Source organism: Vicugna pacos, chromosome 5 (assembly GCF_048564905.1).
Source record: "Vicugna pacos chromosome 5, VicPac4, whole genome shotgun sequence".
In the NCBI taxonomy this organism is placed as follows: Eukaryota; Metazoa; Chordata; class Mammalia; order Artiodactyla; family Camelidae; genus Vicugna; species Vicugna pacos.
The window spans coordinates 7514258-7585519 of record NC_132991.1 but is presented as its reverse complement, the minus strand read 5'-3'; the positions used below and the strand labels follow the sequence as shown (position 1 = coordinate 7585519).

Below are 71262 nucleotides of genomic sequence, written 5' to 3'. Positions count from 1 at the left end.
AATTTTAAAAAATGGAGGTACTGGGGATTGAACCCAGGACCTCACACATGCTAAGTGCCTTTAGGGGCATTTGGTTTAAGCATCTGTGGTTGAATAGCCAAGGTCTGTAAGGGAATTTTGCACTGAATGTCTGATTCCCTAGAAGAGAGGTTCCCAACTCCACTGTGTATCAGCATTACCTGGAGGGCTGGTTTTAACATGAGTTGCTGGTCCCCTACTCCAGACTTTCTGACTCAGTAGATGTGAGATGAGGCCTGAGAGCCTGTGTTTCTAGCAAGTTCCTGGGGGTTGCTGCTGCTGGTACAGGGACCACACTTGGAGAAGCATTGCCTTGGAGGCCTGGGGATGTGTGGGTTCCTTAGTGCTTTGAATGAAAATGCTGTTCAGTAAATTAAAACATCTAACTTTTGAGCACCCACCCAGGTGCTACCCCAGTTCTCAGCCAGCACTTCATAGGTAAGAGGAGAGATGGGGCGATGAAGGCAGAAAACAGTCCGGTTCACAAGGGAGACCCTCTGGGTTGCCCGTGGCTGCCCCCGGATCCCCGCATGGAGGGCTGCACACGATGGCGAGCCCTGCAGGGGCCAGGGCAGGACCTCCGTCCCAGTTGCGCCTTTGTGCTTCTGCCATCTGGCTCTGGGGGACGAGGCTGCTTTTCACACAGTGACTCTTCCCCCAGCACCATAGTTTCTCACTCCAAAATACGCTGCATAAATAAGAAGTGGGATTCTGGCACTGCACTTTGGGCAGATGCACACTCAGTGACTGACCGGACATAACAGTCTCGCGTCGGAGAAGACCATGTGGGACAGTTAAATTTGAGCCATTTGTTCACTGTGGATGAACCCAAGCTCTTTGGTGAGCACGTGTACCCTGAACGAGGAGGGGAGAGTTTCTGCATCTCTTTAGGATGCAGAAGCCTTGCGCCATGTCCCCAGACTTTGAAGCCCCCTCCCCTCCTTTTTACCTACAGGTCCCACGTCTTCTACAGACATACTTTCCATGTCAGCAACTCCTTCTAGTATTAGTATTTAAAAAAAAGAAAGTTATTGTTAAGCTGGCATGATTTTGCTACAAAAAGCCTGCCTGAAATCCAACCACCAACTCTCTACCACCCTCTGGAGAGCGACCCCCTTCCCCCCCCCAACTAAGAAGCTTCACTTCTTCCTTTGTGTGCAATCTTTCAAATGGTTGTGTATTACTTACACTTATTTCCCCGATTCAATTCAGATGTTGTTCTATCTGTAAAAGTTGAAAACACTTCCCATTTAAAATCGATGAAAATATTTTTTGTATGACTTTTTTTGGTAGGCGTTGTTTTTATTTTTAATTAATTTTTTTTCCAATTGTAGTTTTAAAAAATTGAAGTAGACTTGACTTACAGTGTTGTGTTAGTTTCTGGAGTACAGCACAGTGATTCAGTTACATGTATATATCTCTATTCTTTTTCAGATTCTTTTCCACGATTGTTTACTCTGAGATGCTGAATTCAGGTCTCTGTGCTGTACAGTAGTGGTCCTTGCTGTTCCCTATGGATTTTCCCTTAGCATTAGGGACTTGGGGATGAAGGAGGAGGGTACCAAGGGGAGAGGTGTGATGACTGCACAGAAGATGAGGGAGGCGTAGGCCAGGAACTTGGCCGGCGTCACCACTTACTGTGAATTGTTCCAGCTAACATGTCGCCCTTCAGCCAGAGGAAAGGATGAAACAGGAGGAGAAGAAATAGGAGAAGTAACTTTGTCTTTAACCTTGCTCATTAGGAGGCCAGCCGAAGCGAGGATGGAGGTCCTGGAGGGGGAGGAGGACGCTGCCCCGGGCACAGAGCCGGGCGCTGAGAGATGAGCGCTGGCGCCTGCCGGGCACGCAGCCCCGGCTTAGCCAGCTGCCAGCCTCGCCAGCAAGCGGCCTTGGAAAAGCTGCCGTCCCATCCATCTTCATTCAATTAGCGCTCATTGCACATAGGTCCTCAGGGGTGTTTGGTTCGCGGTGGAACAATACAGATGACAAACTCGCTTAACTTTGAACCAGAGCAGCAACCAGAAATCGATGGCTCCTGGGACAGCCGTCACCGGGAGTGAGCTGGACCCCCCTCTCTGGCTCGGGCTGGACTCCGGTCCTTTCCCACGGGCAGCTCTGTCTTCCATCCTGGCAGATGCCTAATGTCTCCCAGTAACCTTCATAAACAGCCCAGCAGGTGCCACTGATGGCTTTGACCCCGAGAGAGAGCAAGTGCTGGTTGGATGGAAGGGCTTTGAAAACAATAACCATAAAACAAATATTTCCGGGCTGTGCTTTGCACGCCAGTTTGATGGTGGCCCAGGGCTCTTCTTGGCTGTGGCGTGGGCTGGCAGGGATGTGCGTGGTGCAGGCAGAACAGGCTGCTGGAGCAGTTCTGATAGACCAACAACAAGGTCCCACCGTGTAGCACAGGGAACTATATGCAGTACCTTGTAATAGTGAAAAAGAATAAGAGAAGGAATATACGTGTAATGAATCACCATGCTGTACGCTAGAAATTAACACAACATTGTAAACCAACTACACTTTAATTTGAAAAAAGCAGCAGTCCTGAGTGTCCTCTGCTCCGCCGACGGCTGCTCCCTGCCCCGTCCCCTCCCCAAGTGCCTAGAAGATGGTAAAATGATTGCACAGAGCTTTGGCTGGAACGTTGTACTTGTGTGCTGCATGCAAGTTGGAAGCTGCCTAAATGTCGTGTTATTTTCTTATGACACTTGGAGTTTTCAAAGTTCCTTTTTGTAGCAGAGGGAGCATGGCATTTGAAGCTAATGAACTCACTCCCTTTATCTCGTCCTGCTCTAAGTTACATTGGTATGCTTCTAAAATGTAGACTCTTAATTGCTATTTTTAAAAGGCCATCTTGCTGGGAAGGGTCTGGTTAAGTAATGGCTTTCTTCTTAATTAATAGTAAGCAAGGAAGCTCCTTGACTCTTCCACTTAGGCGGGGAGAAGCCTGACCTCTTTGGGGACCCACACCGACACTCAAGGGTTTAGGAGCAGAAGAAAAGCTCAGGCTTTGTCGTCAGACTGACATGGCTAGGAATCCAGCCTCCACCCCTCTGGTGCAGTAATGAACAAGACCCTCAACTTCAAGTCATAATTTTATCGTCTTTAAAGTGGGAACCGTAACTAAGATCCACCCTACAGGTGACTGCAGGGAAGGGAGATAATGTCGTAAAGCACCTGGTCTGGGGCACAGCATCTCCAAGGGCCAGGCAGGTGGTGGCCATTACCAACTGGTTCTGGCTCCAGCGGGGCCAGACCCTGGGGAGGATGATACGGGTCCTAGAATAAGGAATGGTGCACCAGGGAACCAGCGCGGACATATCTGGGGACTGGGCTGGGAATAACACACGCTGACTTGGTGCTGGGAGGCAATTCTCCACGATGTCTCTTAGACTCTCTCTCTGTTCAGGCATGTGTGAGCCGCAGACAGCCTTGAGAGCTAGAGGTGATGAAGCTCAGAGATGCCCCCCTGTGTGGAGACGGTCCAGGATGGTGAATTCCCACCACTCTGGAGAGATGTGCGTACATTCTAAGTGAAAAAGAGCTCTCTCTCTCTCTCTCTCTCTCTCTCTGAGCATGGGCAGCTATCAGCAGCCCCATCTAAATCTAGGACCAGAGCTTCCTCCTGTGGGGGTTCTTCCCCTGTGATGCTCTCCGCGGCAGGTGCAGGTACTATGTGGCCCTCACTGTGTCACCCGTGGGGCTTGGGGTTTAGGTGACTGCTGCTTTTGCCATGACAAGCAGTTGGTCTTTGTCTCTGCTCTGGAGGTCTTGTGTCTCCTGTTAGGATACGGACGTAAACTGGGGGTGGTGGCCTTGTTGGCTGGCAAGGAGGGTGAAATCTCAGGCCCTTCATGTTTCTGATTTAAAATTTTGATATTTGGTGCTGAGTCTTTGAAAAACAGACAATTCTCCCTACCCAGAAGGGTTATATGTGTATAAGTATAGCATCTATCTGTCTGTCTGTCTGTCTATCTATCTATCTATCTATCTATCCATTCATCTATTATCTACCTATTTATCTATCCATCATCTATCTATCCATCCATTATCTATCCATCCATTATCTATCTATCTATCTATCTATCTTTCTATTATCTATTATCTATTTTCTATCTGTTATCTATCCACCCATCCATCTATTATCTATCTATCCACCCATCGATTATCTACTATCTGTCTGTCTATCTATCTACCTATCTTTCTATTATCTATCTATCTATCTATCCATCTATCTATCTAGGCAGATGGGCAGACTGATAACAGATAGAGAGATAAACAGATAGCCCCCATCCTAACATGCTGTCTGGTCCATACCTGGCTCTCAAACCGTGATGACAGTTTGAGAGCCAGTTACCGTTGCATCCACTGAGCCTGCTGTGTGGCACTTGTAGGTGCAGGAGGGGATGGAATGATGCTGATCTCTCAGGAAGATGTGGAGCAACACTGTGGGGAGGGGGACCTGGCCCCACAGTCCCCACCAGGGAGCCATGCTGAACAGGCACGTGGAGCAAGGAGGAAAGTGCCAGGGAGCCTCGCTCAGGTTCCATGATTGACAACGTGTGGTCCAGAAAGGAGCAAGCAGGGCGGTGGAGGTAGCTAGGGATGGCTTCCTGGAGGAGGTGACAGCAGTTCTCTGCTTGGTGGATGAGGACAGAGCGGGGGCACTTGAGGCTGGGGAGCCACTGGGTCAAGGCTCAGAGGAAGGAATGAACATAAACATACTTGCCTTTCCTTCAAACCTGAGTTTTAGCCTGCTTTTTTTTTTTTTTTTTGCCACAAATAGTCACCAAATGCTGCGTATTGACTTCTTGAATGCTGCTTACGTCCACCCTCCTCTTCCAGAGGCCGGGCTGCCTGCCCTCCTGCCGGCCAGGGTATCTTCACCAGGACCACTGTGGTTGTCCCAGAACCAGCCTTCAGCTTGCGCCCCTCCCCTCCCACCTGGAGAGGGAAATGCATCTTCCTTTGCTTAAACCACTGGGGGGTTTCATTGGCTTCAGGATTCCTCAACTTGGCTCACCAGCTCCTCGGTGGGCTGGCTGGTGCCAGGCATGTAACCCCATCTCTTCCCAACCCACTCTTGAATCTGCTGCTCCTGCTTCTCTAAAGGGACCACGGCTCTTTGAACAGACCATGCTGTTTCTTGCTCCTCCGACTTCATCCCTCGGCTCGGATGGTGCTCTCCTCCTGTCTGAAGGTCCAGTGCCCTCTCCCTGCACACAGGACTCCCGCCCTTCCCGTGTGTGCAGACCCTGGCTCTCCTGTGCGTCTTCCTCACTTATGGAAGCTCTCTAAAGGCGGGGTCCTGTTGCACTTGACTTTGCTCCCTGGGTTGAGGGCTGCACCTAACCCATCACAGGTGCAGGTGGTTAATGGCCATGAGATCAGCTTGGCTGGAGTTGGAAGAGGTTTTGGGGAGCAGCAGAGTGGATGTGGTAGAGGGCAGCAGGGGAGCCATTGGAGGTTTCGAGAGCCAGAGAGAGGGGTCTAAACTGGATCTGAAGGAGAGGGACCAAGAGATGTTGTGTTTCCACCTTGAAAGGTGGCAAAATGGCAGTATTCTTCTCTGCAGTTTGAATTAGTGGCTTTGAAAGACAATCTCCTTGTTCCAACACAAGTACTGGGGATAAAAAAAGAATATTTTTTCCCGCATCTGCTAACCTCTGGCTTTGCACGTTGGTATCTCCTCTTATCAACCCTGGTGCTGTGTGCAGGTGTGGCTGTTTGCTGAGGCCATGACTGTGACCCTGTGGGCAGGTAGGACCTCCTCCTAAGGGTGGTCACTTTGGGGTTCTCCCAGGTGGCTCCTTGGAGAAGAAGCCAGCCCTGAACTATGGGCAGGAAACCCTCCCCTCTAAAAGCATCTCCTACTCTGATCCAGGTTTGGAGGAGAGTGTCCTGGCCTGGGGGCCTTCCTGGTGAAGCCAACATGGTGCCCACTGCATGGATATAAGGCATGACCAGGGAAAAAGGGCTCCTGGGGGAGGGAGCTAGGAGCAAAGATGAGGTTGTCATGTTGGGTGATCTGGACTGTTTTCTAAGTTAGCTCAATCCCCACCTCCTTACTCTTGGCACCTGAATGAGTCTTACCTGAATGCGCTGGCTCCTGAAGGAAAGGCTGCACATCAGGATTGGTCCTGATGAGTCAAGGCACCCTTCCCATGTCCCCGAGTCCAGGAGAAGGCGGCATGAGGGGACAGAGCTGTGCTGTGCCTCTCCCCTGGGGTGTCCTCTCCCCCGGGCAGTCGCTGGAGTACTCACTGGTCCCCCTTCCCCAGGAGAGCTGCTACTCCAAGGAGAAACACATCTCAGCTGCTTTTTCTGGTCTTCAGCCATCCCTGGTTAACAGGAATTGCTTTATTTCTCTCTCTGTTATGAATGTCTCCACATAAGCCTGATTCTTTGGCCAGATCATAAACTCTTTGAGGATGGGGAGTACATCTTTCAGTCTCTTCATAGTCCATCAAAGTTTGCTAGACATTAGGAACGGGTGCTGGGTGACCTGGGCAGCCCGCTTCGCCCAGAATGCCTCACTTCCCGCCTCCAGCCCTGTAAGACCGCACTGTGAAACATTTCACCTGTCTTGATTTCACTCAAGTGGAACATTCTGTTGACAGAATGGGATTGCCTGGGGCAGTTTCCTCAAGGCAACATTCAGGATGACTTCAGGTTTTCCATTTTATCAGGCTCCCACCTGCACCCCGCCCGCCCTCTGAAATTGCTTTCCTGTGGCTTTTGCTAATGGCCCATACCTCGCTGCCGCAGCGAGAACCTTAATGGAAGAAAACAGAAGTGAGTGGAAGTTGCCTCTCAGTAAACCCAAGATTGGGCGTGGGAGGAATGTTGTCCCTCAGTTTGATGTGAGTGTCAAAATGTCATGCAAGTTTCTTACCATTTAATTGAAACACATTCACTGCGTCCCTAACATGAGACCCAATCTTTTTAAGGCCTCTGTGAAACAAAAAAATTATAACCCAATTGTCTATTAGTTTATTCAGTGAATGTAAGAGTCTGTCTCCTCCCGGAACCCAAGAGCGAATGAAGGTGAGGTTTGTTTCGTCTTCGTCCACCTTCCCACCACCTATCCAAGATTTCTTATTGTCTCCATGCAGTAGGTGCTCAATAACTGTTGTTGACCTGCAGGTGCACGAGGGGTCTTCTCCACCTGGGGTTTCTTATGTTCTGTGGCATGAGGTCCATAGCAACAGCTGCATCTCCTTAGCAACCATGGAGGTGATGGAGACGGATAATACAATCAGTGCACAACCCTGGCCTCTGGAAAGGACTGTGACTGTTTGGAGCCACAGTGACAGATGAAAGGAGACTTATGGGAGGCAGAAATAGCAAGAAGCCTTAGGTCAGGGCTCAATCCCCAAACAGCCCACTGCCCATTGTCTTTGGAAATCAAGAACTCTGAATGTCAGGGGCTCTACCCTCCTCCCAAAGGTTCACACCAGCCGTTGAACTCAACATAGCTTCTAAAATACTGGGAGCTATTATTTGATTCACTCCAGCCTTTTTGTTGTCATTTTGTATTGACATTTCATGGGAGCTGTGTTGTTTGATCTCCAAACTGTCTTTGGCTCCCTCTTGGTCTGAGTCAGGATTTAAATAGGAGGGGGGTGTACAAAACAGATGGCGGCCTGCTGCTGTGATCTGTAGAGGTGGCATGCCTCTGACAACTTCCTTTCTCCCCGGAGTTCCACTTTTGGGGCGTGCAGAGCCCAGAATGCTCTTATTGATCTTGAAACGGAAAGAGTTAGTTCCCAGTCACTGCAATTGACAAAAGGTTTTTGCAGCTCATTACCCGCCAGATTACGTGGCACAATTCATTAAAATTCTGTTTCATTGACTGCGTTTGCAAATAGGCTTGGGGAAGTTTATCACATTTTGCCTCTCGCAGAACTTTCCTTCGGTGAGTGCCTTTTCTTCTTTTTCTTGATAGAAAAAGTCTGAAATATTTTGCCACAAGATATGTTATCATTTAAATGCAAACAGAAATGAAATACTGACTGGGATCGCAGGCTCCCAGATTCCCCCTTTTCTATTTGTTGCTGATTACGTGGGCTACTTTGATAAATGCATTTGCTTCAACCTCTTGTTATATTAATCTTGTGTAATTGTCATACTATTTAGCGGGCCTCTCTAAATTGCTCTTATCTGAATACAAGCAGAAAGAGAAAGATGGAAGGTAATTAAAAAATATCTTTTCCTTTGTTAATACTGAAGCATTAAAAAAGTTACTCTTTGTAAAGTTCCCATCTTCAGATGAACCCAGAGCACCGGTCAGAGGGCAGGAAACTGGGAGGGCTGGGGGTTGAACGCTTCCCCCCTCAGGTGTGCTGTGAGGCCACCTGCTTATCCTAGAGGAGGGTTTTCCTGCAAAGGACCACATGGTAAGTATTTGTCGGTTACGATGACTTAGCTCTGCCGATGTACACGGACACAGCCACTGAGAGCAGGTAGTTGAGCATGGCTGCGTTTCAATAAAGCTTTATCTACAGACACTGACAGGAGAATCTCACACGATTCTCAGGTGTCATGAGATACTCCTCCCCACCCTCTCCCAATCACTAAAAAAATGTAAAACTATTCACAGCTCCTGGGCTGTGTAAACACAGAGGGCATGTGGGATTCAGCCCTCCACCGGCAGGCTGTAGTTTGTGGACCCCTGCCCTAGAGCGGTGGTTTTCAGCGGTGGTCCCCTGATGGACCTGGGAGCTTGGGAGATGGGCTGATGGCCAGTCTCGATCTGAGTTGGGGAGGGTGTAATGCCACAGGCTGTAGCTGAAGTAAGAATTTCTCTAGGCACCTTCTTGTGTTCTAATACTTATAAGAAAGTCATCCTTTGCCTTGGTTCTCCCAGCCACGCCAAGGTGGATGGTGGTGTGAGATCTCTTGCCACGGACATTGTTGTGGTTGGAGTGGCACTTGGGTATCCCATGTGTCTGCTATTTGCCCATTTTCATCGGAGGCAGAGCAGGCAGACCTGACATCTCAGCCTCTCCTGAGCAATAACAGGTAAGGTTGACGTGCCTTGTATGCAGTTACCTGGGGTGTTCCCGGCACCCTGACAGAATGTCAAATGGCAACCATTCCATCCTTCGGCTCAACCTCCACATCTCCGCCTCTGTCAATACCCGGCAAGCCTCAGGGTCAGTCCGTCGCTTGGACGGTCTAATCACACTTCTCCGCAGCTGAGCCCGGCCGTACCAACTCTCATGAATGATGTGATCCTGACTTGACATGTCACAGCAGCAGTAATGATGCCCTCCTGCACTGGGATCTGCTAATATTCCTGGAGCTTCACGATCATTAGCTCAGAGCCTTAAAGTGGGACTCTGGGAATGGAGGCCGTCTGCTAATAGCCTCATCCCGGAAACGAAGCCTCCAACGCGCAGAGTTTAAGTTGTTTTGCTGAGCTCTCACAGTTGGAACGTGACTGAGCCAAACTGCACACACAGATTCACCAGAATTAAAATGTCTGTTTTTTTCTTCTAGGCCACTCTGGGTTTAGAAACTATAAATTTATTACATTGTCCAAGAAACAGGCATCAGGTAAATATAAAATGCTTGAGGTTCGAGTCTGCGTTATGGAATCTCTAGGTCCCCAGGAATGTCCAGAGAGGGTTTCATTAGTCACAAGAGCCAGACCAGGAGTGTCCTCCCCACCTGGGCTGGTAATGAGCCCCCTCCAGGGCTCTGGAAGTTATGCAGAGCTGCGCCTGCGGGGGAAGGGGCGACTGGCCACTCTGCTAAGTCTCCCGCTGCATTTCTTAAGCATGGCTGAGCCTGGAAAAGCACTCGTGGGGTCCATCTCTGTGACTCCTCTGCATGCTTGGAGGGGTTGTAATTGCACAACATTATTGGAGGCCATTTTTCCTTTCTTGTAAAAGAAAAAAAAAACATTGGCTTGTTTAAGACATTGCAACTGGAATTATATTTGCAAAGCTTGAGGTCCAGTACTGGCCTAAAAGTTGGGCTTGCCATGTTTCTTCTTCTCCTCCTGCGGAAGCACAAGGAAATCTGTGAGCCAAGCCCTGCTGCACAGTGGTAGGCGGTGCGCTTCGGGAGACAACAGTCCCTCCGGCATCTTCTGCTCTCAAATGCGATGTGGGGATTAGCTTCTTCCCAGATTCGCCTCCTCTGCCTTAGCTTTTCTGCCAGTAAATCTCACCTGGAGGCTGACACTGATTGCTCAGGGAAGGGGAAAGTGGCTGTTGCCTGGAACGGAATGCCAGCTTTAGGCCTGAGTGTCAGATGGAAGACTTGAACATCTTGAGAACCAAGCTTACAAAAGAGATGGAATTTTTTTTTTTTTTGTGCCTGTGTGTGTGTGTGTGTGAGTTATTCAGTTTATTTAGTAAGTAATGGAGGTACTGGGGATTGAACCCAGGACCTTGTGCATGCCAAACATGAGCTCTACCACTTGAGCTATACCCTCTCCCCATAGTGATGAAATTCTGGGCATAGTACCACCCAGAATACAGCTGCCTTGCCAGCCTCCTGTGCAGTGTGAGAGGATGTCACCAAGTCACAAGACTGGAACAATGGGATGAAGCTGGAAGTGTCATGAAGCAGCTGCTGGGAGCCTCCCTTAAAACCTGGTCAGAGTGAACTCCATGCTGCCTCCTGGACTGTGGGGGATGAGGGCAGTGGCAGGGGAGGTACAGAAAGGAGCCTGGTCCTGGAAGGCAGAGCTCTGGCCCCATGACCTCTGCCCCTGGTGTTATCCCATGAGCATGCTACCTGACATGGCGAAGAATGGACTTTGCAGATGTATTTAAGGTTACTAATCAGTTGACCTTAAGCTGGGAAGAGCATCCTCGATTAATCAGGTGGACCAAATCTAAGTTGTGTGAGTCCCTGCAAGGAAAGATCTTTCTCCAGCTGGTAGGAGAAGGAAGTCACAGATTTAAAGCTTGAGGAGGATTCAACTTCTGGTTGTTGGCTTGTAGATGAAGGAGTCCAGGGGTCAAGGAAGTGGGGATTTCAGTCCTATAGCTGCAATGAACTGCAACAACCTGGGTGAACTTGGAAGTGGATTCCTTCCCAGAGCTTCCAGGTAAGCGGTCAGCCCCACCAGCACCTGGATCTCAGCTTTGAGAGGCTCTGAGCAGAGAGCACAGGTCAGCTGTGCCTGGACATCTGACCCACTGTGAGATGATAGTTTCATGTTGTTTGAAGCTGCTACCTTTGTGGTAACTTGTTACGCAGTGAGAGAAAACTGATGTGCTAACCTATGTGTGAGTGGAAAAAGACTTATTATTTGGATCTTTTACCAATTGCGGCCAAACCTAATCATGACCTATGCCCATATCAAGACTAAAGTTGACATGCTGACTCCAGAGACAGTGGCAGAGAGCAAGGATGTTCCTGTAGAAGGGGCTGGACTGAGCAAGGGAGAGTGGGTGGAGAGTGCCAGGAGTCAAGCATTCTTTATGGGCCCCATCCTTCCTTCTGTGGGGAGGAGGCAGATGCCAGGCTTCCTGAATGTGTGGGTGAGTCCTGTCCGTGCACTTTTCAGAAAAAAAGGAGAGGGGCTGCCATTTCTCACATGGCACTAGACAGCAAAAAAGAAATGCTTGGAGATGGGTGTGTGGGGTGACTCCCAGGTTCTCAGGGTTTCAGACAAGCTGTCCCTAGAAGATGGGGACCCTGTGGGTGATGCTGGCCTCGGGTTCTCCAAGGAATGGAGCACCAGCTGGAAGGCTGAGTCAGTGGAAGGAGCTGCGGACACCCACCTTCGTGGTAGGTCTGGCGAGAACAAACCTCCCTCCCTGAGCATCCAAGGGCCCCTGGACAGGCAGGAAGGAGAGGGAGATATTCTTGAAGAGAGGAGGCAGTCAAGAAGACTACTTACCCAAATGCTTTCAACTGGCAAGATCAAGCAGTTACAGATAGAGTGCCATCAACAGGGGTTCAAGACCAAGTTTAAGTTGAGAGACGGATAATAATGGTGGTGACAGATTATTTTTTTTTTAACATGTGGCTCATGTTGTATAGTTTTCTAGCCTGTGACATCCAGAGTTATCCTTTCCACATTTTTGGTTCATTTTCCCTCACCATTTTCATTCTTTATTTTCAAAGACTTTCCTCTTTTGAGAAACAAAACCAAACATAATTCTCTGTCACCACTGTGCTGAGCGCTATTGAGTTAATTTGTTCGTTTTTTTTCCTTTTATAAATTGTACAGTATGTCGGTCATATAAAATAACACACATGTGGGTATTTGCAGTTTAATAACTCATAAAGGAATAGATATCCACCCCGGATTTTGTGTTATTTACATGCTTGTTTTTCTCTATTGTTTCACTATGTTCCTGTACATTCTTCAGTGATACAGTATTTTGTTTTGCCTGCTTTCGACTTTCTAGTGGGTGAATCCTGCAATTTCGCAGGGGCTTCCTTCACTCCCCGTGCTCTGGTCCGCCTCTGTTTGTGTCTGTGTCTGACCGGGTTTGCATCACTGTGTTGAATAAAGATGCCAACGTTCAGTTATTCGTTCTGTGGAGCAGGCCCGGTCAGGTCACTTCTAGTGTTTTTGCTGTGAACACCCCCGCTGTCTCCTGGTGCACATTAGCAAACGTTGCTCGAGGGTGAATCTGTGGCTGGAATTGCTGGGTGACGGGTGTGTGTCTGTCCTGTCCGGGTTGGGGCAGGGGGCTTCCAATGTTCGGGGTGTTTGACCCTCTCCTTCTCTTACAGGACCTGCAGCACAGCTGGGGACACAACACTGTCCCTGGGAATAAGCTGGTACCCACACCGCATAACCAGGACCTACACGGCTCATCTCAGGCCTTGATAAGAGCGCCCTGTGCAGGTTTTGTGATGCTTCTGCAGAGAAATTGGCCCGCAGGCTGGCTGGGCAGGAAGCAATTACTTGACACCGTGGAAGAAAGCTGGAAACAACACAAGGAAACTGGGTGGGGGAAGATGTGAGTAAAGGGCAGTAAATGACCCTCCTCCAGTCTGAATGGTGAGCGTGGGGCTCCTTCCCTCCTGAGCCCTGGCAGTGCGCTGGCCGCATCCCGGCAAACCCAGGCCTTGCGCAGAGCTGCGGCCCCCTAGGTCTGGGGAACGCACAGCCCTCCTGCCACGTCTTCTCCAGGCCTCCTGGCATCACTGTGCTCTGTGGATGGTTCCCACGGGTCTGGGCGCCCCGTTCAAGGTTTGCTTGCTCTGCCCCCGGCCCCCCTTTCAGTTTCTGGGTTGTCTGGTCCATTCCTCCGCTGAAGCCAGATAGAGGCCCTTTCTCCCACTGCTCAGCCTGATTTGGGCCCTTAACCACCGGCCCTGGGCAGGAAGGCCCTTCCCTGATCCTACCTGACAGCCCGGGGGGCAGGCAGTACAACTCCCCAAATCTGAAGTCCTGTTTGAAGGAGGAGGGGACTGAGGTGTGCTCCGCACACAGCAGGGTGGGAACCCTTGTCTGCTGGCTCCAAACTCCGCTCTTTCTCAGCTCTGGGGGTGGCAAACCTCAGTGCCCTTGGGGGCCGGGAAGATGGTGTGAAGTCACTACGGTGAAAAGAAAGGGAGAAACTGCCCCCTAATTGGAGAGGACGAGCCCTGCTGCAGGCATTTACCTGCGCGCAGAGCAAGAGGAAGGAAGGTTGATCCTCGTCCAGGCTGAGCCACTGTGTGACTTCTGCTGGGCTCTCTCCACCGGGGATTGTGGGCCACCTGGCAGAGAGCCATCCGGTCCACTGGGCTGTGCGTGGCTGGATGCAACCATCCACTTTGCACATCCCCAGAGCCTAGCACCGTGCCCAGGACACACAGTGCTCCTGAGTCATGGCTTAGGGGACCTTACATCTGTTCTGGAACAAGACAGATTTAGAACTCCGATGAGGTTTGAATGCACAGTTGTCTCAAAGGCTGAAACCCTCACCCTTGTTTTGTATTCATGGCTTCAGTCCTGTTCCAAACAGGGCTAGGGTGGAAGGAGCCCCATGCTCCCATCTGCCTAGATTCCGCTGTACCCTCCCTGCACAACCTTCTCTCTTTGAGTCCCCTTCTGTGACTTTGCACTCCCTGACTTAGGCCCTCGTCACGTGTCGCCTAGCACCCCAGCAGCCTGTGACGGTGAGCGCCTACCCAGTCTCCAGGTGACACAGCTGAAAACTTTGCTTCTCAGAAGTGTTTCCGACCCCAGTCCAAGATGACTTTATTTTTTCAGTATGTCCTTGGGGTATCATATTCCTTTCTCTCTGGGCACTCAATATGTTTGTAATTATGCAGTTAATCGTGTGACTCTCTTTTTAAAGACTCCCTCATACTGGAACTTGAAGGGGGACTGGGTCTGCTTTTGCTCAGCGCTTGGTCCGTATCTCCTGGCACAGGGCTGGGTGCTGGAAACCTTGGTCAGGTGATTGCTGACTGTTGCACCCCTCCACACCTCCCCTCACCCACGCTGCGCACTCCATCTCGAAAACACGGTGCATGGGGCTGGCGGGAAACTACACACCCTGAAGGAAAAACCATCAATGTGCTGTTTACAAGCTGAGACAAAAGCCTACATTCACACTAATTTCTAAAGAGTTGGGTTGTTTGGGTGTTTTAAAAATTAATTTATCTGCTGAGAGTTGAGGAGCACACACCCTAAGGGACAGTGATTATGTGCTAATTAACTTTGTTGATTAACGGTAAGTTGGCATTTGGTTGCAGTGAAAAACTTGTAAGCCCACCCACACTTGGTTTTGGGGAGTCAGATCTGCTGTTAGGGAGATTTTCCTGACTCAGCACCTGCTTTTGATGACAAACTAGCCTGCAGAACAGAATCTGGAGATGACGTCCCTTCCTCAGAGTGATCCTGCTTACACATTTTGTCCTTCAGGGAGTGACACGTGCAACCCTCCCCTCTCACCACCCTCCATACCTGTCTACCCCCTTCTCTACTCCCAACTCCGGTTAAATGATCTGTATTCATTTCTGTGAAAGTCAGAGGTATTAAGAAATACTTCTGGGCATATATCTGGAGGAAAGTCTAATTCAAAAAGACACAGGCACCCTAATGTTCACAGCAGCACTATTTACAATAGCCAAGACATAGAAACAACCTAAATGTCCATTGACAGATGACTGGATAAAGAGGCTGTGTTACATTTATATAATGGAATACTACTCAGCCATAAAAAAGAATAAAATAATGCCATTTGCAGCAATATGGATGGACCTGGAGATTGTCATTCTAAGTAAAGTAAGCCAGAAAGAGAAAGAAAAATACCATATGATATTGCTTATATGTGGAAACTAAAAAAAAAATGACACAAATGGACTTATTTACAAAACAGAGACAGACTCACAGATGTAGAAAATAAACTTATGCTTACCAAGGTGGGGAAGGTGAAGGGATAAATTGGGAGTTTGGGATTTGCAAATATTAACTACTATATATAAAATAGATAAATAACAAGTTTCTACTGTACAGCACAAGGAACTATATTCAATATCTTTTAGTAACTTATAATGAAAAAGAATATGAAAAGGAATATATATATGTGTGTGTGTGTATATATACATATATATACATATATATATGTGTATATATAGCTGAATCACTATGCTTTACACCAGCAATTAACACAACATTGTAAACTGACTATACTTCAGTTAAAATAAAAACTGTCTAAAACTTGGAGACAAGTCAAAAAGATGACAGCTTATCTTTTCAGTATCACACTGGAGAAGTGATGTGATCTCCAAAGAGTGGGCTGGGGATCCCAGGGAATCCCAAGACCTTTGCAGAGTGTCCATGAGGTCAAAACTATTTTCATGGTAACACAGAGACGTTATTTGCATTTTCCCTGGGTTGACATTTGCAGCTGTTGTAAAACCAACAGTGGGTCAGACTGCTTGCGCCTTAGGCTAATCAAGGCTGTGATGCTTCCTGCCACGTGCTCATGGTAAAAAAAAAAAAAATCTGCTTCTTTGACAAAATCGGTGCTGATATGAATGAAGTTTTTGCGGCAGTATAATGGAGATGTCATCCCTTGCAAGATCTGCAGAATTCAGTGAGTCAACATGAGAGAACAATGCAGGGATAACATAGCCATTCAAAGTCTAACATAGACCAGTGGGTTTTCTTGCAACAGAACAAAAAGTTATGTTACTCATACGTACGTCACTTTGCAACTTGCAAGGAGAAACTACCACTTGTTTAGTTTCAGTGACGTGTCAAAGGAGATGATCCACAGGATCTAGAAGAGCTAAGGTAGTAACCCCCCTTCCCAGTTCTGACAGCATATCCAGGTGAGGTTGGATTTCTTCCGTGTCCTCAACCAAAACAACATCTAGTAACAGAGTGAGTGCAGAAGCAGAATCCCGCTGTCTTCTATTAAGCCGGACATTAACAAAATTTACAAAGATGGAAACCATGCCCAATTTTCTGGCTGAAATTTTTTTGTTGGAAAATATAGTTATTTTTCATAAAAATATGTTATTTACATTAACCTATGATGGGTTTATCATTGTTATTTTAAAATTAAATACTATTAATACAGTCCTTATTTAAATTTTTATTTTAGCGAGTACTGATGGATGCAACTCACGTCAACAAAGCTCCTTGGGGTGCTCTCTGCTGGGTTCTCCCGTGATCAGTTATGTAAAACTGACATGCTCACCATTGACATGAAAATCGTTTCTTAAAAACATGATGAGAATTTCGTTTGACAAGGGATACGGGTAAAAATGTTGGTATTACTGCCCACTTCTGCTCACTTCCTGGTTGTGTATGTTGGAAAGACACCAGCCCAGGGCCCCCTCCGGCTGTGGGGTGCCTCACTCTCATCTGCCTCCCAGGCTGAGCCATCTTACCGGGACTTGGAGGTCCAGAACCCATCCCGTGTAGCTGTTCTGGGACAGGATGATGCCCGCGGGGTGCCTGCCTCTTCTCCAAGCCTCAGTGATCCCAGTGCAGTAGTCGGCTAGGGGTCTGGAGGCTGGAAGTCTGACATCAAAGTGCTGGCAGTGTTGGTTTCCTCTGAGGACCATCATGAGAGCCTTTGTTCTGGGCTTCTCTCCTTGTTGGCAGATGGCCACCTTCTCTCTGTGTCCTCACATAGTCTTTCCTTGGTGCCCACGTGCCCTTGGTGGCTCTTTGTGTGTCCAAATTTCTTCTTCTTATAAGGACACCAGTCACAACAGATTGGGACCCATCTAAAGACCTCTTTTTGACTTAATTATCTCTCTAAAGGCCCTATCTCCATATACAGTCATGTTTTAAAGTACTGAGGATTAGATCTTCAACAAAGGAAATTGGTGGGGTGGGGGTGGGCACAGCTCAGCCCACAACACTGGATGAGCTATTATCACAACCTTTGTGTGTAACTGTAACCCAGCAGGACCCCACTGTCATCGGTGACCATCTGATATCTGTAATGGTGTTTGTAACTGCCTAACTGTATAATGGTTTAAAAGGTTTTTCTCACGCTCTTGCTGACCAGGGTTGGGCTGGAGAAGAGGGAGGCTTGAGTGGTCCCCCAACCCCCCCATGGTGCTGCATGCAGGGATCATGCTCAGTGCCCTGCTCCTGCCCCCAGTGCCCTGCTTTTGCACCTCAGAAATGGCAGTTGGGTTTCTGCTTTCTGTATCTTATTGTTCATAACTTGCCCTGACTGGCATGCATGCAGTTATTTTTAGTCCCTTGTGGCTTTTTTGTGTTCTGTTGTTTGAGGTGCAGGTCCTGGCCTGTGCAAACATTGCAGAAAGAGGTCTCAGGCTCAGCCTGCCTAAAATGCCAGAAGCATTTACCAGCCTGACTTTAAAATGCACAAGTTTTTCTCTAGAGCATTTCCCCACAGACCCCGTTCCTATGCATCCTTTGTTTTAGGCACAAGAATAATAGAAGAGTCCTAAGGTTGGAGGTGAACTTCACACCCAGCAGAGGGAAGGGGACCACTGCATTTGCAAAAACAAGAACAACTTTGCAACAATTTGCTACCCTGTATGTGATCTCTATGGAAACCAGCATGGCTCCTTGAACTCTTGAAATTTTGCCATAAACCTCCCCCCATCGCCGGCCTTCTCTCCCCAGCAGCCTCACAGTCTTGGAGGCAGTAGACCACTGTGACCTCCTTTGCCTGCGAAGAAATAAAGCTACCTTTTCTACTTCTTCCAAAACTCTGTCCTTGAGTCTCAGTTCAGTAAGCAGGGTGTGGAGACTGCATTTTGGCAACATGACGGACACCTGGAACAGCTCAGGCGCCCTCAGCAGTAAACGTTGTGTAGCTCACTGGTGGGCTTGCTCTCGGGTCGGGGGTCCACTGCAGGCTGGCCAGGTGACTCTGGCTTGGCTTGCCCACCTCTCTGGGGGCTGGCTGGCTCTTGGCCCACTGAGAAGGGCCTTGACTAGGGAAACCGAGATGACTGGGCTCTCCCTCCACATCTGCTTCTCCAGCAGCTACACCCACTGTGACCTCTCAAGGTGTTGAGAGAAGGCACAGCAGAGAAAGCTGAGTGTAAAGACACCTTTAAGTCTCTGCTTGAATTCTGTTCCTCAAATTCCAGCCCTTAAAGCCGGATGCTGTAGACTGAGCATTTGTGTCCCCCCTGACCCCGTTTTCATATGTTGAAGCATGACACCCAACGTGATGGTGTTAGGAGGTGGGCCTTGTGGGGTGACGAGGTCATGAAGGTGGAGCCCTCGAGAATTTGATTTGTGTCCTTGTAGAAGGGACCCTGGAGATCTCCCTTGTCCCTTCCTCCACATGAGGACACCACAAAAAGGGTGTGATCTGTGAACAGGTGGTTCTCACCAGTCACCGAAGCTGCCAGTGCCCTGACTTCTCTTCCTCTAGAACTGTGAGGAATGAATTTCTGTTGTTTACAACCACTCTGCTATGGCAGCCGGAATGGACTAAGACACCAGTCATAGGGCTGAGCGTGGAATCACAGGGAGAGCGTCACAAAGTCACACACAAAGGGAGGGGTGGGGGTGGGAGGGTCCAAGACTGGGCCCAAAGCCATCCGGCTACCACACCCCTGGGCTCACAGAGCTGTCGCTGGTCTTCTGTGTCAGCCCTCCTTGAGCCCGTTTGAGTTTCCATTTGTTTCCAGCTTATAAAATGAGGAAGCAGACGTGTTTATCCTGTGCTGACTGCATTCCAGACATTTGATTCCACTCCCCCATTTGATTTTCCCAACAGCCCTAAGAAGTGGGCATTATCATCCACCTCTGACAGGAAACTGGGACTCAGGGGAGTTACATAACTCATCCCAAATGACTCTGTAGGAAGAATTTTTTGAGTCCAGATCTCTCTGACTCCCGAGAGCTTTTCCCCTCACCAGGACTTTTTAAGCCTTTCCATCAGAATTACTCTGGGCAGAGGAGAATGGATTCACACCCCTAGGGGGCCTGAAGGCTACTGCCCAAATTACCCACAACAGTATGAAAATTCTTCAAAGTTCTACATTTTGTCTTAAAAATTAATATCAATTTGGCATTCTACTGCATCGTATATCCTTTTAGCTGCAAAAGCTACTGACATCTGTAAGTGGAGTAGGTGCTCCAGGAAGAAAAGCATGCCATGATCATTCTGCAGTACCCCTGGCATGCAGCTGCGCTCCCCGGGAGCTGGCCCAACTCGGTGTGTGAGGCCCGGCCTTGCGCTGGGCAGCCTTCCTGGAACAATAAAATTGAATGGCAGGCCTTGTTTGGTTGTTAGCATGCACGGCTGCAAATTGATGTGACAGATTTTTGGCATCTCCTGTCACTTTTTTTGACATTCCCAGGCACTTCGCTGGTCCTACATTTAATTTGTCAACTGGGTTTTCTGTAAGAACTAAGGAACAGCTTAGCAAGGAGAAGACAGTGTTGATTTTGGTCTTTTGAAGTCTGCTCCTTAAAGGCTTCTTTAGAACTGACCCATTTTCTTTCAGAGCTCTATTGCATATTGACACCAAACCTGGCTTTAGGGGTGCCTTAGAGGTGACAGACAGCTATCTCACCATACTCTGTGCCTTCAAGGAGCTCAGGGTTTCCTTTCAACAGCATTCCAGACCACCATGTGACCACAGGGTAGAGTTGGAATATTACTTGGTGAGTTTTTACATTTTGGGGCTTCAAAGCAATATGTAAATGAATCTCTGGTTAGAACTTTGAGTATCTGGTTATACCTTGAGTCTCTGATTGGAACCTTGAGCCTCTGGTTGGAACCCTGAGTCTCTGGTTGGAAATTTGAATCTCTGGTTAGAATCTTGAGTCTCTGGTTGGACAATGGTGATAAGACCATGGGCTTCCTAAGTTTTTCAGAAATTATTAGGTCATTGTCATAGACCTGTGACCCACAGAATATGATTTAGTGTTATGGGAGCAGCTCAAGGTGTGTTGTACGTGGTAGACGGCTCTGGTCTGCCAACTTGCCTTCTTTTGACCTCACCTCTGAGTTCAGCCATGGCAAGGGTGGACAGTTCCATGCAGGCTTTGATTCTCTCTCTACTGATGGTGTCTGGCCTTGAGCATGTGCCCCTTGTCTTGGCCTTCTGCCCTAGGGCTCTTTCAATACTGGAGCTAGAGAAGCTTGCTCAGCCAGTGTGTGTGCAGAAGTGCAGGGGCGTTACAACCTGAGGGGACAGTCCCATGTCCCTGGGGACAGGACCTGACCAGATGAATGCTCCTGCCATTTGTGCTCTGGCAATAATACTGAGGGGCACTGTGTGCACTGCTCAGGGGTCCTACTGGACTAGGGGCTCCCATTGCCCAAGGCAGTGACCTTGGCAATGCTATCCTTGGTTGACTTTCCCTCCTTCTCTGTCTCAGGCTTCCCAGCCCCTGTTTCCTGCCGTCACCCGCAGCACAGATGGCCTGCACCCAAGCCTTTTCTTCAGGATCTGCTCTCTGGGGAATCCAGATGGACACTGCCTTCTTTGGGCAAGTTGCTTCATTTTTCTAGTCTCTCCCAATTGTCTCAACTCTTTGAAAGTCTACAGTTCTATCTGAATGTTTCTTCTCTCCTGGGGACATCGTTCTCTTCCCTAGTCATTCATCAGCCGAGCTTTTGACATCCATATTGGCTGGGTCTCACTTTTGGATGAGCCCCTTTATACTCCTGGGTGCTCTGGAATGATGGCAGGCACCACCCCTCCTTGGAGACCTTCTCTTCTCCTCTGCATAGCACACTCAGTGAGGCCATTTTTTGAAACAAAAGGCAGGCATTCTTTGACATCCGGGCTTTAGCACCAAGACACCGATGCTCATTGTGAAGTTTATAGTCAGTTATTTCTTACTGACAACTTGTCTTCTTTTTTTAGAAAAAATTCAGACTCTCCTTCATTTGGTTTACCTAAGTAAAGGCTGCCCACATAGGAAAGGCTAATGTGTGCCTGACACGGAGTCCTTGCTCACACTGATGGCACCAAACACTTGCGGTGGGAAGTGGCTGAGGTAATAGCAGCTTTGTGTGTCTGTCTGCGGCTCCCCAGCTCCTCTCACATCCCTGACGATCATCCACTGTAAGCTCGTGACCTGTGCACATGATGGGGTGGGACTAGGGGGTTGCCAGGTGGAGGGGAAAGGCTCACTTCACTTCTGGCTTTTGCTGAACATTTTCTGAGTTGTAGGAATTCACTCTAACTCCTGACTATGAATTCTCATACTGGACCCCAACCTAGAGTGTCAGCCTGCAGCAATGGGTACCACTTAGCAAGCATGTGTGTGACGAGCCGGACCCCCTCCCTGTTTTCTCACAGCCACCCTGCACGGCTGGCATTGTGGTATTCGTTTTGATCAGTGGGGGCAACTGAGCCAATTCAGAAGACTCCAGTCCCTTAGTTCTTATTTTTACTCAGAGTAGGTGGTTGATAAATATTTGCTGAAGAAATCAATGAGCAAATGGGACTCAGAAGTTAAGAATTTATCCCTAGGTGGCAGGGCCGGCTGGAGTTTGAACCCACACCTGGTTGAGTTCTAAGCCTGCCCACACCCCCAGGGCACCCATTTTATTCCATCAGGGTCTCTACTCTACCCAGACAATTTTGCCGTTGCTCTTTGTGTACCAAGCTCATTTCTGCATCAATACATCGTTTCACACATCTCTACCAATTTAAAACATTCCTCTCCCTTCTGTTTAACCAATTTCTTGCTTTTCTCCAAAATCATACGTTGGTTCAACACACGCACGCAGTACCTGGGATTATATTGCACAGATAACTTTGTGACATTTTCCACTTAGCACAAGTTATTGAAGGCTCTTTGTAAATACCACACATCAGGGTTGCATACATGGGAAGGCAGGGCTGGGTTAGGTAGGTTTCAAGTTAGCTCACAAGTCATTCCATTGGAATGTTAGTAGGCAGCTGAAGGGCTCAGCTAGAGAGGGCTAGAGAGCTGCTGTAAGTCTGCCTGAAGCTCACCTCCCCAAACCTTGGTTTTTTTCACTTGGAAACTGCAGGGGCCGCTCCTGTGATTTCAGCTCTCTTGCACTCGAAGACATTTGATTTTGTGAAGTCAAGACTAGCAAAATGAATAGTGGTAACAACGTTGTTGACAGAACAAGGTTTGCCCTTACGATGTTTCCACCTCAGTGCTGGACTGATCTTTGCAGCTCTCGTCTCAGGAAGGAGAGTACCTGCTGCCCCCTTCCAGGCATGGTATTGTCCTTTCTCTGTGCTGTGAGACCCTTTGATGTCTGCCAAAGAGAGTGGAAAAAATAGTTTCACCCCTGCCTCCTCTGCTGAGTGGGGCCCTCAGGGGCATGTGCCATTGCAGCCCCGCCTCCCCCGTGTGGGTCCAGCAGAAGACCTGTTACTGTGGAAGACGCTGGCTGATCTCAGCCCCATGTGTGGTTCTTCTGTCTCCCAGCCCTTTATTCTTTCCACTGCAGAAAGTGTTACCAACGTCCTCATAACTCAGCAATCCTGCAGGAGCAGAAAGCTTGCTGTCCTCTGCCACTTTAAGTGTCCCCAGGTGCTTTAGCTAATGGTGCATGCATTTTCAAGTCCAAGAATTACAGCCACCAATAGTTACATCTTTCCAGCATCTGATCAGCCATCACCAGGTCGGTCTCTCTTGGGACATTCTAATAAGCAGTAATTTGCTCTCCCAGATGAGACATTCCCATACCACATTTGCCTTTTAATTAAACTATCATTGTCTCTAGAATTTAATGATCCTAATCTCCCTGAGTAGGAGGAAAAGACAACAGTTTTCACCAGGTGGTGCTCCTGGGTTTACACAGACCTGTTGATTTGAATGAGCTCAATTACTTTGAATAAGTAATGGATGCCAATGGATGTGGATTGATTAATGTGGATCATATTCCATAGATGTCTTAGGGTTGCTTTCTCATTCTGTGAACAGTTTAAAGTGGTGGTTACATGCACAGGTGTTACTGAACTCAAATTTGGCTGCTTGCCACTAGAAAAGCCAGTACTTGAGAGACAAGTGTTGGTTGGAAAGGAAAGCTTGCTTTATTCAGGAAGCTGGCAACCTGGGGAGAAGGTAGACTCATATCCCAAAACCGACTCTGAAGATCCTACTTGGCCATGACAGCTTTTAAAGGGAGAAAAGGGAAAGTAACTTCGGTGACTCATTGAGGCAGGAGTTTAGGCTCTGCGTCATTTTCCATCGTGTGCAGATTGGCTGCCTCCTCATGGTCTTTCTTCAGATGTTATTTTTCCACATGGTCTACCTGCAGGATTGCAGAGGGGGCCCGTGGGAGTGGAGAGCTAATCATTCTTTGACTGCTTAATTCTTCATTCCTACTTCTTTTAATCTAGGAAAAGAATCAACAGTTTAGGCAAGGCGTGGTGTGCATTCAGGAGACATAAGTCAGGAGTTAGGTTAAATGTGGCTTAGAGATCTCTCTTCTGTGAGGTTTGAGGGGAACAGAAATGGGCAAACAGGAAAGGGGCAAAAAGGCTGCCTGCAAGTCCCCATTTCCTTTCTGTGGGATGAGGGGTGAAGGTCTGTCTTCTGCAACACTTCGTACTAAATAGAACATGGAGTCTCAGAAGGGAAGATGCCCACCTGGGTCTACAGCATCTCTCTGCAGAGTTGTAGTTGCCCACTTACATATATGGGCAGAGAAAGCTACAGCTGCTTTGATGCCCACACAGATATAGATTATTATGAGCAACAGTGCACTTCCCCTGCACAGCGAGACTGACTGGGAAGAGATGGTGACAGGTGCTCCATGGGGACGCTGTCTCTGTCACAGGCCTGGAGGATTCCAGCAATGGTAAGCACTCTTGCTCCCAGAACAGACTCCCATTTTCCCATTTATTTTTCTGTCCCAGGCCTCCAGTCTGGTTGTCTAGCCTGGGCAAAATATTTCCCCCATCCTATGACAACACTGTGTATGTTTCTTTCAAGGACTATCTGGGAAGATGGACGGTGCTGGGGAGAGTCTTTAGAGTAAGAATTAGATCTCAGTCCCTACTGTGGGCCACTGGATATGTTACTTGAACTCGCTGGAGCTTCATGGCTTCATCTGTGAAATGAGGATGATAGTATCTGCTTCATGGGGGATCTTGCAGGGATAAGATATCATAAACTTAATTCATATTAGCAGGCCCTTTTTATTACTTTATTTTATTCTTAAACTTATAAATTTTTTGTTGAAGTGTAGTTGATTTGCAATGTTAGTTTCAGGTGTACAGCAAAGTAATTCAGCTATACATATAGACACATATGTATTTTCTTTTCAGATTCTTTTCCATTATATGTTATTATAAGAAACTGAATACAGTTCCCAGTGCTGTACAGTAGGTCCTTGTTGTTTATCTATTTTATATACAATAGTGTGTGTATGTTAATCCCCACTGCTAATTTATCTCTCCCCACCATTTCCCCTAATTTGCTCTTTTCCAAGTTGGGCCTCGGCGAAGTACTTGTTAAGAGACAGACAGACAGACAGACAGACAGACAGACTGATGGATAAACAAGCACTAGATTTCCTTTGGTTTCCACATTTACTCAGGGATTTCTAGATGAGTGGGTCATCAAGTCGCTGTGTTAGGATGACAGCTCTCTGCCTCCTGCTCCCCAGGGGGCTACACTGGGGGTGTTTGAACAGTTCCTACCAGCATGGACTGGGGGCCCAGGTTGCTTGCTTTAAGTCTCACCTTTACTGCCTCCTTGCTGTGTGCTACTGAGCAAATCACTTAACCTCTCTGTTTCTAGGTTTTCTGACTTATAAAACGAGGAAAACAACAGCCCTCTCACAGTGTGGTTGCAAGGATTAAATAAATCAATGTGTTCAAATTCTGATAACAGTTCTTGGCAATAACTTGTTTAAAAAAATTTTTTTAATGGAGGTACTGGGGATCACACCCAGGACCCTGTTCATGCTAAGCATGTGTTCTATCACTGAGCCATACCCTCCCCCGTCAGGGATAACTTGTTAATTTGCCTTCTCCTTCACCCTCACAGTCTGTCCCGAGGATGGACAGAGGGCTCCGTGCAGGTGGATTGTTTGTTTGTTCCTCCGGTGGAGCCCTCTGGGGGCTCCCATTAGCTGATAAGCAATCAAGTCCCCACTGGGCTTGTCGTCAGCCCCAGTCCCCTGTCTGGTGTCTTTCTTCCTGCCCTGCCCAGACTCCCTCCTTCCTCTCCACAGACAAAGAAAACCCAGACCCTCTCCTGAAAGGTCGCCCCTAACCTACGACCTGGCCGGCCCTCCGCTTGGAATCTCTGCTCAGGCCACCTTGCCAGAGGAGCCCCGGTTAGCCGTGCCCTGGAAACCTCTGCCACCTGTCAGCTCCACCTCCCAAAACTGAGTTCTTTAGGAGGCATTTATCTGTATTCAACCCGATTTCTGTGTATTTGCTCATTTGCTTATTATCTGCCCCTCCCATTACAGTGTAAACCCCGCGAAGACAGGAGGCTGATCTGTCCAGGTAGGTGCTGTATTTGCAGCGCAGAGAATGGTGCTTGGTGTTTGGTAGAAATCCCCACAGTATTTGTGACTGTAACTGAATGAACGAATTACCTGCAACCCAACCAGTCAGGGTTGGCCGGTGTTTGGGCGTTGCCCGTGCATTGAGCCCTCGGTGCCAGGGTAAGTTTGTGTCACGTGACTCGTGCGAGTCCCCGGCGGGGAAGCCAGGCCCCTTAGGGCATCATTGAGGTCCTGGGGGCACGTTCATGTCTGCCCAGCTATGTGGACTCCTGCTTGACGATGCCAATAGGCTGAGATATGAGAACATCTCAGAGTTTTGGTTTCTCTGGCTGGTGATCTGATAAAAAATATTTACATGAGGACTCCTGGAGATGGGAGGGGACACTGAGGCGCTCCATGCCTCACAGAGACTTGTGAAAAAGGGACAGCTGCAGTTCTTTTGAAATTCTGGATTTCCACCTCTACTTGCAAACTGGCTTAAGGGTATTCACTCTTCCTTAGAAGAGTGGTTTCCCTATAAATTTCCTCGTTGTGAATTTGTCTATCTGTTAGTCATTTCAGTCACAGATGTTTTGTGAGCAAGTACTGAACACAGAACATCTTAGGGTGACGGTAACAGCTTTTGTGCTGGGCCCGTTGCCACCTGCCCCTAATTGTTACATCAGTGTTGAGAGGCAGTTATTCTAATCCCTTTTGCATAAAGGAAGAAACAGAGGTGCAGAGAGGGCCTTCTGCCCAAGGTCACGGTGAGCAGACAGCAGTCCTGGAGTCGGACCCTGGCCTGTGACTTTCTTCTGTCCCTGACGTCACCCCTCTCTGGCCCCAGGCATCTCCCCTCGCAGGGTACCACTGACAGAGCCACACTGGGGTCCGGCTCCCCCAACCTCCCCTGTGCAACTGCAGTGACCCAGCCCCATGCACTCCCAGTGTGGCCGGCACCCAGTGACCCCTCATCCAAGGTGACGGGGTGACCACGAGGAAAGCCCAGCCCATCACTTCCCCATCTTCACTCACAAACCTTCCTTGCTTCTCCAGAAGCGTCCCAGGAGGGAGAGAAGCGGTTTTTCAAAGAGTCCAGGAGACCAGCACACTCGGTCAGTGTGAGGCTCCAGTACCCGGCCAGGCCATTAGCCATCTGTACTGTGTTCCACTTCCTCTGTGAGGGTTGCCTCCTGGCAGGTGGAGGACCAGGCATTTGGCACCTAGCTGATCCTGTGGGGTGCGCTGGGCAGACACTGGCTCTGAGGTTGGGGCAGCTGCCCCCGTGAGCCTGGCTCCACCTAGACTCGCAGCAGTGTGGTGTTTCAGAAGCCGAATTCGTCCAAAATTAAGACATTGATATTATATTCAAGAGAAGTCTAGCTGCGAAAGTGAGCCACTTTCTGTTCCAAATGGGGCATCCCAGTGTGGGAGATGCTGGTTAGGTGGGTGTGGGTTCTGGTGGTGGTAATGTTCTCTGCTCTCTTCTGGCTGAGCTGGGAGGAAAAAATTTAGAGATAAACATGTACCTGGAAGGGTGTTCTGAAGGACAGTGTACTGAGACAGGTCAAAGAGCAGAGCTATCTGCTTTTTAGATAATTAAATAGATCTCGTTTCTACAAGTATTACCTCAGTGTACAGCATTGCTTCAGATTTGGTCATGATGCAAAGATGTCTGCTTTGTCTGTATCTGGGCCTGGGAACCACATTCCAGATTCTGCTTTTCCTACACTCAGTGTTTTGAACACAAATATTTGAATAAGAATTATACTCACATTGAGGAATTTTCATAGAAAATGTATTTTTCAGAGTAAACACTATTATCCTGTTTAATTTCTTGGTCAACTTTCTATGCAGTGCAGTTAAACTGCCTCCAGTTGTTTCCACTTTTATTCCTCTGAAATTATTTTTATCTAAATCAGTTCTTTTCATATACTGTTTTTTTCTTTGCTCTGGAGATTTAATTTATTGGCCACCTTTATTATTCATAAGAAACGTTACTGATTATGGCTTCTGCCATTGTGAGTTTTCTTTTGTGGTCATTAATTCAACAAAGTCCAATTTTCTGGGTCAAATTTTACCACGTGCAATGTCACTGCCAGATTTGAGTTGATTATTTCTACCACTATTACTTGCTATGTATTGGACAAAAGATTGATTATATTTATTCCTTCACTAATCCATGAGAAAATAAAAGCAATTCTCTGCACACAATTCTAAGTGTGCCCAACAGTTCAGGATCATCTATCATTGGTTAAACCATGTTTCCCACGTATTTCTATCCATTCGTGTTCTGTGAATGAATGTGTCCACGCTGCTCTTAGATCAACAAGTCGATGCTGGGGTCAGAACAGCAGACTTGGGGCAGTCTTTGGGTGTTGATGAACCTTCCTGACCAGGTGGCAACACGGGGCCCTGGGAGTGACCTCGTGTCTCTGGCCCTTCACACCCCTCACTACGATGGGTCTACGCAGACCCCAGGGCCCTGGTCGGGGCTGGACCATGAGTGCTCTGGGCTTTCCATCTGGGGTTCTTGTCCAGCTGGAAGTGACAGGGTTTATCCAGGGAGAAGTCAGGAGGCAGAGACAAGTGGATGCACCAGAACAGCATTCAGGGAGAGCACTGAGTTCATCAGGAAGAATTACCTCAGAGAGCTTCTTGGGACAGACCTCATGCTCAACCACCACGATGTCAGGGCTGAACTGCCAAGAGGAAATGAGGATGGAGTCTGGGAGGGGACCCCTTGGGGAGGAACGAGATGGAGAGGGGGAGGTCATGATGGAGCCGGTGTGAGTCTGGGGTGCTGTAACAAAGCACGCCAGATGGGTGCTCTAAACATCAGAAATGCTGGAGGCTGGAAATTCCAGTGCCAAGGTGTCAGTGAGTGCAAATGAAACACTTTCTAAGCCTCTAAGATACATATGACACACAAGTGACCAGTGATTTTCATTTATCTCAGGATCTTCATAGGATTTGATGAGAGTAGCCAGCTTTGACAGCAAAGGGGAATATTTAAAACTGAGACAGATACATTAAACTTTTAACAACACTTCTCTTCTTTAAGTAAACTTCCCAGATGTCATCTTCAGCCATTGAGGATGTTCTAGAAACGACACCTCACAGAAGAACCTCACTCATCCGGATTAATTCATCTGGCATCGGTGGCTGCCTGCTTTGTAACAGAGCACATGCCGGGGGCGTCGTAGTCCATATCATTGTGTTTCCTGACATACACATGTAAGCGAGGATGGACTAGAGACATCTTAGTTTACTTCCCCCTCATTCATTTTCCATGAACGCTGTAACTCTCCAAGGTACTGGTTTGGGTAGCTCTCCAAGGTACTTATTTTGAGCCTGGCCCCAGGGGCCCCTCTCCGGATTCATCTCTGCCGATGCCACCATCTCTGCCTCCCATTCCTTCCTCTGAAGTCCATGGCCCTCATGATCTCAATCACACTAAATTACACTGCTCCGGATGGTCAAATGTCTTCCTCAACTAGAATGTACCCCCCTTGTGGGCAAGAACCAACTTTTATGCCACCTTCTCCATCACAACTCCCTTGGCCACTGTATCATTACCTGGCTGTATTTTTCCCCTAGCACTCACCAGTATCTGAAATAGTTGACTCATTTATCACCTGCCTGTCCACTAGACTAACATTTTGGTTACCTTTCCTGCCCTACCCCCTAGTATCTAGAAAGGTGGGTGCCAAAGAAATTATGGGCCCTCTGTAAATACTTGGGAGAAGGGGGATACACCTCTTCAGCACCCCCCCTCCATGGCCAGCACGGGTCTGAGCATATCTCGAGCTCAACACAGGCTTTCTTGTCGATCAGTGGGGTGATTGACTGGTACACAGGGCCAGATCCTGTCAACAGATGGTCAGGGATTGGACTGTGAAGGCCCCAGGTGTCTGGCCCGAATGGGCACAAGGCATGGCTGATTTTATGGGCCCACTCATGGTTGCTGATCGTAGCAGTACCAACAGAAATGGCTTCAGTTACAGAGGACGGCACCATCCATCACCAGTGTCTCTTGTCGCTCTGCTCTGAAAACCGATTTCTATGAAAGAGGATTTTGATGGGAAGGCGAGGTCTGTGCAGTGGGAGTCAAAGATAAAGAATGAGGGATGCTTTTGAGGTCTTTGAGTAATTTTTATTTTTAATTGAGGAAGCAAATTCTGAATGGGGAATTGGCAGGTTTTCTCCTCCCTCAATTTTCAGATGAGATACATCTTGGTTCCTCATTAGGATTCTAGGTTAGGCCATCAATTTCCTTTTAAGCAGAAGTCCATTTGGTGAGGATGACTTTTGTCTCAACCTATCTGATAAGAACAGACCATGCAGCAATGCTGCGGAGGGTCAACGCAACCCCCGCCTAAATCTTCTTGTAGGGCACTGTACAACCAAGCAGATCCCAGAAAAATCCCAGGACAGGGTCCCTGGTTCCCCTAACCCTGCAAGTGGGACATCCATGGAACAAATGGACCCACTGAACAGAACCTGGCATCTGGAGACCAAGCTTTGTAAGTTGCAGGGGCAGCTATAGGCTTCCTGGAGGAGGCAGTCAGATGGATTTCAGAAGACGGATGGGGCTTCCTTGCCCAGAGAGGAGGGTGAGGTGGTCCAGGTGGAGGCAGGTGTGAACATGGTGTGGTAACAGGGAGGAAGGAGATGGAGACAGCAGTGGGTTTGCCAGGAGTGAGGAGGGCCCTTTTAAAAGGGAGGCTGGGAAGTGAAACTTTGTGACCTAGGGGACTCCTCCAGTCATACAGCTGGTAGTGGTAGAGCTGGGGGAGTTTAGCTCAACTGGCTTAAGTACCAGAAGTGCCAGTCCGCAGGATGTGATGTGACTCAGTGAAGGTGGGTGGTGAGGTCGCATGTAGTGTCCTTGTCCAGGCTCCTCAGTGACTTGGTCCCTTACCTCTAGCTGGTCCCCTTGCCCTTCTTGGTACCAGGACACCCACCCTCAAACTGCCCAGTGAGTGGAGTCTGGAGCCACAACCACGCATCTGACATAGGGGGAGGGTCCACGGCTCAGACCCAGCAGGAGGCTTTAGTGGCACCTCCAGCTCCTGCCTAGATCCCGTTTCTTCGACTGAGAGAAGCTCTCAGCTTTCAACCTGGCTCTGGACAGGACAGAACCAGACACAGTCAGAGGAATGTGCATCCATGATGGATACTCTCCAGCCCTCTCCTACTGAGCTCCTTATCCGGTTGAGATGGAGATGATCACATTCAGTAGTTTGGGACCTAAAAATAGTTCAGCTTTACTCCACTGGGTTAGGGAATCTCCGAGAAAACTCACCGAAAGAAAGAGGCTAAGATGAGAGGCGTCTCTCATTATCAGTAGGGGCCCATCCATCGGTCCTAGCACGTAGACCATCAAGAGTGGCTTCACTTTCTCCATTTCTTATGCCCCTCTCCTTTTGGCAATAAAGGCGTGCTTTTAAATGGTTTTACTCTTGAATGCTTCTCTCTCTATTGCTAAAAATGACTTCTTCTGAAAAACAAGAAAATCCAAGAAAATTGCATGATTTAGTGGTGTAAAATCCTGTATTTAGTGATTTCCTGTCACTTCTGTGGTCCAGGGCCAAGTAATTGCTCTAATTTCCCTCAGGAGAAACAAGTAAGAAACTGTATTTAAAAAAGATCTAAGTGTTCTGCCTTTGTCTGGTGTCACTGATAGTAATTCCATCAAAATACTAAGGTAGGCGGGAACCCATTTAATCCTTATAGCAACATGCGAGCTGCTGCTACCTTTGTTTTTCGAAAGAGGGCATCCAGGTTCGGAGAGACTGGGGAAGTGCTTGAGGTCACTCAGGTGCGAAATGTGGGCTGACGTTCACACCTGGGTTCACCTTGTCTCCAAGACTGTGAGTTTTTGCCATTAGACTACCTGCCACTGTCGCGTAGGAAGGCCACTGCTTTCACCAAAGAATCCCCAACCTCTCGCCAACCTGGCGAGTTTTACAGAACATGACATCGATACCCATTAATTCATAAAGTCACCAATCTCCTTCAGAAAACCCACTGATCAAGAATTATAACCTTGTAATTGACACATTCTTATTTAATTACAAAGGCTCTGGAGATGGAATGTAATTTCATGCTACGTCTGCTTGGCTTGCTTATTGCTTTAAACCAACTATATCACTGAAAGTATTTAAAAGAGAAATTGCTCCAGGGGATACAAAATCCTTAGATGTTTGCATCTAAATAAACTGGCAGTGCCATTAAAGGGCAGAAAAAGGAATATTATCAAGCAGTCTGTAATTAAAGTATTGATTCTTTCTGCATGAATAAAAAGCAAAGATGTGTTAATTAGCGATTAATATAACCTAAGATTAGGCTAGAAAGATACTAAAGTGAAGCACTCAATCCAGTGTGGAGTGGTATATTGTTTTCCAATTAGAAGGTTTCTATTTGAGGAAAAATTGTAACAAGACAAGTTCATGTTTCTACTCCACTTGAAGCTGGAATTATTTTTCTTAAGAGTTTGGAGCTTTTTTTTTTTCTGACATATCTGTGAATTTCTGGAGCTGCGGGAGGGGTAGGAAAACACAGCCATTTTGTGTTGGAGAAAAGCATTAACTCTGGGTTCGCACAGTCATCGTTGCAGGCTAGGAGGTGGTCACGCAGTGGACCAGCTCTCAGATCCAGCTCCTGTATCTTCACTGAGGAGGGTGACATCTTCCGCAAGAGACACACCATTTCATTCCACTAGGAGGTTCAGAGGGTGAGTGGCCATGTGGAGGACTTGGAGCAGGTCCTCTTGGCTTCCCCCTGGGGGACTCTGAGTGTTGAGGTGGGGCAGGACCAAGAGCAGTGAGCTGCAGAGGGAAGGTGGGACTGGAATCCGGGATCTGCCCCTTTGCAGTGGGTGCTCTAGAAAAGCACCAGCCGTGGACCTCTTTTGCTTATTGTCCTTCAAAGCAGTCGAGTCTCCATGCAAATTGGTATGAATGAATTCAGCAACAGTCGAACAGCTACAAAACTTGGACCAATCTAACTCCACAAAATCAGCTGTTTTCTTTGACCTGTTAGGCGGCTGTCCAAGGGGCTTCCCTGAACAAGTCACATTCCCACTGGTCCCTTTGAGAAATGAATGTCATGTTCAGATGGATTTCACATGGCTCCAACATTTAACTGATCTTACGGAGGAGGGTTTAATACACTGCTGATTAGGCATTCCACTTGCAAACTCTCAACTTAATGCTATGGAGAGACGCTTGCGTAGTCAGAAAGACAGCAGTGAAAATCATCGTGCAGGTGGAGCAGAGTGGGGTGGCTGCACGGGGGAGCAGCCTGCATCAGGGTGCTGGGGCAGCTGGGAGTACTGGGGGTTTCCAGCAGACTAAAGTTTGGCCCTGCACGCGGGAGACTGGGGAGAGCTGTCCATGGTGGCACCTAGGAAAAGGGCCCTTCTGCAGAAAGATGCTGGAGGTGCTTTCACGTGCCTCAGGGCTGGGGAGATGCTGAAGACAGACACATCTTCCCATCAAGGGAACTTCAGGTGTGAAAGTCCTCTGAGGGATTTCACCCACCATTCCTACGGAGAGTTGTCTCCAGACCCCCAGCTGAACCTGGAGATCCCTGGTGCTAAGGCATTGGGGGATGATGGGTTAAACAAGGGTGCTCCTGTCCCTCACATCCCCTTCCTTCCCTGAGCTCCAATGTCACAGTGATCAGCTGCCCTAACTAGGAGGCAGGTGGGGTCACAGAAGGGAGAGATGGCCAAGCAGGGAAGCCCACCTAACCCCTCACCATCCCCTCCCACCTCCAGGCACCGGCCAGCAACACGCCTGAGCTGGGAGGAAGGAGGTTCCATTGTAACTGAGAATGAAGTCCTTGAATAGTACAGGGACCTGGATGTATTTATTACTGAACCCAGAGTGTATCTGTGGCTTAAAGCTACTGGGGCCTCTGTTACCTGAGGGTGTACAGTGGGGCGCGTGGGCATGGACGACCCACCCAAGGGGGTTTGAACAAGCAGAGTGGGGCAGGCAGGGTTAGAATGACATCCTAGAATCCTGCCTGTTCACAAATCGGTCACACGGGTGGGTCTGTGGCCCCATCCTGTGTAAGGAGTTATGCTGATGACCTCACACATTGCCTGCCACCTGACCCTCCTCACAGCAGACCCATGAGGTGGGTGCTGTCCATCAACCAACACTCACTGGCTCTACCAGATGCAGGGCCCAGAGCCTCGGCCAAACTGAGGATCCATTTGCTCCGAGCTCTAAACACAGTTGTACTGTGGGACACCACCACCCCATAAACGAAACATGAGACCTTGTCTGGAAGTCTCTGGGGTTGGAACGTTCTTATTTTGTGCTCCTTTTACAAAGTACAGGAAGGACATCTGAGTCTCCCCGGGACACCAGGGGGCTCAGCTGAGTTCTGGGCCACTGGAGCAATCGGTTTGCACGGCAAGGGCTGTGTTTTCTGCCTCTTTCTATTGCATCCAGATTTAACTGGCAGGACCGAGTGGCTGGAGGCTTTCTCCCCATCACACCAGGCAGGGTGCCACCCTAGCAGGTGGGCACCACGGGATGTGTGCCAGGGAAGCAGGAGGTCTGAGGGGTAGAGTCCAGACAGCTGTCACCGAGCATCTGCACAGCCCCTCCCAGGTGATGGCGGTGGAGCAGTGAAGTCTGCTGGCCCTGAGTCACTGCCCCACCATCCTCCACTGTATCTCCTCCCCAGGCAGCTGCTGCTCTGTCTCCTGGGGACCTTCTGTGATTGCATTTGTCTTTGGCCTTTTTGCTCATTGAGAAAAGGTTAGTCAGCAGCATCTCCTTTGAGGGACCTGCTCCTGACTGGGGCTTCCAATGGAAGGGCAGGGTGGGTTTTAAGGAGGGACATCCCCCACCGCCACGTGCTCCCTACCCCCAGCACATCCTCTCTGGGATGGGGCAGAGTTAGCATCCACCCAGGCTCCATATTTCCTTATGATATGGGACTGAGCATTCTCATTTCTGTACTGTGACTGTATCTGAGAATTCGCCATCCCAGAAGGTTTTATTTCATAAGAGAGATATGAGATTCTTTACATAGCCTGCACTTGTGTTCAGGGGCAGGGAAAGGAGTCCCCTGCACCTCCCCCCGCCGCCATGGCCCTGAAGTCATGAATTTGACAAGAGACAGTAGGAGGCAGAAATAACATTTGGTTTCTGAGGGTATCCCAGGGGTCCTCCGTGATCAGTGTGCTGGTTTTGTACACACACCTGCTCCCAATTTGCCACATAAAACTTGGATCTGAACCCGAGCCCTGCCGTCCTCCTGGTCTCCTGTCAGTGAGCTTGCTTTCAGAGCTGTGACATCAAGAGCCAGCCTTAGGCAAAAAGAGCTCTTTGATTCCCGCCTACCTGCCTCTCCTGGCCTTTCTAATCTCCCCTCTTCTCTCCTTGCTCTCCGCACGCATCCCCCCCGGCCTTCAGGATGCTGTCTGCACGACTGGAGGCACACAGGTGTGGTCTGAGCAGCTAGGGGCCGTAGGGACTGCTCTGAGCAGGGCTGACAACCCCATCTCATGGACCAGTGGGGTCTCAGCTCTCAACCTCCACCACACCCTCACCTCCCACCCAGTTGGCTCCTCCGTGTCCCTTTGATTTATCGCAGCAAAGGTCTGAAGCAGCTCCTTAGGAGAGGTGGGGAGGGGTCCCCCAGGGGAGGGCCTCCAAGAAGCAGGCTAATGTGGACTGGGCAGCAGTGCTGGGTGACTTTGCTTCCAGGCCCGTGAACGGTCCCCTGACAGGGGAAGTGTTGCTGTGAAAAGGCGTGCTGGGCACAAGCCAATACAGCAGGATCTGCCCTTGGGGTATCTGCAGTTTTGGGGTCATGTTTGGGGTCAGTTTTGCTCAGACGATGGTGGAGTGGAGCCCTGTCTGAGGCTGAGAAATCGGGAAGAGCACTAGGCATTTCACGAAGGGGATTTAGTGCTGGGAGCTGTGCACATGGGTCTTGGAGGGCTGCAATGGAGTGGAGAGGAGGCACTGTGGGGGCCGGGGGATGAGTGTGTAAAAAAGCAGTGTTCACTGCTCAGGATGATGGACAAAGGGAGTGTGACTGGGTTCACAAACCAGTAGCTCAGAGAAGGGGCCCCACAGAGCCGGCGGGTCCCAGCTGGAGCTGATGCCTTTGCACCTTAGAAGCTCAGGGGATGTCCTCTGGGAAGCTCAGAACTTTGAAGAGGGGCACTGCCTGGTTAGCCTCTGGAGGGGTCACTGTGAGGGGGGTTCTCTATGTGACAAAATGAGCTGGGACTGGAGCCACCTCTGCTGCTGGAGCTCCCTTTCCTGGGGCAGTGTTGGGAGGACCAGCCAGCAAACGGAGGGAGCCCACCTCTGCCCCCACCTCCTGTCTTGCAGCCTCCCTCCAGTGGCCCTATGGGCAGAAGTGAGCTGATGAAGGAAACATGCCACTTGCTGGGCCCCAGTCCTGATGCCTCAAGGTGGAGGACAGAAGGTAGATGTGGAGGCGAGAGATGGTTCCTTAGTAACAGGCATGGCTGGGACTGGTTCTGCTCCGGAGCTGAGCACACTGACTTGATGCTAAGCCAGAGTCTCTGTCACTCAAGGTCAGAGCCAACAAGTATCAGACTTGTGACATGGAGCTCAGCATGTAAAGGAGTTTTCTGGTCTGGTGAGGGGAATACAGGTTTAGGAGTCACCGTGTTGTGGGTCCATATTCGACCCACCGCGCACACACAGTGTGGAGCTGTGCACAGCACCCAGGGCCTCTAGGCCCTCCTTTCTTCATCTGTAGGATGTGGTTCTGGCGCTCTCCTTTCAGAGACGGCTGTGAGATGCTGGGCAGAGTATCTGGCCCCTGTTCTCTGTCTACGAGTTTTCACACCTGTGTGGACAGGGGAGTCTACCTGGGGTCCTGGTTCTAAAGGATCAGGACATCAGCCACTGCAGCTCCCGCCCCACCTCCCCAGCCCATGGTGCACCCTGACAAGAATTCTGGGTTGAAAAAAAACAGGACACTGGCCCTAGAGAACTAAGATTCATATCTAAGGAATAATTTCAATAAGCCCAGACACTTGCATCTTCCAATACCTTTTAAAAAAGCACTAAAATCGTTACCTTGAGATGTCTTTCTTGCAATTAGCAGTAATAGTTTGATATTCAATTATACACATACATACATATTTAGCAAAAAACTCCTGTGTATCCTGGCTCCTCCCTTACCTCCTCAGAGCTACCGAGAGGCTGTCTCCCAGGCTGTAGTCCTTGGTAAGTTCCTCCAGTAAAACCTAATGCACAACTTCTAGGTTGGGTGTTTTCTTCCATTGACACCTGATGCTACACAACTCAGATTCAGGTTCCATTTGAGGTCAAGATGGCTTTAGAGTCACAGCTGTGGATTGCTTCTTTGCTGACCAAGCGCAGACTTGTTGGGCTGGTTTCTGGATTGTCTTTGTCAGGTGAGGCTTTTGTCTCAGAAGTGACCTGGGGGGAATGCAGAGGGGCCAAAGGCAGGGCTGTTCTGTAGGGTGGTATCAAACCCCTTACCGTGGTAAAGTGGCACGTTCCTCAAACAATGAGGCCAGCCCTCAGGATCTCCTTGGAGTGAAAAGTGTGATTCCTCCCCTTGCATAACTTGGATTTTGTCTGTTCCTAAGCTAATTAGCTGTGAGAGGGGGAAAAAATTACCCCAAGAGATTGCATTTTCATTCTAATTTTTAACGCATGGTTTGAAAGCCCAGTCCTGGTGAGATGCTGGAGGAGCTGTGGTCCTTTCTGAGGGGCTTTAAATGCAGCCTTGTTTTCCTTCCTTGAGGGGAGCCCTTCATTCCTGGGAGCCCCCTCGCACACACCAATGAGCACACGCGCACATGCTGCACACGTGTCAGCCACACAAAATCAGTACGTAAATTTGCAGAAGGTTATAAAAGATCCACAGACAGAAATGAGATTCCCTAGCCAGGGCTGCCAAGAGTACTTGAAAGAGAGTTCTTTCTTTTTCTCTCCCTGACTCTCTCTTTTGGTTTTCTTCAAATGGCTCCTTTGTGGGACATAATTTTTTGCTTTTTTTAAACTTAAAATAGCATTTCCCCCAAACTCCTCAGGGAAACATTAGTTCCAAAAGGGTCTCAGTAACATTACACAGAAAAGAAAGTTCTGTGGTTAAATAAATTTGGTTAGCACCCAGTTAAACAGGGTTCTATCTTTTGCAGGACTCCTCTGAGCCTTTGCCTGATAAAGTACTCCTGGAACCATATATATAACAGATATATACATATATAACATACATAACATTCATAGACACACATACATCACACATGCAACACACACAGCACATGTAATACACATATAACACATGACACACAAATATGCACACATATAACATACATGCATGTATACACATATACACATATAACATGCATACATACATATGTATAAGATAGTACATATCCATACATATATACATATGTAACACTTGTAGCAGATACACACACAACACATATGTGACACATGTAACACACATACATATAACACACATAGATACACACAACACATATACATATAACACAATGTAACACTTATAACTTACATGCACATACATGACATACAAAATACACATATAATGTACACATAACATACATACATATACAACATACATGTATACATGTATAACATATGCACACATATAACATGCATACATATATATGTATAACATATTACAGATCCATACGTATATACATATGTAACACTTGTAACAGATGCACACATATATCACATGCATACATAGATAGATATATAACATATATGTAACACATATATAAGACATATATAGCAGATATACAGTGTGTGTCTGAGTGCTGAGCACATAGTGCATGACTGAAAAATAGAAACGATTGTGAGGATGATGGCTTGTATCTACAACTGTGTCGATCCTCAGCTGGGAATGAATGGTACCCAGTGGGAGTTGGCAGAGGTGACTTGAGGAGAGAATTCACTGCTTCCTAGAGAGAAGGGAGACAGACGAGGTCATATACACTTCCCATGAGATAGGTTCGTGTTACGAGCTGGAACATGAAATCTTTCTGTTCATTGCAGAATATAAATACACTCACTGAAGGATAGAAAGCTGGTGGAGGAAATCGAATAGCGTAAAGGCAGCACAAAGGAGAGATAAAGTACAGAGCCAGATAAAAGGACACATTTTCATAGCAAGTGAACCCACACAGCATCTCATCCACCATTTTTCTGATTGTGTTTTAGAGTTTATTGCAGCTGAGAAAATCGTGAACCAGATGACCGGCTTCAAGGATGAGAGAAAGGGGGTTGCCGCTCTCCTCTTATCTTGCTGTGAAGACCACAGGCACAAGCCAAGCCTTTCAGAAATGAAAAGAAACAACTGGAGCCTGCATCTCTCAGCCTCCATCAGAGCTGGTCTCTAGCCCTAACCCTAACACCGCACCCTTCTCTCCCATGGCTTGTTTGGGACGACCACGCGCTTTGTCCACCCTCATGGACACCCTGGGCTGCTGCAGTATATTTACATAATGGAATACTATTCAGCCATAAAAACAATAAAATAAAGCCATTTGCAGCAACATGGACGGACCTAGAGACTGTCATTCTAAGTGAAGTAAGTCAGACAAAGACAAATATCATATGATATCACTTATACTTGGAATTAAAAAAAAGGAACAAATGAACTTATTTACAAAACAGAAGCAGACTCACAGACATAGAAGACAAGCTTATAGTTACCAAAGGAGAAAGAGGTGTGGAGGGATAAATTGGGAGTTTGGGATTTGCAGATACTAACTACTATATACAAAATAGATAAACAACAAGTTTCTACTGTATAGCACAGGGAACTGTATTCAATATCTTGTACTAAACTATAATGAAAAAGAATATGAAAAAGAATATATATGTGTGTATAACTGAATCACTCTGCTGTACATCAGAAACTAACACAACGTTGTAAATTGACTACACTTCCATTTAAAAAATTACATAATTAATTAAATTAAATAAAAATAAAACCCCAGAGTGTATTCCTCCATAGCCAAAGATATTTATCAAAGTGCTATGTGTAACAGCCAAAACTGAGGACAGCTCATACGTCCAATAGCAACAATTTTGGTAAATAGATTGTGGTCCCTCTACACAGTGGGCTCCTAACCAGTCACTAAAAATGAGACCATGGGTACTTCTTGGTTCCAAAAGATGTTCATGAGATATTAGTGACAAAAAGCAAGTTGCTGAAGTTGAATAGTGTGATCCCATTTTTAAAATTAATTAGAGAAGAGAAAAGCATTTCCAAAGACTACCTGTCAGGTTGCCAACAATACAGAGCTCCTGGGACTTGAATCATCGGATGATTTTTCATTTCTTCTTCGTACTTTTTTACTTTTTTAGATTTACATATTTGCTAAAATAAAAAATGACCAATAAAAATACTAAAATATGGCCATTGTCTCAGGTTCTAAAAATGCGGATTAATGTTTTTTATTCTTATGCTCACACTTCAGCAGTTTAGAAAAGCCTTTGGTGACAGTTTCACTGATAATTGAAAGATAAATAAACTTACACATGATGAGAGTTCCTAGGTTTGATGCTGACTCTGCCTCCGACACTGTGAATTCAGCAGTGACCTCCCTGCTTTCTAGAGTGAAGGGGCTGAAGGAGATGTCTGAGGCCCAGCTCTGATGCCCACTTTGATGCTGTTCCTGCCAAGCCACCCTCTGAGCCGCGCAGGGAATATCCACTGCCTTTGCAAGCATGGGGTCAAGTCCATTTAGAAACAGATCGTGAGGAAGGGGGAAAAAAAACAAGTCACGTTCATTTGCTTCATTACAACAATTTAATAGGAACAACCATTAAAAAAAAAAGGGAAATGTCGAGTGGGCTATTAAAGGCCTCCAGCAGGAACGGGTGCATCTAGGTGCAAATGGCAAATGGGAGTGATCTCCAGAAAGAAATACAGAGGGGTGTGCTCGCTGCAGCAGCTCAAACACCATTTTCATTTAGATCATACGAGAGGCTGAGACCCACGGCAGCCACGCGTGGCTCCGAGAGGAATCTTGTCATCCCCTAAACGCAGACGATGTCCTCCTGCCATTGGTGCAATGTAGCTCAACGTTGGAGTACTGGGGGTGGTTCTGGGCCAGTGCTATGCGAGGGCCCGGTATTCAGACTGTCGTCACAGGTCTCAGCCAAGAGAAAGAGTGGCAGGAGCATGTCATTAGTGTAGAGGAACGCACAATAGAGGAGTGACAGCAGCCCCTGCTGAGAGCTGCTGGGCCTGCAAATGAGTGCGTGCGAGCCCGATGGATTAGGGGTTAGGAGAGGGTCCTGGGAGTCAGCGTGTTCTGTCCAGGGCATCCACAGTGTCTGTCCCCACAAGAGCCCAGTGCGGGGAGCAGGGGCAGCTCTGGAGGTGTGCAGGGACCAGAAAGAGCCTTTCCCTGGGCAGTTGCAGGCTCACATTTCCTTCCAAACTCAGGAAACAGCCCCTCCATCAGCTGGAAATCTAGGGACCAAGAAAATACATCCAGGGACCTGCCTTTGACCCCTCCCCACACCACCCCACACCCCGTACAACGCATCTCTGGTGGCCTATTTGTGAGAATAGCAGTCTTTCCACAAGCCACCTTTGAAATTGGAGATTGCTGGGAGGAAACCACCGGGAGGGGGACGGGGAGGGACGAGGGTGTCCCTGGGCCAACACTCCCTGACTCCTGACTTCATCCTTGGCCATCTGACCGCGTCACGGTAGGAAAGTTTGCTTTTCCTGCTTCTAGTTATCCACACCAAGTTCTAATTTGCAACTTGTTTAAAGGTATCTGCATCCATTTAAATTAAATGTGCAGGAAATAATTATCTGGTAATTTTCCAGTGGAGGGAAAAAACCCAGAACAAGCCACGTCCATGCCTTGGTGCCACCTGTGGACCCTCACGGTCCAGGACTGGGGTTGCGCCTGTCCCGGTGCCAGGCAGGGCTCTGCTCACGGTCAAGGAGAGAGAGGCAGAGCAGCTTAGCACCTTCCGTGCTCTACCCTGAAAGAGACCTTCCTCCTGGGACTTGGAAACGAGGAGGGTGTAGGGGAGCAGGATGTCAGCAGGTGGGCTCTGGCAGGACTGCTGGGGAGAGACGGCTGTGTATTCCTAGATCACAAGGAATGTGAGTTCTTTTCCTGAAGGTGGTTAGCAACCTTAATTCCCATCAAGAAGAGGGGGGAAGCTAGTCTAGAAACAAAGAGGCATCTCCCAGTGTGGACTCCCCACCAGCCATTAACTTGCCTCGAGACTTGGTTCCACTAGAAGACAGATGCCTCCCAATGGGCTGAGGCTCTTGTGAGCTGCAGGCTAGTTTTTCGGATCCCAGACAGGAAAGGAGTGGGAGCTGGAGGCTTCGTGTTGACTCTGTGTTTGGAAAGAGGCTCAGCTTTTCTAGAATCCAGCATCCTCTTTCATAAATGAGGGAGGCTAGCAATGCTTTCCTTGACTGATAACAAAGGACTGACAGACGTAACTGGTGCTGACCCTCCCCCTCCATCCTGCCTTCACAAAGGTGATGGCTGGAGCTGCAGCAGCCCTCCTGTGGCCATGAGGGGATGGCCAACAAGCACATGTATGTCTGCCTGACATATCTGAGCCACTGAATGAAGTCAGCGGGCAACTGCCTCCAGATTCCTTGTTCAATGAAAAAAAAAAACAGTCTACTGCTTTAAACCACAGTCAGTTGTGTTTTCTGTTACTTCAGCCGAATTCAGTGCTAACTAAAGGAACTTTGCTGTGATAATTCAGTTAGACAATGTGTGGACACTGCACAACACAAAACCTAGAAATGGCAGAAGCTCAATATTGTTAGCCCTTCCTTCTAGCAGACTCCTTGGAAGAAGACCTCTCTCCTAGAACTGAAATACCATCAGAGGGAGTGAAGGTATGCCATGTTTGCAGTGTAGACACGTGAGACCATGAGGATGGGACCATGTGTGCACACCCTCATCCGACAGAGGAGGAAATGGAGGCCCAGAGGAAAAGTGACTCGGCCAAGGTCACCCAGGATGTGAATGGTGGAAATAATAGGTTACTCCCACCCCCAGGGTCCCGATGACATCTGCTGACCCCCTTCCAGGGAGGGTCCAAACCCTGGAGAGTGGCTGGGTGCAGGGGCCCGAGTGGCCTGGAGGGGCGCTCAGCCTCAGAGTCTCTCTGTGCTCAGCTTTCCTCTCCGCGTCCCTCCCCACCACTCTCCCCAGTCCGGAGCCCCAGGTCTTCCCACAGTGGTTACTTCTTTGATGGAACTGTACTATACATACAATTTTATAATTGCTTTGTAAAATGTAATCTGGTTATCATCTTTTTAAATAAAAATTTTAATAATGTTATTATAGATTCATTTCCCTTCACTGAATGTATCCTACTTCACTTTACTATAACCTGTTGACGTACATTTGAGATATGGCCAATCATTTTTTGCCGTTAAAAGGAATTATGTGAATGTTTGTACCCACGGAGTTTTTAAAGTATTGCAGAAATTTTCTTCACAATAAAAACCCTGTAGTGAAGTCTATGGGTCAAAGACATGAATATTTAATTGTTAAATTTTAAAAAGTGGTTTTTCAAAAGGGTAGTGCAATGTTTGGCCTCCGTCAGCCATGCAAGAGCACAGTTGTCTCCGCAGTTTTGCTAACTTGGGGTGCCGTGCATCTCTATGGGGGACAGACAGGGGTCTCTGGCCTGGTGCTCCTTGAACTGCACGGTTGCAAGTTTTTTTCCCTCCCTTTAGATCTTTAGAAATGTTTCCCAATTTCTCAATTGCAAAGAAGCTGAGGGGGAGCCAATTCAAAAATTAAGATAATTCACAGAATTGTTTACTTCACTTATTCTTCTATTACCAAAAAAAGTAAGATTGAAGAAACCTTTTTAAAGTCCCAGAAGTACAAAGGAGAAAATCAGCCCCAAACGGCTCATTTATTATTGAATACATTTCACAGGCTGAAAAAGTCAAACTGCGCTGCGTGGAAGGAAAGGGAAGGGGAAGATCTCATTTCCCAATTTCTGTTCTTCTCCCTGGAGGTAACGGTTTCTAAATGTGTCTTTGATTCTCTCTAGAATGAATTTATATACACGCACTTGCAAATTTATAATATTTTGGAGAATCGAAGATACTGAGTGTCAGCCCTTTCTTGGTCTTTCTGAAACGTGTCACCCGGCAGTCTTCACACAAACCTAGCAGCTGCCACCTGACTGGCAGTGGTTGTGGGAGGTTCCAGGTTTTGAGGCATTTTTCTTTAAAGAAATTTTACATAAAGCCTCATAGAGTCTTTGAGGCTTCTTTTCTTCTTTCAAGAAAGTGTATATAGAGCTTCAAAGAATCAATGAAACAGGAAGTATTTATTTCCAAAAATTTTTTTTATCTACACAAAAGGGTCATGTTATTCAGAGCGTTCTGTGTCTTGCAGGGAAGTTAAAAAGTTTGTATGCGGTCACACAACGAGTAGGAGGAGCAGGATTTGAAACGTGATTGTCTGCTGGGGAGGCACACATTTCTAACCACTGTGACATCTCCTCCGAGTGGCACACTTGGGACCCACAGAAAAGGGTTCGAGGGGGCAGAGCAGGACTCCACGTAAGGGACAGTTCCAGCAGTGGGGTCTGGGTAGAGGATGGCGTGCGGGTGAAGTGAGCTGGATGCGTCACATTTCGGGGAAACGACCTTCCGTTCTAGAATAATGGAAATATTGCATTCCAGATGGTGTGCCTGCAAGCCATCTCACTCTGAGACCTGAGGAGCTCTCCCAAGACACGCTCAGAGGCAGGTCTAGCGGTTGGGGGTCAAGTGCACTTTGGTTGAAGGCAGGAAGTGGGGTAATTGTGTTAACTCTGGCCATGACTCACAGTAGAACATTGAGCCAATCTCCCCTTTGTGCCTCAGTTTCCTCCTCTGTGAATTGGGAGAAGCTGGCTTCGATGTGAACGAAGGTAACTTCTAACTCAACAATCCCATGACACTTTTTTCAAACCTATGGTTTTGTTACGCAGGCTGAAAAATCTTACTGGAAACTGATGTTCAGGGACGACATCTCAGCTTCGGCTCGGTGGCAGCCCTGGGACTTTTCCTATTAAAACTCTCAAAAGGAAACCCATGGCCATCCTTCCTCATCCTTTCAAGACTTCAGGGAGCTGACAGCAGACACGTGAGCAAAGGTGGAGGGTCCGAGGTCACAGCGGGCTCATTTGGAGCAGAAGACGTGATGCTGGAGATTCCTCTGTGCAGATGGATCCCTGACAGGACAGCCACCTGTCTGTCCTCCCAGAGCTCACGTTCCGCCAGGGAGATGGGTGAATAAACCCAGAAGACACACATTGTTGTGTGAGGTAGTGATGGCTTAATGTGCATCATGGAGACAGGGTGGGCGAAAGGCCTGAAGTGACCATGGTGAGGTTAAGTGGCTAGTTTATTTTATTTTATTTTATTTTTCAAATGGAGGTACTGGGGATTGAACCCAGGATCTCGTGCATGCTAAGCACATGCTCTACCTCTGAGCTATACCCACCCCCCGGGGGCTCTTTTAGGTAGGATGGTTGGGACAGCCTCTTGGATGAGGCCACATTTGAATGAAGGGACAAAGTCTTTCAAGGTGTGTGTGTGGAATAATATCTGAGTTTTATCCTAGTTCTATGGGGAGGCCATTGGAGGGTTTGAGAAGAAATGAAGAGAGTTCTGACTTACGTTTAAATCCAGCTGCTGTGTGAAGAGTTGATTTTAGGGGCAAGGTTGTGGCAGAGAGTGCAGCTAGGAGGCTCGAGCAGTGTCTGGAAGAAGTGGAGGCCTTTGAGACTGGGAGGGTGGGAGATGGATGGACTCCAGATATATTATTTTGGAAGAAGAGCCAAGGGGATTCACCGTCAGATCAGTGTGAGGGGTGAGGGAAGGAGAAGGGATGAGAGTGGCAGAGGTTTTCATCTGCACCTGGATGGACAGACATTCACTCACTGAGGAGGAGCCTGGGCGGAGGGGCAAATCCCGACCACTGGGGACCTGCGTTTAGACGTCCAAGGGGAGGTGGTGGGCGTGGAGATGGATATGAATTCGGATCTCAGATTTGTGGTCAGGACCAGGGAATATCTGGAGGGTTTGGGATCCAGCAGCTTGTCTGTGGATGCTATGAAGGCCCTGGGACTGGGTGGGTGTGAGGCAGCCCTGCAGCGAGCTGAGCTGGGGGAGGGGGGTCACATCCACGCCACTCTGGGTCGGCTCCAGGTTTGGAGAAGGGTTGGGAGGGCCCCTCTGTGGCCTGAAGTCTCGGCCAGTCTTCCCAGAGAGCTCTAAACTCTGGGAATTATCGGGCAGGTGATACCATTAATAAAGCTAATCCTTTCTTCCTCATTTAAAGTCATTGTTAAACTCTATTTCCTTATTTTATTTTATTTTAATTAAATTTTTAAATTGAAGTATAGTTGATTTACAACGTTGTGTTAGTTTCTGGTGTACAGCATTGCGATGCAGGCATACATGTGTATATTCTTTTTCATTATAGGTTATTACAAGAAACTGAATAGAGCTCCCTGTGCTGTGCAGTGGGGCCTTGTTGTTTATCTATTTTATATACAGTCGTGTGTATCTGCTAATCCCAAACTCCTGATTTGTCCCTCCCCACTACTTCTTTCTCCTTTTGGTAACCATAAGTTTGTTTTCTGTGTCTGTATGAAATATTGATTGATTGACTTTGTGCCAGGCGGTCTTCTAGGTCTGGGGATTATAACCATGAACAAGAACTTGTCTTCTTAGAGTTTACGTTCTGGTGAGAGCAGACAGATAAGAAAAGGGTAAATAAGTAAAAATATAATATAGAGTTAGGAAGTTGTAATGTTATGAAGAAAAAGAAAGCAGAGTGAGGGAACAGGGCCTGGTGGAGCTGCAGGTTTGGACGGGGTGGCCTAGGAAGGCCTTCATGGAGGCCACTTTTGGGCAGGGGACTGAGTGAAGTGAGGGAGGAGTCATGTGAGGGTCTGGTGGGACTGATCAGCAGGAACTGCCGTGCAAAGGCCCTGAGGTGGGAACACGGTGTCCTTCGCAGGCAGCCAGCAGGGAGGGCACCGTGGCTGGAGCTGCCTGAGGGCCAGCAGGCTGTAACAAGGGCTTACCTGTTATTGTGCGGGAGCTGGGGCACTGGCGGCTTCTTTGTAGAGGAGTGACAGGTCTGACTTACATTTTCAGGGATCAGTCTTTGGGCTGAGTGGATAACGGGTCACAGGGGATAAGAGGGGGTGAGGGGACCCTTCAGGAAGTGGGTGCAGCCAGGTGAGAGATGGAGCTGGATCCAGATGGCAGCAGAGGAGAGATGGTCAGATACGGGATGGATTCTGAGCCTCGGGGATGTGCTGACGGATCAGATGGGGGGTGAGAGAGAATGGGCTGAGTCAGGGCACCTCGCGGAGTTTAAGTCTGAGTCACAGCTTTCTTCCTTCTTCTTTTCTGTCCTCATCAGAAGGAGAGAGCTAGCTTAGAATTCCTTCTTAATTGGGGCTACGTTGTCCCACAGCAAAACCACTCTCCCCATCAAAGAGGGTCGGGGGCCTCCGTTGTCTCCGCAGCCCAGATGGGGGCATCCAGGGCACTGTGTGAGACTCGTGTGTTATCAGCAGCGGTGCAACCCCTCCTGCCTGCCTCTTTGTCCTTTCTCTCCCCTTTCCTCGCCTTTTTAACCTGTGTTGGTAAAACAGACAGTCAGGACAACATCAAAGTGCACAATACTTTTATTCTCCCCACAAGAAGGCTTGTCCTGATAGGTCAGCTTTTGGCAGAGGATAAAGAAGAAAATATCGCTGTGCCCCCAGGCGGCTACCAAGAAACATCGCGCGTTATCTCTGCTGCCCAAGAAGAGAGACAGGGCATCCATCCTCGGGGAGCTCTGGGCTCCGGGAGCGTGTTTCTCGTCCGTTCGTTTTTCTAACGGCAGATGTGAGAGTCCGAGGATCTCCTTATTGAGAGTTTGGTTATGGAAACCAGGTGTCCCCTAGCGTTTATGACTCAAGGGGCCTCAGTCACAGGGTGCCTGCTTCATGCCAGATACTCTCAGAGGATTCCCAGGGAGACAGGGGCAGGTTCAAGTGCTCCTGGAGGCTGTTGGTCATGACTGGGCTCTTGTTTCTGCCAGGAAATGGCTGCAGGGACCAGCTGAGCGTATCTCTGGCAAGAAGATCAGCTCTGGCCTGGGAACCACGGGTACCACGCGGGATCCCTGGGTTGCTGGTGGTCACAAGCAGCCTGAGCCTCAGTGCCCTCCTGGTGGAGGTCCCAGCTGAGACAGAGACCTAGGGAATGGCTTTTTGTTTTGACTGACAGCAAGGCCCATGACAAATCATACAGTGATTCTCAAAGTTCTTGGAGCATATGCCAGGGTTCATTGGTGAAGCAGGCTGGGTCCTTCTGTTTCTCACCCTGGCTCCCCATGACAATTTTGTAATGCTTTTTCCATCCTGTGGAAGTTCCTTCCAGCAATACTTGCTTAACCGCAGGTCACCAGTGGGTGCTCTTTCTTGCCTTAAATCTGCCTCGTCCAACATGGTACCCACCTGAAGTGCAGCTCATCAGAAAGGAGATGGATTGTGAGTGTAAAACACATGGAGATTTCAAAGGCTTCGTATGGTTAAAGAAAGTAAAATATCTCAGCAATAATTTTAAATATTGATTTATGAACATTTTGACCACATTGAAATGATATTATTTGGGATACATTAGGTTGAATAAAATATATTATTAAAATCGATCTCACATTTTTAGGGGGGCACTTCTTAAAAAATGTAGCTACTAGAAAATTTAAAATTATACATATGGCTTACCTTATATTTCTTATTAGACAGTGATGCTCTAAAGAGCAAGGAGGTCATTTCCTGGGAGCCCACCGATGACTTGTCTTAGGCACGATGTTTCCAAGGTGAGGACTCCACCTGTTCCCGTGGCCGCATGTTAAAGCTTGGTCTCCGTAGTGTGACCCCAAGGCCCGCTGTGATGGCCACCTCCTGCCTGCCAGCTGCTACGGAGTGAATGTCTGTGAGCCTCCAAAATTCACAGGCTGGCGCCTTCTCCCCAGGGGATGGTGTTTTTGTTATAGCAGATGGACTGGTTGGACGAAGAAACCATCCTCCCCTCCTGCACTGCCTTCCTTAAACGCCACCCTGTGCCTTGGCCGCCTCCTCTCTCCCCGCCTGCACCGGCGGCCCCTGCCCCTGCCAACACACACGCCCTCCAAGCAGGGGACTCTCCAACCAGTGGGTGAAGCATCTTCTCTTTCGGAACATCAAAGCCACCGCGGCAACAAGGGCAACATTCTAGTGCTTGTTTGTTCTCGGTTTCCAAGACGTCTTCCACTCAGATCGCCTCTTCCATTCTAAAGGGCAGCTCTGGTTTCTCCAAAGGTCCAGAAGGCTTAACCCTTGAGTCTTCTCTCCTCGATATAAAGAAGTAGGACCTTTTCCTCCCTGGATCTCTGGAAGAGCCAAAGAGGGCCAAATCCTCTGCTATGCAGGGAGCTTGGATTAATACCCACGGAGCAGGCGAGGGGAGCAGAGCTTTGAGCTCCATCTCTATACGAGGCATGGCTGGTTCTCTAGATTTGTGCTTTGTCGAATCCTCACAGCAGCCGCCTGGGCAGGTGTTACTGCTAACACTTTGCAGACAAGGAAACTGAAGCCCCGTAAGTTTAGATGACTTGGTCGAGGGCCCTAGGAAGTGGCTGGGTTGGGACTAAACACACAGGCGAGCTTTGAGTTCTTGTCTAGGTCCTGTCTGAGTGGAAGGGGCCTCCTTGCCTTCAGGCGTATTGCCTGCTGTCGCCCCGGTGGCTGGGGTTGTGGGCGACACCGTCAGCCTCTTGCTTTTCACTTGTAATTTACTCTTTTGCTTTGTTCTCAGCAGGAAGATGGGAAACCCTAGCTTCTTCAACCGCTTTTCAAAGTTGAGACAGACTCCCAGTGTGGCCGGGCTCTTGCTCATCACATGCCCTTTGAAGAAACCCAGGCTGCTCACCCACAGGCACCGGGCGACAGTGCCCTTTACCCTCTGTGGCCACTGCTCTGGGTTTCAGATTCACCGAGGACCTCACTCCCACGTGGCAGCCCCAGTTATTATTCCCCATTTGTGTCCACCTGGTGCTTTATCCCCTGTCTTCACCTCCTGGCTCCTGGCATCTCCTCTAGGCTGAGCTTTTATTATCATTTTGTTATTGTTACTATTAAACACTTAACATGAGATCTAACCTTGTAGCAAGTTTTCAAGTGCACAGTACAGTTCTGTGAACTACAGACACAAGGTAGGACTTGTCCATCTTGTATCCCTGGAACTTTGTACCTGAAGACTAGCCTGCCTCCCCGAGCCAGGTCTTGCTCGGGTGACCCATGAGAGCAAGTGGTGACACTGACTTTTCCTGGGGGGAGTTCCCCAGGATGCCCTGCTCCGTGTTTCCCCTGGTCCTTCCCTCATGTCCCATTTTGTGTTGGCTGCCTCCTGCCTTTGGCCTTTCTTGTGTTTCTGTCTTTTTTTTTTTGGAAGGGTGGGGAGAGAGATAATTCAGTTTATTAATTAAATAATTAATTAATTAAAATGGAGGGACTGGGGATTGAACCCAGGGATAGAACACGGCTCTACCGCCACCCCCAGTGTTTTCTGTCTTGATCTCCCTCACGGACTAGAGTGTGGAGCTCCGGAGGCTTGGCTGAGCCTCTGGCTTTTCGTAACCCACGTCCATCCCGGGGTGTGGGATGGGACTCAGGAGGGTGGCGGCAAGTAGAGGAGAGGGAGGCGGGGCACGGGGGTCAGTGAAGAGGGAAGCGGGACCACTGGACTCACGTCTTGTTGACGCCTCCATTCTGTCCTGTGTGTAGGTAAAAATCACGCCCTCCAGCATGATTCCTTTGTCGGGTGAAACCAGGATAAATGGCTTAATTTCTATTTTTGGATGCTGCTCTGCCTTTGTAGCCCTTTTATCTGAATCCCTTGATCACCTAGAACAGTTTGGCAGTGTGCATTTCCCAGCAAAGTGAGGGACAGGTAAATCATTTATAAATAATAAGATTCTAGTCTGAAGGAATAGGTGGCCTCCCGCTCTCAGAAGAGAGGAGCTGCCGCCAAATGTTAACGTCACTTGATGCAAATGTGAGGAGTTACTTCCACCCCAGGCTTTCTCCGGCGCCACTCTCAGTAATGGATAAAAGGAACCACGGAGCTGACTGCCTTGGGAGTGATGAGGTCTCCTGAGCTGTGGCAAAGCACAAAACCCATATGCAGAACCATTTAATTTTTGCTTTCTCTTTGCCAGGAAGAAAAAGAAAAAGGAGGAAAGTCATAGTCTCTCTGAAATCCGATTTGGCTTTTTTCCAGTGGGATAGTCTATCTTCTCCATAGGGTTCTGCCAGTTAAGCACTGAGGATGCACATTCTAAGGCATGATCTGTGAGCGCAATTTATTTCTAAATTCAAGCCTTCCTTCTTAAGATTATTTGCTATAATAGATATACTGGAGTAATACCAAGGATTAAATAACAGGAGGACTCCAGAGAAAGCAAATACACCAGGGGAGACTCCACGGAGAAACGACTTTTACTTGTCTCCTCACACCCAAATTCAGCAGATATTTTCTGGAGGACGTCAGCTTCCAGAAATAAAAGGAACTGATGGAAAAGTAACTGGCCCATCAGTAGCAGCTACTGCGTATTGTGGGTACCAGATCCTCGACTGGGCATGTTTATTCATGACCATGTTTAATACTCGTAACAGCACCACTGACCCGCAGTGGTTATACCCACTGTACCTCTGAGCCCATTTCTTCTTCAAAGACTTAGCTAAGAAGCCCCACTGTCCGTGGTTGGTTTTCTTTCTTTCTTAAGATGATTGACATCCCTCCTCGTGCTCCAATGACCATCACCTTCTGACAGCTGAACAACGGATCTATTGAAAATGACTTTTCTTTATTCTCAGTCTAGGATTTCCTGGGAAGGCAGCTCATAGCAGACAGTCCAGGCCAGTAGGTAAGACGGGGGGGGGGGGTCCATTTCACAAATGGTGTTCAGGTCAAGAAAACCTGAGGACATAACCTAGTGGGGAAATGCTCAGGGTTCCTCGCAGTCTTCCCTGGTAAGGCACACCCATCAGGCCCTTTGGGCTCATTTGGCATTTCTGCACGGTGTTTGCACCATCCATCTAGTTACCATGAGATTATTCTCCGTTTGCTTGGAGTCTGCACTATTCCTCTCCCCTACCATGTTGTTTTTTGGCTTCTTATGCATTTCCTGGGGGTGTTTGAAAAGAACACGATGGTGACTTTTTTTTTTTAATTGAAGTACAGTCAGTTTACAATGTTGTGTCAATTTCTAGTGTACAGAATAATGTCCCAGTCATACATGAACATGCATATATTCCTTTTCATATTCTTTTTTATTATAAGTTACTACAAGATACTGAATATAGTTCCCTGTGCTGTACAGCAGGCCATTGCTGTTTATCTATTTTATATATAGTAGTTAGTATCTGCAAATCTAAAACTCCCAATTATCCCTTCCCACCTTCTTGGCCCTGCTCCATAATCACAAGTTTACTGTTTATATCTGTGAGTCTATTTCTGTTTTGTAAATAAATTCATTTTTTTTAGATTAAACATATGAATGATATATGGTGTTTTTCTTTCTCTTTCTGGCTTACTTCACTTAGAATGACCATCTCCAGGTCCATGCATGTTGCTACAAATGGCATTACTTTGTTCTTTTTTATGGCTGAGTACTATTCCATTATATAAATATACCACATCTTCTTTATACAGTCATCTGTCGATGGACACTTAGGTTGCTTCCATGTCTTGGCTATTGTAAATAGTGCTGCTGTGAACATTGGGGCACATGTACCTTTTCAAATTAGAGTTCCCTCTGGATATATGCCCAGGAGTGGAATTGCTGGATCATAGGGTAAGTCTATTTTTAGTTTTCTAAGGTAAGGAACCTCCATACACAATGGTGATTCTTCATTCAAAAATATTTTTGAGCTTGTTCTATGTGTGAGCCATGGGTGAAATAGGTAATTTATTCCTGTTTTCTCATTTAACCCACTTTGCCAAACGACACTTTGCCAAAGATCAAGGAGAAGTGGCAGGCTGGCTGCAGGGCCGCGCTCTTTGTCTTGCCCAGGGGCTCCATGGGCGGGGCCTCTGTGGGCCGAGTCCCTGCTCAGCGGTCCTGGCCACGCCTCCTCTGGCCCTGGCCTTGAGGGCGGGTGGCTTCTTTATTCCTGGTCGCATTTCTTTTTGTGATGTAAGAAGAAGAACTGACCCTCTAGAGTCACAGAGACCAAGGACCATCCTCCAGCTCTGATGGTCACTAGCTGTTTGATATTGGGCAAGGCTTGGCAAATTCTCTGAGCCTCAGTTCACTCCTCTGTAAGGAGTGGTAACAACACTCAATCTACGGGGCTGTGGGGAGTAATGAGTGCTCCCGGCGGAGTGCCTGGCTCATGGTAGTTGCTCAAAGATTGTGAATCCCCTCCCTCCATACAAATCAGATGTGTCACTGCTCTCTGGACTAAAGCAGTCTTACTTCCTCATCATATTTCAAGTGTGGTGGGGCAGGGAGCAACCCTGGGGGTGTGGTGCAGTTGGCACTGGCTCTTGGTGTGTGCCAGGCATGGTGCTGGGAGCTCGCACCCTCTAAATGAGGTTTGATTATCGTGTTTGCTCTGAATGCAGGTGCACAATTTTCACAATTGTACAAATGAGGAAGCTGGGTCCACAGAGGCTGGATGGCTTGCCTCTGATCATGTGGATAGCTAGTTTTAAATCCAGGATTATATCAAAGCGTGTCCTTTTCAGGATGCCAAACTTCCTACTAAGAGCAAGCATTTTGCTGGGCACTGGGGAATTGCAGTTGAATAAGACATAGTGTCTCTCCCCGAGAAGCTCCTGGATTAATGGGACAGTGTGGCCTGTGTTCGTAGGGCCCTTAGAAAGCAGTGGTGTGCCCAGAATGCCATGGGAGCCCAGTGAGGAGGGCAACTGAGTGTGGGGGGACCCTCCGTGGGCCTTTGGCTTCCCTGGGGTCCATTGTCTGTGGTCTGGAGACCAGATGCTCATTATTAGGTGAAACCTCAGGGCCAATTCAATGGAAATACTCCAGGGGCAGAAACTTGGCTGCGTCTGTGAGAATTTCCTCTCCACGTCCTCCTGGTTTGCAGGTGAAGTCATTGAGAGCCACTTTGGAAGATTTGCGCCTCATTGAGAAAGACATGGCTCTGTATGGTTTCCATCCGTCTTCTTGGTCTCCAAGATGACTTTTCTTTTTAACGGGGAGAGGAGCGCATTTCCCTGCCACCCGTCGGGGTTTAGCGCACCGCTGTGCCTTCTTACTGCTGCCAAGGAGAAGTGCGTGCTCTGAGTAGTAGTTCACGAAAGTTGTATCAGAGCCAAGAATCCAAGTGGAAACATTTACTCTCAGTACAGTATCGACCCTTGTTCTCCTGCCTCCTTCCTGAAGTCCAGCAGAGTGACCACTCCCCCCTCCACGCCCCCTACGGCCACCCACCCATAAGCTCCACCTCCTTCACGCCACACCTACTGGGCGTGGCCTCTGGCTCACTGCATCACTCAGTCATTGCCGAGCAGGTCTGGCCACTGTTTAGGAACTGTTGATACCAGGTTGTATCTCATGGATTGATTAGCTTGTAAGTGGGGGACTTCTGATGTTTAAGGACAATCAGAACTCTCTGAATTTTCTGCTGTGGAAAATGAATGGCTTCAACCTGATTCCCTTTAGTTGAGTCCTTCATGCCCACAAACCTTTCTTGGGTACCACCAAGGGCTCCAGAGAAGAATGTCCTGGTTCCTGCTCAAGGAGCTAATGAGTGGTTGCACGTTTGTAGGTGTGTGCGTGTGTGCATCCGAATGAATAATTACAGGTGGGATGGGATGTGTCCTATGCTGGGCAGGAGGGCGGAGTGATGAGGTAGCCATCATCCTGGTGACATCTGCATCCCCGTGGATGACCCAGCAGCTGGCCCCTTATCCAGACTCTTGACTGCTCATCTCCAATGGTCTTCTTCCTCCTGCACCTGTCACTTCAGAACTTCCAGCCCTGGTCTAGTTACCCAGCCTCTGCCTCTCTATCCAATCACTTCTTGCCCATCCATCTTGAGATGTCTGTTTTTGATTCTGGCGATGACATTTGCAGCCTGGTGGTCCACTCGTGCCCAGCCCCGGATTCTAGAATCCTTGTGATGGGGCTGTTGGATGCACAGCTGCAAACAGGCCTTCGCCTTTGAGACAGGACTTCTCCCACATCTGCTGTACCTTGTGTGCTAGATGTATGACCCTGGGAGGGTAAGTTGGCTTCTCTATTTCAGCCTCTTCATCTGTAAAATGGGGATAATAATTGAACTTTCTCCCTAGAGCTCTGTTGGTGTGGGGCTTGGCATGATGAGGGTATTCTAAGAGATGACCACACGGAAGGCTGTGATTGTACATTTTGCAGGGATGCCCCTGAGGACCCTGACCTATATACCACATGGGGTCCCTTCAATGTGGACCCAGGAGAAATGTCTTTCAGATTACATAATTGGAAAAAGCTGGGGCTCACCTATGAAAGCAGTTTGTTTTGTATTCACATCAGGAAATTTGAGATGCCGCTGGTTCCTCACTGTACTTGGCTGCTAGGAAGCTCAGAACCCAGGCGGTGTCCTCTCTCTGGCGTGCAGGTGGCGTAGTCAGGTCTGTTTCCATGTACGAACTCTTTCTTTGGCTGCATCACTTTAATTTCCGTGATAGATACGTTTGGAATTGCAGTCCAGCTCACACCAGCTGTTGTTACTTTGAGTAATGCTCTCCAGAGAACTGTGCACCCCTCGCTCCCTACCCCCACCCAGTTCCTATCTTGAAGCTCTAACCCCAGTGTGATGGTATTTGGACACAGGGCCTTTAGATGAAGTCACAAGCTGCTCATGGTGGGATTAGCACCCTTTGAAGAAGAGACACCAAAAAGCTTGCGTCCTCTCTGTCTCTCCTCTCACAGGCATGAAGGAAAGGCCATGGAGGACACAGTGAGAAGGCACCAGTCCACAGCCCAAGGAGAGAGCTCTCCCCAGACACTGATCATGCTGGCACCTTGACCTTGGACCTCAAGCCTCTGGAGCTGGGAGAGAATAAAGTCTTGTGGTTTCAGTTCCCAATCTACGGCTTTTTGTCATGGTGGCGCAAGCTCAGACCCCACAGCCAACCTCAAATAATTCCTGGAGAGGCGGCCACCACCCTCGATGAGTTGGGCCGAAGATGACTTCTTCCTGGGGACTTGGGGTTGGACCAGCAGAGAGCTGGCACCTCCCCAGGCGACTTGAGCCCTGAGAAGTAGACGTGGAGGCCACAGATAAGTAGGGGGATGAGCAGCTCAGGGGAGCCAGTCTCCTGAGACAGAAGCGAGAAGCAGGTGGTGGAGCTGAACAGAGTTGAGGGAGCGCAGCTGGCATGTCTTGGGTCCAGAAAGAAGCCTTGTGCTGGTACCGCCCTCCTCCCTGGGACCCAGTTACGTTCTTGCTCTTGGGTTCCACTGATTAAATCTTACGTGTTTTTAATTGCAACGTCTCCCTCCTTTTCTTTTCTTTCTTTTTGCTTTTGTCCTCTTTTTATTTTCTTATAAAGCTAGCTTGAATTCATTTCTGTTACTTGCAAACAAACAAAAATTCTCAAATGAGCCCTCTGCTCTGAACCTACACCTTGTCTTTATTTGTGTTTTGGTGCTGCCTAATTTTCTGTGGGAACAGGTGGTTCTGAATAACTGAAAAGAAGCGGGTATTCTCTTTGGAAGCTGGATGGGAGCTGAGGTGGGTCATAGTCTCTGAATGTCACAGTTAACAAGACGGAGCCATTGGGGGAGCCTCTGGACCACAGAGAGGTTGGTGGCTGACCCGGGGCTGCTTCAGTTATAAAAATCTCTCTTCTGCCACAAAGGAAAATTATTTTGGCCTGACCTGACTTTTTTTTTTTTTTTAAAGCCTGTTAACTTTTTCCTAGTTTGCTCTGGCTTTGCTGGGAGTCGCTGAGTGGCGGGTTATTTGTGCTCATTTCTCGGAACTCGCCATGATTAGGCTGTTATTGGGGACTGATGGGGGTGCTTACTCTCTAAACGTCCCTTTATGGTCTCCATTTCTATGGTAACCCACAGAGGCTGCTCGGTACCCACGGCCGCTTCCTTGGGAGAACCTGGTAGAAGGAAACCTGAATTTGCAGAAGAGATAAAGGAGGTTGGCTGTGCATGCGGCTTTACAGCGGACCCACAGGCGGCCGGCTCCACACCCCCCCACCCCCACCCTGCGCATTTGGCGCCTCTTCTCTGCACGGATCACAAACAGCGTCTCACACAGAATGGGCTCCAGATGACAGTTTTGGTGATTGACTGATGAGCCACTTGGGAAGTAGAGAAATGTGAAGCTGGGGTCATGCTTTGCTGCTGCCCAGCAGAGATAAATCAGAGAGGAGGAAAAGGGCCTTGAGCAGGCAGCCACGGTCACGGGGAAATGGGACTCCATCTTTTCAGTATGTGATTTCCATACAGTTTTTTTGGAAGCTGCTTGCTGCATAAACCCAGATATGTGTGAATTTTCTACACTGAGGTGCCTGAAGGCCCCAGGGACAGCTCCTCGTCCTGGGTCACAGCACTGGGCGAAGAAGTCAGCAACCACCGTGGGGGAGAAGCTGCATTTTGCAGACCTGAAGCTTTGAGCAGGAGGGGAGCGGGGGCTGCCCGACTCTCCTTCCCCAGAGGACCCGCGTTTATGAGGCTTCTTGGTTGCAAAGAGCAGAGCAAAGGGCCCTTGCCCACAGGTGCTGGTTTGAAAAAGAAGGGGGCATTTATGAAAAAAAATGCAGAACTGCTTCCTGGACCCTAAGGGCAGGGCTGTGGCTGAGCCTCAACAGGGGTGAGCCAGGTGAAAAGCAGCGAGCAGCTCAAGCAGCACAGTTATTCCATCCTTGCCTCACGCCATCTGGCTTCGTCTGCCTCTGCCTGCTCGTGGGGGCAGTGCACGGAGAAGGGGGCCACCCACAGCCCAGACCCCGAACAGGGTCCGCTCCCACCCTGCTGGCAAGCCAGAGAGGGTGCACTTTGTAGCAGCAGGTGAGCTCAGAGAAATGCCATTGACTCAAGAGCTCCCAGGGGTACCTTTGGTTTCACACGAAGTCACCAAGCCTCCCTTGTGTGCGCATCCCTGTGGCAGACGCCAGCGGGTGAAATAGATAGGAACTGGCCTCAGCCTTGTCAGTTCACGCTCTGGCTGGGGAGGCGGAGAGGGAAAGAGACGAAGGATGGACATTGCCCGGGCGGGGACGGGTGGTAGAAGTACAGCGAGGGCTCGCTTTGTGGCCGGCACTGTTTACCCGGTGGTCACAACCGGCAGTGTCCCTGCTCCGACGCGGTGACTACGTAGTCTAACGGAGGAGGCAGAGGCTACAAACACACCAGCCCGGACGTCCGAGATTATTTTAAATTGCGAGCACCACGAAGGAAATAGGCGATCCTATGAGAAAGAACATCAGGGGTGTATCTGCGACCATGCGGGGAAAGCGACACTCAGGCTGGTTAAGGCCACTCGTACTCCGAGGCCCCAGAGCTCACACCTGGCCCTGCCGGCCCTGCCACTACAGGTGACTTTAGGTGACTGGTCATCCGAAGACCAGGCGAGGAGGGGCGGGAGGAGCCTGCATGGTGGAGGGGTCCCTGCCCTGGGACTCAGAGGACCCGGGAGAGCCCCTGTGCAGGGCATTCAACCCCTCACGCTTTCTTCTCCAAGCAGCGAGGAACACCTCCCACGGAATCACCCCGGGAGATCAGACAGGGCCCGGCTGGCGGTCCTGCTTGGATGGCCCTGTGACACTGTGCAAATATAACAGGCTATCACTCACGCAGCAGTGTTTCCTTGTGCCGGTTCCATGCCGGGCGCCGGGGTGATTCAGTGGTTTCTGAGACAGAGCCCTCGCTCACCGGCCTCCTAATCTAACGGGGGAACTCGAGCGGGAAACACAGGACGGGAGCTGGCACAGTAAATTTCTCCCAGTACCGCCCACGGACACTGGTGAGTGATGCTCTGGGAACACCAGTCACGTTGCAGCTCCTTTTCTTTTTTAAATTGAAATATAGCTGATTTACAATGTTGTGTTAGTTTCAAGTGTACAGCGTAGTGAGCCAGTTATTTTTTTTTGTAGATTATAGTCCATCAGAGGTTGTTACAAGATGCTGCGTACAGTTCTCCATGCCATACAGTGCATCCTTGTTATCTTTTTATACAGAGTAGTTTGTTAATCCCATTCCCCTAATTTGCCCCTCCCCCTCCCTCCCCCCTCGGTAACTATGTTTATCTTCTTTGTTTCTGAGTCCATCTCTGTTTTGCATATACATTCATTTTTTTTTTACATATTGTTTACTCTTTATTTATTTTAATTGAAGTAGTTGATTTACAATTATTGTATTAGTTTCTGGTGTGCAGTGTAGTGATTGAGTTACACACACACGTATGTATATTCCTTTACAGATTCTTTTTCATTTTAGGTTATTACAAGTTATTGAATAGAGTTCCCTGTGCTGCACAGTAGGACCTTGTTGTTTATCTCTTTTATATATAGTAGTGTGTATCTGCAAATCCGGAACCCACCTCCCTTGGTAACCGTAAGTTTGCTTTCTGTGTCTATGAGTCTGTTTCTGTTTTGCACATGCATTCATTTGTATCATTTTAGATTAAACCCTTCAGTGCCCCCTTGGCCCAGGAAGAAGCTGGAGCTCTCAGTGGTGCTGACAGCACCCGGGGTCATCCTCTCCTGCTGCTGCTCCTCTGAGCGCACCTTGCCCGCCTGCTCCTTGTCCCTGCACGTGTTCCTGCCTCCTTTCCTACATACCTTTATTACTTAAAGCTGTTCTTCTATGGAGCTCTGCTGATCCCCCCGGCCCTCCACCCCTCTCTCCCCCTGTGCTGTCGTTCACGCTCTTCTCGGTGCCAAATCCAGTTCTCACACGTAGCTCCCTTCCTGCGTGCGGCAATCACTCTCCAAATATTTCTTTATATCTGTAAAAGAGGGCTCTTTGGTTGCAAGTCACTGAAATCTAATCAGAACAGCTTAAATTGGAAAAAGTGATTGTGATTCTTGTGCTTGTTCTCTCAGGTGAGTCATGACACAAGGAAATTCAAGAAGCAAAGCTGGTTTCAGGTGCAGCTGGATCCAGGGTTGTGCCATCACGAAGGTGACTTTTTGCCTATCTATTGGCTGGATTTTCTCCATTTGGCTTTATTCTCAGGCAGATGCTCCCTGGGGTGGTGAACACAGCTGCTGGTGGCTCCAAGCTATGTTCTTTTCCAGTAGTTTCAGCCAAAGTCTGGACTGACTCAGTTGTGTGCCCATCTCTGAGCCAACCGTGTAGTTGGTGGTATGACACTCCAACTGGCCAGATGGGGGCCCCGTGCCCGGGACGTCAGAGATGACCAGCTCCAGCTGGAACTGTGTGAGCTCTGAAGTGTGGATCTTCAGGGAAAAACACAGTCACTACCAGGTAATTTTCCCCGCCTCCCTCAAAGCCTAATTCTTGCAGATTTCGTCAGTGTTGAACCAATGCTTTCCATGTCCCAATTTTTTGTATACGCATTCTTTTCAGATGTATTGAACAAAGAAACAAAAAACCCTTAAAAAAAAAGGGGAGAAGGGATTCTGGACAAGCAAGTATCAAAATATCCACTTGGGTCCCATCTGCAGACTCCTTCTTCAGTGAAATGTTTGAGAACCGGAGCCGTGTTTCACTGCTCTTTGCGTCCTCACTGGCTGTCCTGGGGCTGGAACACAACATTTGGGAATGTGTTGGGAGGAGCAAAAGAATCAGGGAAGCCACACCCAGCTTTGGGACGGAGGGACAGGGTACAAGGTGGGCACTGACCAATGAGTAGAAATGGCTGGAATGACTGAGGGAGGAATTATGAGGACAGTTGGCAGGACCTGGGGATGGACTATTGCAAGGAGCTGTAGGGAAGCCACAAGCATGTCTAGGGTTTCTGCTCTGAGTAACGAGAAGGAAGATGGACACTATGGGGATACACTGGTTTATCCCTGCATGTCCTCCACTCGCGATGTCCCAGGGGAGATGCTCAGCTGGTGTTTACAAATCTGGGTCTGGAGCTCAAGAGAGAGGTCATCACCAGACCTACATATCTGAGCATTTTCAAGGAGAAACTGTGAGCGTGGACTAAAACACAGAGTGCAGGGACAGAAGGGCGGGGCTACAACCTGGGGACGGCCCCAGTGTGGGAGGCTGAGCTGGAGAAGGACCACCGGCCGGGGACCACTGCAGGGCCAGATCCAAGGGGAACAGACAGAAGCCAGAGGGTTACAGGACCCAGGGGAGAAAAGCCTCCCAGCAGAGGAGGGCAGCAGTGTGAGCTGCTCCAAGTGGTCCATGGCGATGAGCTCAAGAAAAGACCCTTCCCTGCAGCATTTAAAGCACCATGGGTGGTCTTCAAGGAGACACTTTGAGAAGCAATAGGAAGGCAGGAGGCAGATGTGAGGGCTGAGGGCTGAGAACGAGGAGGAAAACCTAGGACCACAACCCCTTGAGCCAGACAAGCAGAGTCCTTTCCAGAAAACAAAATGCTCCCAGCTCTGCAGGCCTAATTATTGCTGTTCCTTAAACACTGCGAATCAGCCTCTTGGGTCTCTGGTTCCCCACTTGTAAAGTTTGGACTGAAATACCAGTGGCTCCTAAACGTAATACAAAATTGACAAGCGGCTGTGGACTCAGGGCAAAGGGTGGGGAAATAAGATTTTTTCCTGACGCACCTCTCCTTTTGAAGGTAATGGGAGAGGATGGACGTTCGTATTTGAAATCGGTATTTTAGGAGACTTAATGGCAGCATGACAATTGCACATTTGTGGCCCTTGAAAGGGCAGACGTGTGCAAATCAGAGAAGATGGAAGAAAATTGGTAATTTCATGACTTGCTCAAGAAGGAACATTCATGGAGAATGTTAACGAGGAGTGAAGTTACTGACAGGACCTCCCTTTCCTGTTAGTTTTTAAGAAACCTCTAGGAACAGATTTGGGGTTCGTTCACGACAGAGCTGCAGTGACTTCCCTGTCTGTAGAAATTAATTCTTATTTCTCACAGAGACGTTTAAGGCCCTGTGAAGTCTGAGCCCAACTTGTATTTCGTGTTCTCTTGGCTCTAAAAATCCATTGTCCTTTGGGCATTACTGGCCTTCGATGCTGGTCCTTCCCAGCATTTGTTTATCCCACCCCACGTTAATGGGTACCTACTACGTGCCAGGCCATGTTTTAGGTGCAGGGAATGTGGTGGTGAATAAAACCACAGCATCTTGCTAAGCTGCCTGACATTAAAGTGTTTAGAGGGAGCAGGGCAGGATTGAGAGACCCTCAGAGAAGCAGAGCTGGACCCCTGACCCACAGCTGGAGTCAAGTTGTGTCTGAACTGCTCGGGATGTGAAGAAACACGGTTGTGATGATTTCAGCCCATATGAGTTGGGGGTTTTCTGTTTCCTGCAGGAAACACATCTCATTATCCACCAGGATGTAAACCCCAGGAAGGCAAGACCCTCACTGTCTGCTTCATTCTTCAGTACCTGGGGCCTAGAAAAGTGGCCAGTGCGTGTGGATAAATATTTGTTGAATGAAATATCTTGAAGAAAAGTTGTTCTAATGATGTTATTAGTAAAGAGTGATGGAATTGGTTAGTTAAGAAAACAGGCACATGCCTCTGGGGGCTTCTCCCAGATCACAGTTTCTGTGTAAGGGACCCCTGAGGAGTGGGTGGAGGGCCTGGGCCAGCTGGCTGCAAACCAGTATCATCTACAAATAACACCCAGTGTCATCACAGGGCCTTTTTTCTTGAACCCAAAGCCCAGAACGATGGTTCCTATAGGAAAATAACTTGGGAGTTTTTTCCTAAACTACACACACCTGCTTTGAACTGCTTAACTGCAAGAAAGACATTTTTGAGACAACTGGGGAAATGTGATTATGGGTTAGTTCCAATAGACATAGAGTGCAAATCATGTAAGCAATTTAAAGTTTTCTAGTAGTCACATTAAAAAAAAGGGAAAAGAAACAGGAAATTACACTTAATAATGTTGTTTTACTTACATATGTCCAAAATGTTATCGTTTCAAGGTATAATCTATGTAAGAAGGTATTCATGGAGTATTTTACATCCTTCTTTTCATGGATGACTATGGCTGAGCTGTGAAATTTGCCTTGCTCGGGAAACGGATCTAAAGAAAGACTCAGCCTGAAGGGTGGTCTCCCATCCTGGCTTGACTACAACAGTGCTGTGTGTGCACTGACCGTTTATTTCCCTCTCTGGGCCTTCATTTCATCATCTATAAAAAGGCCCTATGTGCCTCGTAACCTGAAGCTTCAGGACAAGTATGTGAAGTGGGCACTACTCAGCCTTTCTACCTGTGAAGATGCTGGGGCTTAAAGAGCTTGGGTCTCCTAGCTTGGTAAGGTGGAATTAAAAGGGAACCCAGGTTTGCCTGACCCTGTAAATGCATTGCCCTTTCAGACCAGAAACCTCCCAGGAACTACCACCGTCTTTCCTCCTCACTCTAGGATCCTGGGCGGGGCTGCAAGACTCTTCTGTCTGGTCTGACAAGCTGAAGCCAGTGGAACCCTGGGAAAGGATGTGTGTGGGGGGTAGCAAAGACCCGTTTGTTAAAAAGAAAACTAAAAATACATGGAATAATGCAACATTTGCATAGCTCTGCCTTAGGATGCGAAGGTGTGATTTGCTGTTGAATATAAAGGGGGTCAGGTCTTCGCTTGCTTGCTCAGCAAGCCTGTCCTCATCAGCACCCCTGCCCCGATTCGGGACACGGGGCGGAATACCCTGAACCCCACCACACTTCAGTCTACTGGTGGGCCTTCCGCTATGTTTAGCAGTGATATCAAGGGAATTTCAGAGGCAAAATTAGCTTGAGTGTTGCTGGTGCAAATAAATTCTTCTCAGTAGAGTGGCTGCAGCCTGGCTATTTAGCGATTGATGACCACTTGCCCAATAATAACTGGAATAATCTTTCATAATTCGGAGAGGTCTAATAAAGGGTTGCATTTAAACCAGATGCAAAGCATTCACCACCACCTCAACCTCCACCCCTTACTTTTTTCATACTCACTGACTAAATTAAGTATTTTTCATTGCTTTTTCTCCTGCAAAAGGATGAAAAGAACTGTGTTGCTGCTAAGTAAAAATAAGTATAATTTTCTCCCTGCGGGCTCACTGTTGACCCAGCACGAAGGCCAAATGAACAGACAACCATGGTGATTTGCTAATCTCACATGCCTGATGAGTGGATATGAGCTGAAACAGGGCTGGCTCAGAAGCACAATCCCCGGGGGGATTCAGGACATCCGGGATCTGGTTCCCCGTCAGCCCACCGCGTCCCTGCTCTGCCCTCACCCCTTTGATGGGGACTTGAGCATGCAGCAGCCCAGGCTCTGAGGGAGACTAATTCTGTTCCTGCCGCCTGTGCCCTGAGCTTCCTGGGTGACCCTCGGGGTGAAAGACCTGCTTGTGGGGGTGCGGCTCTGAAGCAGCCGAGCACGTGCAGGAGCGTTTAGTGCTGCTTCTAATTTCTAAGACAGCTTGGAGGCACCGAAGCCAGCATGTCCTGGGAATTTATTCTCGGCATTAATGGAGATAATTTGAGGAAACCACTTGGAGCTGTCCATGCTCACGGCCCCTCTCGTTTGCACTGCCTACACCCAATTAAGTCATCATTTTTAGAGCGCGAGCAACTTAGCCTGAAGAGAGAGGAGGTTGTGTGCTGAGATGTCGGAGGAAACCAGGGCTCGGGGTTTCTCTGCTGTTCCAGGAAGGGGGCCTGAGGGTGGAGGGATAGCCTGGCTGGCTCACTCTCTCACACACCCACCTTTTGCAAGGGAGGAACTGGGGGCTGGGGCAAGCCTGTGAGGGGCTGCATTGCTCCAGGGCAGCGATGTGAGAGCTAGGACCAATGAGATGTGGAGGTGGGGAGGAGGGGCAGAAGTGAGACCCCCCCCCGCCATCTTCCCGGTAAAAACTGTATCTGTCCATTGAGGGCACCAATGGAAGGGGGCACAGGGGAGAAGCACTGGCCCTAATAGTAACCGAGCAAAGAGATCATAGGTCCAGGAGAGGACTTGGGGGCAACCTCTTTAAGTCTCTGTGTTGGAAACCAGCAGTGGCTTCAAAAGTAGGTGACTGGTAGACCCAAGTATATTCCCCACTAGGGGTTGCAGGTACAATACCTGGAATGTCACCGTGTAGAGTTCCAGGCAGAATGCAAGTACTCCTGGGAAGGGTCAGTACCTTTAACCGGGATCCCTGTGCAGACAGCAGGCTCTGATCAGAGCACAGAAGAATGGACTCAGGATAGGTTTCAGGAGGCAGAGACAGCAGGGAAACAGACAAGGAGACACACTGCACACGTGTTATATAAGGGTGTGTGAGGGTCATGGGGAAAACTGGGCAAAGCAGGGGACAGTGGGAGCAGGGTTGGGGTGTTACTTTGTGTTGCGTGATCGGGAAGGCATTTTTTGCAAAGGTCTCATTTGAGAAACGACTAGAAGGAAGTAAAACAGTGAGTGATGTGGATACTGGTGGGAGGCACCCCAGGCAGTTGGAACAGCCAGTGAAATGGCCCAAAGGCAGGAATACACTTGGCTTGTTTGAGAAATATCATGAAGGTCAATGTGGTTGAAATAGAGGATGTGTGAGGGAGAGTTGCAGGAAAGATGGTCAGCTTGCAGGAAGATGGACCACTGTGAAGGCTCAGCTTAAGTTATCCTGTTATGAGAAAGACTAAGAGAGGACAAGAGGGAGGCAATGGCTCCGGTGGTCCTGGTGAACAGACCCCAAGGGACAAAGGAGAGAAAGGTGAGTCATCAGGTTCTTGCATCAGTCCTGGCTAGAGACAATAGACGTTTGCACCTAGATGGTGGGGGGATGGTGTGGAGGGGAATGGTGGCTGGATTCCACGATCCCACCAGTAGGTCTGGCAGAAACTGCTGGCACATTAGCCATGGGGTGTTGGAGAAAGTGAGGAGGATAGTGTAACTCCAGTGCTCTTGGCTGCAGCAACTGGCAGGATGGGAATGCTATTTACAAGAAAGAGAGGGCACAGGAGGGGTAGGTTGGAGAAAGTGGGCACCAAGCTTTGGGTGGTGGTGGTAGACCCCCAAACGGAGGAGCCTGATGGCTAGCTGGATTTCCAAATTTGGAGCTTAGCAGAGAGGGATGGGAATTCAGGAGATAAAAGGAGATGTGGTACATCTACACAGTGGAATACTATTCAGCCATAAAAAATGAAATAATGCCATCTGCAGAAACATGCATGGACCTAAAGATTATCACACTAAGTGAAGTAAGTCAGAAAGAGAAAGACAAATATCATATGATATCACTCATATGTGGAATCTAAAAAAGCTATGAATCATATTTACAAACCAAAAATAGACTCACAGACATAGAAAACAAACTATGGTTACCAAACGGGAAAGGGTGGGGAGGGATAAATTAGGGGCTGAGGATTAAAAGACACACACTACTATATATAAAACAGATAAACATCAAGAACCTCCTGTATAGCACAGGGAACTGTATTCAGTTTCTTGTAATAAGCTTCATGGAAAAGAGTCTGAAAATATATAGATGTGTGTAAAACTGAATTGCTTTGCTGTACTCCTGAAAGTAACATTGTAAATCAACTACACTTCAATAAAAAATGAAATTAAAAAATAAATAAAAGAACTTAGGACATAACAGATGGGCAGGTGATGGGACTGGAAGGGAGCCTTCAGGGAGCAGGTACAGACAGAGGGTCTGAGCACAGAGAGGCAGTGCAGCCAGGGAGGGTGGAGGGAACACAAAGAGAGCAGGTTCCTGGAAGAAAGCATGTTAAGAAGGGGGAGGGAGGGTCTCAAACATGCTGGAAGGCCAGGCAAGGTGGGGACCTTGGATGGATCTCTGGGCTCAGCATCCTGGAGGCTCTGGGGCCCTTGACAAGAGTGGTTTCCACGGAGTGATGGGCAAAAGTGTGCTGGAGGGCATTGCCAGAGGGGAAGTGGGGATATGATTTAAGAGCTCAGTTTTGCTATGAAGGGACTAGAATCGTTGAAGGCAGTAACAAATAAGTTGTGTTACTAACTTTTTAAGGTCGGGGAAACAACACCACATCCACGTGCTGATAGACACCATCCAGGAGGGAGTGAAACATTGGAAGAGGTTGGAGAGAACTGGGGAAAGTCCCCTCGGGTCTGGAGGGGCTGCGATGGTGCGACCCTGGGAGACTGGCTGTGGCAGGAGGGAGGCACAGGGCGTGGCTGCAGACGGAGGTCGTGGATGGGGCTTGTGGCCGGGTCTCGCTGGCTTCCCTCTCCCCGTGAGACGGGGCGGGGGCAGCAGAGGGGGAGGAGGTGCCGGTCTGCGGTCAGCGCTGAATTTGTCCAGCTGCTGCCTAAGCTGATGGAGAGTGAGTGGACCAGAGAGTGTAGCCGCCTTGACCAGCAGCTGCCATGGTGAACTTGAAGGGAGACTGGCAGGTGTGTTTTCAGCCGTGCTGAGCTGGTTGCCAGCATGTGGCACAGACCTGAAGACAGAGGATTTGCCGAGGGCCAGGTTTTGCCAGGCGAGAAGCAGTGGAGGGAGACACAGGTGAGGGGTTTGGGGGTGTGGGCCCGGGAGTGATTATAAGAAGGCGCGAGGTGGCTGGGACAGTGACTAGATGGTCGACTGGTTCAATGAATTCATTCCCACTGGTGTTGAAGGGTTGTTGGAACAGAAGAGAGAAGGAACCTCTTAGAAAGAGTTTGAGAATGTAGGGGAGTTTGGTGAAAACCGGCCTGTGGAATATAGACGTTTGCTGGAATACTGGAATGTGTGTGAAGGGGCTGTGGATCGTGGGGGTGGGTTCAGCTGCGACGACACAGAGGAAGGGCTGAGTGGGGTCAGAACTTTGCAGGGATGTTGGGACACTGCCCAGTGGGGCGTGATGGGCTGGGCGCTGGGGGGTTCAGGTCAGATGGTGTGGTGATGTTTGTGGGTATTGGGTGGAAAGAAGGGGGGACAGGGTCCTCTTCATGCCACAGGGCTGCGATGGGGTCCTCTCCTCTCCTTTCACGGGTAGTATGGAAACTGGGGTGGCATTATTGAGAACACCGACTTCTGAGCATCTTTCTTCACTGATTAATCAGAGATTACCCAGCTGCACCCTGGGCATCTCCCTTAGGGCATTTCATTAATTTAAAACCCAATATTGTCCACCCCAAATCTAACATCACCCCCATAGACCTTCTGTCGTGTTGTGACTTTTCACGGAAAACCCCCCACCATCAACGTGTTCCCCAGAGGAAACCCGAATTCCCTCCTTGTCTGCTCTCTCTCCCCACTGAAGTTGCCACCACGCCCTTCTGCTGATGCCTCCCCCAGTGTCTACATCTGCCCACCTGTTGCCCCCAGCACCCACGTGGCTGTGGTCCAGACCACTCTGCCTCCAGCCTGGGTGGCTGCACGGCTGCCCACTGACTTTGTCCCTTCCACCCCTGCTCTGCTACAGCCGCTTCTCCCAGCCAGATGCCACGGTGACCTCCTGACCCGCGCATCTGAGAACGCAGCTTGGTTCGAGTCCAGCGTGCCCACTTGGACAGAGCTTAGCATGGAGCTTGGCCCCAGGGAGGCAGCCCATCGATACTTGCTGATGGATCGATTCCTAGCTCTGGACACCGCGGGCTCCTTCACTGCATGTGACAAACCCAACACACCAATGAGCAAATCAGATAATTTCTTGGCTCCTGGGACTGAGAAGTCGAGAGATATTAGAATGTAAGCAAGATGACTTCTTCCCGCCACGTCTTACCTGCTTACAAAGACCTTTCTGGCAGCTCTGGGGGGAAGTTCCAGGGAGGGTCCTGGCTCTCTCAGACCCGTCCACCTCTGGGAGGCGGCATTCTGGACAGCGCTGGGCTGTTCCTCCCCGCCCCCTCTGTTTGGCGCTTGCAAAGGAAGCAGGAGGGAAATCTGGAAAAAGGAGCTAATTCCCGGCCGAGGAACTGTCTGGAGGTTCTGGATTGCCAGGTCCACGAAGGGGGAGGTGAGGGAACGCTTGTCAGAGAGCATTTGATAAATGGGAAAAGGCACGTGTAAGAGGCTGTGTCATTTTGATGGATGACAGCATATTCATACTGGTGTCAAAAGCGTATTAGGAAGACACAAAACAGCAGCATCTCTTAATAGTGGGAATCAAGTGGCTTCAATTAAAATACTTGCCATCGGTTTTCAAGTACGAGGCCAAATGACATAAACCAAAGGTTCTTACGATTCTTGGAAAAAAGAGCAATGAATCTGTTAGGAGAACAATTTGCAAAATACTCATTAGTCCTAAGGCATCCCTGGGAATTCTGCCTCCAGGCCTCTAATGGGCCATGAAACCTGCATTCAATAAAAAATGATTTAACCGTAAGCGGGTGGACTGGGCAGACTTCCGCATCCTCGTGTTCTCATTACGGAGTTTGTTTTTTGCAGGCTGTTTGTGTAAATGCTGTTTGTTTCACTGAAGTTCAAAGAAGCTTCGCGTGGCGACGGCATTTTGCTTCGGTGAAGGTGCTATGCCCACGGACCTGTCTGTGTCCCCCGCCGCTCTGCGCCTCCCCGCCGCCAGGGTGTCCCGGCCGCCTCGGCCCCGAGGGCGGTGACTGACGGGTGTGCGCAGTGCGTCAGCTAGTCTGGGGAAGGCTGAGAGCTGTGCGCTAGATTCTCGCTTTCCAGTCCATGAATTGTGTTGTCCCAGGCCTGCTGGGAGCCCCGTAAACACAGCGTCACTGCTGATGCTACGTCTGTTACCAGGCGGCTGTTTGCAGACACTGTCTCCGCAGCATCGCTGTTCTGTGTGTGTGTGTGTGTGTGTGTGTGTGTGTGTGTAGTGGGAACGGTTTTACCACCGACTCAGTAGTACAGGGTGGGCGTCTTCCTCTAGGGTGGGGCACATCCTCTGACACCCACCTGGGGGCTGAGCCCCGGACGCGAGACCCTCCTGGGAACCCTCAGCCTACCCTCTTAAGTAGAAAATCCTTCCCAGGGGTTACAGGGTTGGAAGAATCTGTTCAGGACACGGTGATCTGGAATTCCCTTCTGGTCGACTGCATCTCCTGACCCACGAGAAGCGCCCACCCAGGGGCCCGGCCCTGGCAGTGGCTGGCTGTCTGCTGGACGGACCTGGCTTCTCGGCGGCAGGGCAGCTGTGCCTCGTGGGGAGGCCGGGCCAGCAGCAGGCGTGTCAGAGAGGGAGATGGACAGGCAGTGGGCAGGATGAGCCAGCAAACGGGTCTTCTCCGCTCATCTCTGGTCCCGTGGGTTCAGGTGCCTGACCGCCACTTTGAGGCTTCATTTCAACGTCGCCTGGTGGCTTGGGCACAGAATCATCTCGTGTTCCAGACCAGCTTTACCTTGTGAGAGTGCAGGGCCATCTCATCCGTGAGGTGGGGTCCTCACCATCCATCCTTTCTCCAAGGAACAGGGCCTTTGGTGAGTCCTGAAGGGGAGGAGAGGGTCTGCCAGTGGGCTGGGGTCCCTCTGCACTGGTGGCCTCATTCCCTCTGGTCCTTGTAGCCCACTTAGGGGGCAGAAGGGAACGTCCCACACGCCTGGCTGTGTGCAGACCTCTGTTCTGTGCCCCGGACCTGTGAAGCAGGCGCTATTTCAGCGCCATTTTACAAAGGAAACAGGCAGAGTGAGGTAAAGGTGCTCATCCAAAGGCACACTGATCATGAGTGGAAGTAAACCTATTTTTAAAAATTAAATTAAATTTTGTATTATTTTTCAAGGATCTTAGAAACCATAACTTTTTATAGAAATATAACCATCTCATTATCTTTTAAAAATAAATTTGAAAAACTTTAACCCACTTAATTAATTAATTAATTTAATTTTTAGCGGAGGTACTGGGGATAGAACCCAGGACCTCATGCATGCTAAGCATGCGCTCTACCACTGAGCTATTGCTTTCCCCAATGTACTTTTATTTTAATCTTTTTTTGAGAAATATGTCTCTTTCTTGCACATTTATAAGCTTTTTTTTTTTTTATGGTTTGGCTCCACTACTGATGGCAGGATGGAGGCTAGTCAAGCTTTCTCTATCTAATTACCCATCATTTATTCAGAGAATACCGAGCCGGCAGACTCACGCCCTGTAGGGGACAATCGCAGACTCTGGAATCAGAGACATCTGGATTTACAGCCTACTTTCCACGTGTGACCTTGAGTAACCCAGTCTTCATGAAGCACAGTTTCCCAGTATGTGAAACAGGGATTCTGATCTCTATTTTTATTGCAGGAATTAGAATGGATCCTCTCAACGTATCTAGTACAGAGTAAATGCTTGCTAAACGTTAACTC

The 71262-nt window shown here is 48.7% G+C and overlaps 3 long non-coding RNA genes across 4 annotated transcripts; 2 read left to right on the top strand and 1 right to left on the bottom strand.

The window, feature by feature from the left end:
• Positions 1–29986: 29986 nt before the first annotated feature.
• LOC140696567 (uncharacterized) lies at positions 29987–49077 on the bottom strand. Of its 2 annotated transcripts, XR_012073040.1 has the most exons (4): positions 48668–49077; positions 37043–37303; positions 31153–31347; positions 29987–30169 (listed from the first exon to the last, which is right to left on the bottom strand). It is a non-coding gene; the product is annotated as an uncharacterized lncRNA (long non-coding RNA). The 2 variants fall into 2 exon arrangements; XR_012073039.1 differs by lacking the exon at positions 37043–37303.
• Positions 49078–49220: 143 nt separating this feature from the next.
• On the top strand, positions 49221–50082 carry LOC140696565 (uncharacterized). The gene is made up of 2 exons (XR_012073037.1): positions 49221–49521; positions 49740–50082. It is a non-coding gene; the product is annotated as an uncharacterized lncRNA (long non-coding RNA).
• Positions 50083–51799: 1717 nt separating this feature from the next.
• LOC140696566 (uncharacterized) lies at positions 51800–56422 on the top strand. The gene is made up of 2 exons (XR_012073038.1): positions 51800–51849; positions 55867–56422. It is a non-coding gene; the product is annotated as an uncharacterized lncRNA (long non-coding RNA).
• Positions 56423–71262: the final 14840 nt, after the last annotated feature.